Below are 72,089 nucleotides of genomic sequence, written 5' to 3'. Positions count from 1 at the left end.
TGTACTTTATAAGCACTACATTATGTCCAGGATATGGAGGTTGTTGACCCAATACAGGTTAAGGTCTATCGATACCCATCGGTGGTCTTTGAGATGGGGCCATATTATCGATTGCACACCATTTATGCGGCAAAATTGGTTGTCCCTGTTGAGGTATCCCTTGCCCTGGTCCCCTCATAGGTTCTTCTTGCATGTTATTCATCATTTCATTCATCCTTCTGAGCATGTCTTCTATGGCTGCAAGCGGTGTTGTAGCAGCCGTTCTCACTTGTGTTGGTTTGGTGGATGTTGTTTTCTCACTTTGATTATCCTTAGGGACATCTTCTTCATTGAAAATATCACAATTGTCTCCTAAGTCAATAGCATCTGACACACACTCTTCTAGGGTCATATGTTTCTTGCTATATAATATAGCATGAAGTTCTTTGTTTAGCAGTTCCTCTAGAAACAATGATATTAATGTTTCTTCTACAGGTATTTCTAGTTCTGGGCATCTTGCAATGTATTGTTTCATTCTAGTTGCACAATCCCTAACAGACTCACTTTGTTTCTGTTTGAATCTATAGATTTGAGCTACAGTATTATGTTTGATCCCCGTTTTAGAACATGCAGCTACAAATCCTTGGGCTAATGTATTTAAGTCCATGAATATACTCTAATCCTAGGATTATCCGTGATAATCCATTTCAAAGGCTTCAAATCAACTTGATTGTATCCCTCAAATTCTAAAGTCGGTGGTCCTTCTTTTACTGCCATAACCAGAATTATGGTATTTACTTCTAACCCCCATTTGTCTATTACATTAGGGTTTTCAACTTGTAAATACTGAGTTCCATTTTTATCCATATACATTTTCCCTTGTTTGTTTGCCCTGATTCCCTCTTCAAACTCTATGTCATGGTCATCAATGTGAATAGCATACTCTTCATTAGATTCTAGGTAAACCTGAGCTCCATGGCCATTAGTCTTATAAAAGGTGAGTATGTGCTTATACCGCATTGTAGTTTTAGTTCCTGAATGAGTCGAATAGGAAGACATTTTAGATGCTGATTCTGAAAAAGTGTCAAAGACTTCTTCAAAGATAGTGTCCAAGTGATCGCCTTGATTCACACTTCTGCAGTGGATACTCTACTAGCTGTCTCTCCAAATATGCCTTGGTTTGTTAGTATACGACCAGATCTAAGGTTCATAAAGACTTGTGAAGCCCTGGATAGAGTACTAACTGTTGGATTGACTTGTTATGTGTTTCTTCCACTGACTTGATTGCAACTCCTGTTAAGCTTTCTATTCCTTGTTTGCAACCTGATTCCTGTATTAGTTTTAATCAAGTTAGCTATTCTTTCACAAAGCCTTGTACAATTTTTGCTAACTATTGTGACTAGTCTATGTGTATCACTTCAATTTGAGCTAAGTGAGTCACCAATTGAGACTTTCAGATTCTACTTTTGCAAAAAGCCAAAGGGCTAATCTGCAACCTGGAAACTGAGTGAACATGTACTAATTTGGATCCAATTGAACCAAAATTGACCGGTGGCCTTGTATTATGTTGTTCTAACATTGTACAAGCTCAAAAGTCCAAAATTCTGTCTCTGTGTATCAGAAGTAACTAATCATGAGATTATTTCCTTTCCTCAAATTTCTCCACTTTTTGGCTTGGTTTGCCAAGTATTCAACTTGTTAAGGTCTCTGGACAAGTTTCACTGAGTTTGAACAAAATTTGTTCAAGTTCTCAACTGTTTAGTGTCCGCAGTCTTAGTTTTTGAGAATCTAGCTTAAGTCTCACTTTTGTGATCCAAATTTTACCAAATTTGATTTGTGTGGTCTACTTGATATGCTTGACCTTGTGGTATACTCAATGTGCAAAAATGTCTAATTATGTAGCAGATATAAATAATCACGATTATTTACTTATGGTATTTTTATGCAATTTTTTGCCACAATGTTGACGCAGAATGGTTAAGCAGCTCAACTTAAGCTCCCTAGCCAAGTTTCATAAGTTTGGATAATCCCTGTTCAAATGGTCAACAATTTTGTGTCTGTAGATTGATTTATCAAATTTGGCCACATTCACTCCAATGATCCAAATCTTATCAAATTTGGTATGTGGGCTTAATATAACATGCTAAAACTAGTGGTATGCTGGGCTGGTAAAAAAATTTGAAAAGTGGAACAAAAATAAATAATTGCGATTATTTACTTCTAGCAAATTTTTGCATCTTTTTGGTCAATTGAGCATGTACACTTCTTTAACACTTCAATATAAGCCTATGAATCAAGTTTCACTAAGTTTGAACAAGATATTCTTAATTCACATTCAAGTTCTCGACAATCAGTATAGATTTCAGTTCTTACTAAGGTTTTGGTCATTTTGGTGATCCAAATTCTATGGGCCTTTACAAAACATGCTTGTACACATGTATAGAGTCTTTGGTATCAACCTTGGTTACTTTTGAGCTGAAAATAAATAATCGCGATTATTTACTTTTGGCCTAAAATGAGCACTTTTTTTCAACTTTTTCAGTGGACAATCTTTTTATGAGTTATTGTAAGCCTCTGAGTCAAGTCACAACTTAATTTGGCCTAAAAATATCAAGAAAAAGTAAATAATTTGAGTTTTTGCAAACTCTTGAAATTTTACCTCAAATACGTCCTTACGCTTACCCACTGGTTCATACAACTTTTAAAGCATAATCTCCAGCCGGATTCAGTGGTTGACAGCCTTTTGGTGCTATTTCTAGCCGTAGACCTGAAATTCTGCAACTTCACATAAACAACTCACAATTGATTCTTTTGGAGAGAGCAATGTTCTGAGATCCCACCTCCGGTTCTACTTACCCTACTCCTAGGTCAATTGCAATGGGATTGGAAAGTGTTCACAACCACTCGTTTTCTTGTTTTTAATGGTTTTGAGAGCCTTGATCTTAAGACTTGTCTCGTCCATCAATCATTCTCAAAATCCAATCTTGTCCTACAATCCTACAATCCTAAAAGGTACTTAGCAAGTACAACCTACTTCCAAGCTATCTCTACACAACAAAAGACTACAATCTTAAGCTATTTGATTTTTAAAAAAAAAAGTTTTGACTCTAGGTGATTTTAGAGGAAGTTAAAGGATAACTACATAAGACGTTCGTGTTTTTTTCTAGTTTAGGTCTCTTCGATCCCCGGCAACGATGCCAAATGTGGGACGGGTGTCTAACCTCGCTCCTATCTTATTGCAGACATAGTGAGAATCACGAATATAATTGTCAATCCATGGGACCAAGTTGACTCGAATAGTACATAGAGGCTACAAGAGGTTGTCAATCTCTTGGAAAACAACAAACAACTCGCATCTAAGTCAAGCAACACTCAAATGACAAAAGTCACCAAAAGCTAGTCGCTAATCGGCAAACAAATCATAACCATTATAGCATCAAATGACATCAGAACGTTACGAAACTTCTAGGACATGTTTATAAGACCTAAGCACACATGCTTATGGTCTCAAATTTCACTTTAGGTCAAGTGAAAAAATCATGATTATCAATAGCAGTGAGTTTTTGACCTAGTCGTTTTCGATGCAAAATGCATCTAAATGCTTAGATGATGCCCCAATACCCCGCCTATACTTATTTTATTATTTTGAATCTTAAATTCCTACTTATGATGAGATTGGGCCGTGGATCGCCGTGGATCGGCGACGCCAAAAGCTATGGATTACCACGAAATTCTTACGTCAATGTGTAGAGCTCTTACCTGCGGTTGCAACGCAACAGATGATAATGCAATGTGACAACCGGGAAGGGTGTAGGAGGCGTGAGAAGGAAAGAAGTGAGCGTTGTTAGCTCATGCTGTGTTTCTATTATCCAAAACTTATAAAATACTTAGAAAAATTGGCTTTTATACCTTAGCCAAGGTTTTGATGGTCAAAACTAATAATTTGGGAGCTCTAACTAAAGACAAGTTGATACAATTTGGAAGCTTGTAGCCCCCGCTCATCAATTACACTGTTTCTCTGGAAAGTAGAAGTTATGACATTCCCGACTCATCAAAAGAATAAGTGTTTTTACAATAAAAGCTTCAAAAAATGTTATCCGAGTTAGCTTGTTGCTAACATTGTACCATCTCTAAGTCTGCTTGAAAAGGGTATGAGAATTTCCAAAATAATTTTCTTACACACTTTCTCCAAGTCAAGACAAAAACACGCTTTCTTACACACTTTCTCCAAGTCAAGTCAAAAACACAATACATGCTTTTACTTCTTGAGTCCAAAGTGCCTCCCATTGTTGCTATATATATGGAGACAATTGAGAATACATGCTTAAGATGCAACAAAACCCTTCACATTAACCTCCAAGAATTGCATGGGCAACAATAAAAAAAAAAGCCAAAAAGACTCACAAATGGAAAATAGTAAGTTGAGGATGGATGCAAGACATCAATAAGTGGTTTGGAAGATGGGATGCATTACACTTGCTTCATGATGCCTCGATAGACTCCAAAGTGAATGAGGCTTGTATATAGGACCAATGTATCATGGCTTGAGAGAAATCTAGAGGTTCATGCTTCATGCACTATACCACATATGTTGCTCCCAACTACAAATCCATCTTCTCCTCCAAGTGAGCGAACCGCACCTATGCTTTCATGATTGAGACCATCCCCTTGAGTTCGAGCCATATTATTGCCTCAGTTCTCACTCTCTACAATGTAAAATAGGGCATTGGGACACTGATGGAAAGTCTTGTCGAATATGCATTGTATGCTCCTAGCAAGTTTCTAAGTCTGAGTAACACACACTACTCGAGTACTCAGGTTTTGACTACATTAGAGTTTGCTTTACCTATATTTTCAGCCATGAACTCACCATGTGGAATCTCAATTGTGACGCTCATTTGTATAGTTTGTGAGCATTAAGAGTCTCCCATGAGCTTTACACACACCACATGATATGTTTCTTTTGGTCCCATAAGTCATATTTTCCTTCCAAGGATCATAATGAAATTTATCTATATATATCTCTCATTATCTCCACCATCTCCCTCATTGGCTAGAGTAGTTGTCGCACCTGCATAGACTCTACTAACCACTCTCTCTCTCTCTCTCTCTCTCTCTCTCTCTCTCTCTCTCTCTCTCTCTCTCTCTCTCTCTCTCTCTCTCTCTCTCTCTCTCTCTCTCTCTCTCTCTCTCTCTCTCTCTCTCTCGTTGAAGGCCTCTCTGCTTGCTTAGAGCTCACGAGTCAATTGTAGGTTTATTTGTTGGTTTCACACTGAAAGTAAGGGATGGTGGTACAAGATTGGTTGTCCTCGAAACCACCTAGGCTTGGTAGGTTCCTGAGTAGAACAAAACTAAAGTAAAAGACAACAAAAGGGAAATAAGGGAGGAAAAATCAAATGCAAAATTCTCGGAGGTTTCTTACTTTAGTCTTCTTTTTTGAAATGTCCCATAACAGATTGACGTGGGTGGGATACAGATATTGTCGTGCTCCCTCTTACACATTCTCTCTCTCTATGTCTATCTCTCCCCCCGCACCCTCTTTCTCTGTGGAGCACCATATCCCTCCCTCCCTCTCTCTCTCTCTCTCTCTCTCTCTCTCTCTCTCTCTCTCTCTCTCTCTCTCTCTCTCTGTGTGTCTACCTCCATGGAAGCTCAGGCCAATACCATATCTACAGAGACGATGTTGGAAGCTGAACATGATCCCTTCAGGAATCTCAAGTCAAGGATACCTGCATTTACATAGGGTACTATAATGGGAACTATGAGCATTCATGAACTTGTTAGCAACCAAGAATTTATGTGGGTCTATTGAATACAAAAGAAGCGTGAGCAAAAATGCAAGGAGCACAACCCTACTAAGACAACTAAACTTTTCTACAAGCAGGTCATGTGAGTGCACGTGTGCGCGGTGCGGTGCAGTGCGTGCGTGGAAGAGGAGAAGCACGAGATAGTGTACCCACCCTAGATTCTGTATGTAAATCTCGCAGACTACTCTGTATGGTCTGCAAAGCTCCACAAAGCATCATGCTAGTGTCATTCACTATACGATTGACTATCCCTACTTCAAATGCTTCCATTGTAGCTGCTAGGTTGAGCCTTGACACTAGTAAGTTGAACATGAGACACCCAAACACTGACGAAATCTGTGCAAACCTGGTTGTACATGCCTCTCATGCGCTATTTGTAATCACTAGAGCATCACAACTATCCATCATGTATAGATGTGTCAAACAGGACACTGGGAAACCTAGGTCCCTGTCACCCATAGGCAAAATTGTGCATCTTGGTATTGATGGGGGCTTTTCACAAGCCAAGCTCCCATACCCCTCTTCTCTCGTACCCACCCCATGAAAACCCCCTCTTAGGGAGGGAGTGATAAAAAGCATTGGAAAAAGTAAGAAAAAAAAAGTATGATTATGTAAATATATAAGAAAGGTAAAATAGGCCACCTCATGCCTGCGGGGTAGCCCATCCCCACCTTGCCTCCTTTTTCTTCACTGTTGCCCCGCCGTGTGTCCCTTTTCCTCTCCTCCACTCAAAAGGTCAACCCCCTCTCTCTTCCCCTTGTCCTTCTCCTTTGTCTCTCCCCTCAAGCTACCCCACCTCTCACCAATAATGCATTATAACTCACCAATAATGCACCCTAACTCACATGCAACTTAGCCTATCTTCCAAAATAGTATACCCCACGTCCTCTTTCTCTCTCCTATCATATCCCATGACCCAAATACCCCCCTCTCTCTCTAAAGGGCGCCATGTCTCTTGTCTTGTAGCGGCCACTCACACACACTCAGTTTCACTGAAAAAGGTGCCCACAGACCCATCCCCACTCGGTGGTTACCTGATTTTTCTTGTGTTCACACACATCTGCACACAGATTCACCTCTGAACACACTCCCCTCTCTCCCCTCTTGTAATTACTTTATTCTCCATGTCACCTCTCACTTTTTTTCATCAACCCATCTCTCTCTCTTAGTCTCTCTCTCATGAGACTGCTGTTCTGGCACATATACACACAGCCAGACAAGTGGGGCCCACAGTCACATGGCCTATGTAAATAATGATTTCTTCATTTCGAAATTCTAGAATTTCTCCCCCCTCCTCCCCTATATAAAGAGGGGTCACCATCACACTAAGTACACAACATCACCAAAGAACACACTATGCACTGTGTGTGCCTAGTGCACACACACACACCCACACCATCACCATCACCGCAATCACCATGCTTGTCTTGAGCATGACCTCTACACCCTTGGCTATGGAAGATGAAGGGCAACTAAATGAAGGATGATGGCCATAACCCTCGTGCGAATCTTCGCCATCAACTCCCACCTATCCGCCATGTGCTCTACCACTCTCTCCCTTCTCATTCCCCTACCCTATGCTCCCCATTTCATCGCCTTATTCTCTAAATAAAGCTTGAGGTTTTGTGAGTATGTTTTCTTGCAATGTTTTGCCCATGTGAGGTGTGCAGAATCGCCACCTAGTCTTGTGTTTGGAGTGAGCTTGTGTATGTATGAAGGGTGTGCGGATTCGCCATCCTTTTGTGGTGCCTGAGTACTAAGCCGCTATACCCCCCTCTCTCTCTCTCTCTCTCTCTCTCTCTCTCTCTCTCTCTCTCTCTCTCTCTCATTCCCTTTCCTCTTCATCATTACTCCCAAGCATCCATCTCTCTTGGATGAAAACTTTGTTATGGTGGTGTGTTGTTTGCGTCCTAGCCGCTGAAGCTAGGTGGTGCCCCCTGTTTGCTTTACCATGACAGGCTCGAGGCGCGCCTTTCGGTCCCCGGTGTTTTAGAGGCCGTTGGGGGTTCGGGGTTCGCTTTGCTCCCGTCAGTATCAACTTGTCAGCCTCTAGCATGAGCATATCAAAGAACTCCATGTCTGTCATGTCTATCTCTATCTCTAGGGAGCATAATTGCTCTACCTCTTCCTGCACAAACTTTGACAAAACGTGTTGTGTCTCACTAGAGCACTATCGCTCTACCTCTCTCTCTATAGAGTCTACTGGCACATTCTACACAGCTAAATGCTATGTCTTGTGAGCATGGTGGACCTCACCCGCAAAGGAGACACGTCATGTCTCTCACTCAAATCATGCCAGTAAAAAAATTGAGACCATGCCGTCTTGAACCTCAGACACATGCATATGATATACCAAGCCTGCCACTGCGGGCTCCTCTGGCAATCACTAATGAGCCACAATGCATCTGGAAAGACTGCTCTCTAAGCAATATCTGACAAGCAAAGTCTACTAACTGTCTCTTGAGATCAAAATTTGTCTCAGTTGAGGAATGTAACACACATTTCATAGCATATATGATGCACTACTGGGCAGAGACAAACAAACATCTCCTGTACCCTCTATGTCAAACGCCGAACCATCGCCTCCCAAAAGTATCAAATTGGTACTATGGATCCCTTTAGGTAGTATGCAAACACACCTAAAGTCACTTGCATGGTACCAAATTGGATACTTTTTTGTATATTGCATAATTAAAAACTAGATCCAAAGTACTAAATTGGGAACTTGTGTAGATACAGAAAAGAGCCAAATTTGGTACAATCTCTCTAGTTTGGTACTCTGCAGGATATCCTGAAGGCAAGAAATTTGTTTCCAGAACCTGATTTGGTATTACACTACCAAGTGTGGGTGGAAATCAAAAGTATCAAATTGAGAATGTGCATCCATACCTTCAGGCATTGCAACCCAAAAAATTGTATTGTGCATCCTCTTGGGAACCATGCAAAATCCAAAGAAGAACCAAATTGGTACTATGGAGCTGAGAAATGGTACCAACAATGATGGTTGCCCAAAAAGTACCAAATTGGTATTGATTGGCCTAGAGTGAGTGTTGACAAAAAAACTACCAATTTGGTAATGTACAACCAAACCTGAATGTCACCCAAAGGCTACAAATTTGTGAGCACTAATCCAACAGAAACCAAGGCCTCTAGAATTGCACCGTAGAAAAGACATATTCCCTGAGAGTCATCTAGAAGATGTATGGGATGTTTGATGACACATTTTGGCTCGATCCTGTGCTTGGAAATATTGTTTTTCTTAGGTGAGACTCTCGTCTTGAATTCCAAAAATCAGAAAAAATCTCTCGTTTCACTTGTGATACTTGTATACAAAGGCAATTGTCTATGACAAGCAGTAAGTGGCAACCCTTCATCCTCATCTCATTTCCAGTCGATTGCTTGATGTCGCTATATTTCGTCGATGAAAACACAAGATAGGAGCAATTTTGGACTGGTTCATTGATGTTTTCCTTTGATCACCATTGTTCAGTATCATCGACAATGTCACCTACAAAATTACAAACAATATGCATAATACCAATTTTGAAGCTTCTTGGAAAATGAAAAGTGCCCCATTTAGTACTACTGAATTACTATTGGCACTATGCAACATAAAAGAAAGTTTTTGCTTGGTGCTATGAATTTAGTTTGGTACTATGAAGTGTAAGGAAATGTACCCAATTTGGTACTATGCAGGGTGCTTTGAGTTTGTCTGCATATAACCTTAGAGATTCACAGTCTCAATTATGTACTTTTGGGCATCTCTCACAATTACTAGTACAATACCAAACTGGGTTTGGAAACAGATTTGGTGCCTTCAAAGTATCTTGCAAAGTACCAAATTGGATACATAGTACCAACATTGACGCATTTCTCTACCCAAAAAATCCATCTTGGTATTAGGAATCCAGCTTGGTACTATGGAGTTTTAAAAAAAGTACAAAATTGGGTACTATGTAGGCACCCTTCATAGTGCCTTAGGGGATCCATAGTACCAAATTCAGTGATTTTAAGTAGCAAAGTACCAAAGATTATCTGCAATTTAATTCTTTAGTGCACCAGTCACTGTAGGTAGTATAGTTCTAAAAACAGAGTATCTACTTTTAGGGGACTTGCATAGGTTACATAGAACCAAATTTGGTGCTTTTTTGCACCCAATTTGGTACTATAGTTTGATTCCTGTTAGTACACTGCCAAATTTGGTATTTTAGAACGAGTTGGTGTTTTATAATACCAAATTTGGTAATGTAAAGTGCTTTGGTTCTTTACTCTTATTTTGTAATATTATGAGCTCTAATGTGGATTATTTTTTCTTTATAGGTGGAGCTCTGCAAAAGGTTCAAGAGCACATATCCTGCGGTGAAGTTGTCACTTAGGTCCTTTGAGACAATCAAACCATTCTTTGTCCAAAAATTGAAAGAGCCCGATACTTGTTGCTACTTCAAGGATTCTTTCAATCAAATGCTCCAAAACAAGTTTGGGTATCACGCAAAAGAACATCCATGTACATGCTCGATTTGTGGTATATATAGTGCCGCAGTTCAGTGTTCTGCAAACTAGACAATTTTTCCAACACATAAGTAACTTGTTGGATTCCATATTGTGCCCTCGCCCTATGGATCATGGATATCATGCAAAGAGATGTTTGCTTGGAGAATGCCCTAGATGTGGTGTAGGAAAGTTGTCATTCTATCCAGATGAGATAACAACAGATAGCAGGGAGGTGACCCGTAAGGTATTTAAGGATGTGGGTATTGGACCGGTTAATGTCGAAGGAAAAGAGAAGAAGAGAAAGCAGTTGGTCGTAGAAAGCATGAAAAGTGAAACTTTCACTCATCTTTTTTTAGATCATCTAAAAAGCTTCGTCAAGCATAACTTTGTGTTTAAATGGTAGCCCCAACAATTTAAAGACTGTTTGCTTAAGTTTCCCAGAGATGTTGTGGTTTTTGTTGTTGATTTTGCAGAGAATAATAGCTTTAGAGTGCAGAACAATATCCAGTCCATGCATTGCTGGTCAACACAGGTAACAATATTGGTGCACATCTCTTATATCAAAAATTCAATAGGAGATGTTGAGAAGACTTTGCATTTTTACATATTGGATGATAAGCTCCATGACACGCTCTTTGTTCAGCTTTTTTTTTATGCTGCATGACAATTGGATGAAACCAAAAGGACACGGTTTTCATTATCATTGGGTATGGTCAGACGGTGCCACGTCACAATTCAAGGCACAACAAGCACACTTTTTGTTGCCAGGTATTTCAATTGATAGGATTGCATATGATGAATAACTTCTTTGCTTCAAGACATGGAAAAGGAGAGCATGCTGGTGCAAGTGTTGTTATCAAGAGAGCTCTTTTGCATGAAGTGATAAACCCGATGGTGGCTGGCCAATGAAGCGTGTGGATGATGTGGTCAATTTTCTAAACACGAGGTTTTAGCCAACAAGGGAAGGTGGGAGTGTTAGCACAAAGAGGGTTTTTTGGTTGATTTCATCGAATAAGGTGTTCGTTCTCCATGGGACTATAAACCAATTGCAAACGTTTGCTCATTCCATTGTGTTGATGGATACTCAACGCATAAGCGGCATAATCCATGCGATGTGCGTTTTTGAATGATGTCATGCTTTTATGATCGAGTTGTGATCCATGTGTGAATGGGCGGTGGAGGAGATGAAATAAAAGCAACACATTGAAGAATGGAAATATGTCTCCATCGAGCCATTGATAGAGTCGATACAATCAAATAGTGACGAGGATGAGGATGATGATCAAAACTACAAGTATCTGTCTTCCTCCCAAATGAGTCAAGATTTAAGCATGCCTATGTATGAAGGAGACCCTGAGGTGTTGAGTCAATTATTATCCATTGGGGATAAATTTGTAGTGAAGGTAGCCGAGGAGAAAGAGGACCTCTACCTTTTAAAGTGCACAAAAATCATATACCAGGCACCAAGAGTACTGAAGGACCTTGGCATAACAAGATCGTAAAAGGTGGAATCCTAGTTGAGGGTTTGTACTATGCCTGGGTTGAGGGAAAAGTTGATATATATAGCCTATTGAATCAGAAACCATCGGTGATGATCTACTCCCATCATCTAGTTAGAGCCATACGGTTCCCCATGGAGGCTATCCCTGGCCTGCATAACCACTTCAACCTATCCTCAAAGATATAAGAAAATATCTACAATAATATGCCATATGAAGTAGGAACTGGGAAGGAGGGGAGCCATACAGTGTTTACCCCAACTACAATTCTAACCACAACCAACATTTGTAATTCTCTTGATTAGAATCTTACTTGAGATCAGCATTGTCTAATTCCATTGCTGTGTTATCAATATGGTACTCTACATTACCAGACTTTGGTACTCCATAGTACCAAGGTTGGTACTCTATAGTACAAAACTTTGGTGTTGTGCTTTATATTTTTTAACTGAATGGTGTGCACTATAGCACTAAATTTTGGTAGTGTGTTTTCTTGTGTTCAACTAACTGCTATAGTACCAAATTTGATACTCTATGTTACCATATCAAAGTTGATACTCTATAGTAATGTAGTACCTAATTTGATACTCTATACTACCCACCTTTAGTACTATTGGCTACCTTTACAATCATTCAATTACTATTGTGTTATACAGTACCAATCTTTGGTGGTAATATGCCACCAATTTTGGTACTGTAGTATCAAATCTTGGTACTGTGCTAAATGGTTTTAGATGACTGTTGTGTACAATTCTTATGCGTTATAAATCCCATTTTTATTGTGTAATAAGAACCCTTTCTAGTACTCTACAAAAACTATCCCCTTCCTCTTTATTTCTCATCCTCCTGTCCCTTGATCTCATCATATCTCTCTCCTAGCTTCCTATTGTCCTCTTCCCTCCTCTCATCGAGCCTTGAAGAGGAACTACTAACCTGGAAAATCCCACTTGTCACTAATTTCAAAGTCACACTTGTCACCAAATAGTAGAAAAAAAGTATCAAAGTATTAGCAAGAAAAAGTACGTGTACAAAAAGATAAAGTGCACTAGTAAAAATTTTTAGGGGACCAGGATACACGCGTAATGATTTCATAAAATCATGAAAATGCCAAACGTAATGTTCAAGCTTACAAAATACTTTACACATTAGGGGGGTCAAAGCGGTACAAATACCCCTCCAAAGATACAAAGTAGTTGGCAACGTACAAGGAAATGTCATCCTCAACATCAAACAAGGGTGTGCAACAACTAAAAGCAGTGGGGAACTTCTCATCTAGCCACCCATAGATCCATGGAAAATGACCTACATAAGATACTTTGACTTTTTTGGGTAATAATATTTTGGCTTATATGAACGAATGCAGCAGCACGAGTCGTAATCATTCTTTAAGGACTTGTATCTCGTGTCGTCCACAAGGAGGGTGTTTGCTTCATTGAACTGTGGAGCTTGCACCACACTCTTCTTAGGATATTTAGAAAAATAGACTTGTCATTGAACTCCTCCAAAATTGATGCCACATGTCTATGTATGGGAGCCCACATCTCACATTGAGATTGATAAAAAATATATGTGATAGGGAAACTAAGCAGTTAGAACAGCTATACAAATAAGAGTACCAAAGCAACAAACACACAGTACCAAAGTAGCAAAGAATCAAAGTACAAAACAATAGGAAATTGTGTACACATTACTAAACACAGTACCAAAGTACCATAGAACTAGAGTAGCAAGACACAAACAGTATCAAATTTTGTACACAACAATAAATAGTATCAAAAGTACCAAAGTACCATATAGTACCAGAATGTGTACAATCAATAATAAAGTGCAAAGTAGTACCAAAACTAGTAAAGAAAGTTTGAAAGTAAGGGATAAATACCTTTAATAAGGTCTTTTATCTTCATCAATTTAGGGAAGCAAGCATTCATTATGGTCATCAAATTATTCCTTTGGCTATATGACCAGATCATCATGTAGCATCGCTTCCTCAAGTTGATGACGAAGTCCTCTGCATCATCAGGTTTGACCACACAGTATTTGTATCAAGAGACTTGCACACCTTGGGGCCTACATCTCACTGGAAATGGGATATTCCACAAAACTTTGGGTTCTTCAACACAATCCTTTAGTAGCACTCCATTGACATCCAAAATAACAAGGTTCCCATTGCTCGCCATTACTTCTTTCGTCATTAATCCAGTCGTTCTTCATTTAGCCACCAACTATCCCTGGCTGTAGTACCACTAAACTATACGAGTAGAAGAACACAACCTTTTTGCAATAGCAAAGTTGGCCATTAGAAACCATAAAATTTTACCAATTTTTGACACTAGGACATGATAGTAGGACATGAGAGTTTACAAACACATTCACATCTTTCAAGAGTAGAGGAGTAGAGTGACATGACACCAAACACATTGACAAATGCAAAATGGGCTTGTATTTCAAATTAAGCCAGAAGAAAGTGTAAAATGATGTCACAACAGCTAATTCTTGTAGGTTTGTGGCTTGAGGAAACAACCAAAGGGATGCTTTCTAGTCTCTATATTTCACATTGAAGACTTGGGAGAGAGTGGATGAGTCAATGCTATCACCTATTTCTAAGGGTGTCGCATCATGTGTCTCCTGTGCACCTTTGCCATCCCCCAAACCTTTGGCCTCCTCCGCACCTTTAGCGGCCTCTGCAGCTTTAGCCCCTTTGGCCTCCTCCGTGCCAAAAGCCTCCTCCAAGCCTTTGGGCTCCTCGGCACCTACATCCTCCCATTAAGCACGTTCCACCGTCCACTTTGCCTTCTTTCTCCTCTTTCTACCCAGCTTCTCCTCTACAAATTTGAATGCCGCATCCAAAACCTCTGTTCGCTGACAGAACTTCAACTACTACCTCTTCAGTGAAAATTTCTTCGTTGATCTTATTTCCTTGGTCAATATCCATGTCAGCAACTTCCTCAATCGGATCATTTCCCCCTTGTTGTTTCTCCTGATGTACCCCTCCCTCTTTACCATGTTTAACCCTCTCATGCACTTTGGATTTTAGATGGTTTTCTCCCAAGCTTCAGTCCACAGTTCCCTCATCCCCTTTCCATTCCATTGTGCTTGCAGCAAGGTCTTGTAGTATATCTTGCACTTCATCTTTCAACAACTCTTCTCTCCTGCTTGAATCTACAATAGGCTCAGCCCCTTTCCCTTCCACTGTGTTTGCATCAAGGTCTTACAGTATTTTTTGCACTTCAGCTTTTGGTTTATCTTCTCCCAAGCTTGAGTCTACAGCAGGCTCATCCCCTTTCCCTTCCACGGTGTTGGCATCAAGGTCTTGCAATATTTCCTACACTGACTTGTGAGGATCTTCCTAGAACATGTGAGTCGCATCTGACTTGCTATGACCACAGATATCCTTTCAATCCACTGGGGTGCTTTCATCAGTGTGTTTGCACCAAAAGATCATCTACCTACATATACACAAAGATGAACGACAAGATTAGACATCAATTCAAATGAATATAAACATAGTGTCCAACACAAGATCCCCCTTACTCTTCAATAATGACCTCCCTAACACCGAGGCTTTTGCATCCAAAGGAATTGCGGTGTTGCAACCTGTCTTCATGCAAACATTTTTGTTCTTAACACAACTGCAAAACACAGTGGAGGGTACTGATGCCGGCAAGGAAGCATGAAGGTACCAACCACGTAAGAAGCCTATAAAGCCTCCCCACATGAAACACAAGTACCAAACACATGAATTGTGTTTTCAGTGTCCACAACATGAGGCCTTAGAAACAATGTGTATGCCATCACCCCCTTCACATTAGCACAGAACTTGCTGACAAAATCGTAATGGTCTTGGTTTTCCAGGCACTCATTGTAGAGCTTGGCATACTCCATCTGCAAAATAGAAATACTCTATTAACTTATCTACAAATTAGCAAGGAAGAACACAAGCAGTGCCAAAAAATATAAAAACAGTACCAATAACTTGCAACAAAAATATTCTAATTCAGTACCAAATCACCAAAATAGTTCAAAATAGTACCAAATGAAGAATAGAGAATACCAAAAAAACCAAAGATGTAATCAATATAGCACCCAATACATATTTAGTAGTACCCAAATACTACCAATGTAGTACCAAAATATTTCCAAATAGCACAAAAGCAATAAGGAAGCACCAAAAGTACCAAAGATATTAACAACGTAGTACCTAAGTCAAACCCAACACCTAAGTCAAACCCAATAGTACCCTATAAGACCAAAAAAGCTAGTAGCAATACAATTCAAAAAATTACCAAATCACTATAAAAATATTTCAAAAAAGTACCCAAACAATTCTAGCAAGTACCAAAATAGTTTCAGAATAGTCCTTAAGATTACCAAATGAACAAAAATGTAGCAAAAGTACCGTGGATTGTGTCAACATAGCACCCAATACAAAACCCTAAGTACCTTAAAGTACCAAGGAAAGTACCTTAACATCATCTAGTGTTAACCAAAGTACAAAAATAGTTAGAGAAAGAACCAAAAGAGTTCAATAAAGTACCAACAACACCTAACAATGTCAGCAAATAAACCAATCAAGAATTCAAACATGCCAAATCACCAAACCACGTGCAAAAGAAACATTTTCAACAGTCATACACAACACCATAGGTGAGAAATAGAATAACTCATGTTGTTGAACCTCAATTTGGAGCTTCTGAATATGTTCAGAAAAAAAAAATACAGTTTAGATTGAGTATTTATGAGTTCTACTATCTGATCAACTTGAATAAGATTATCAGATTGACGCAACTTATTTTTGAGTTTGCTAACATGGACTACTAGATGTAGATCATGGATGTATGCCACTTGTCTATGGTAATTGGAGTTTATAAGGCATATCTCCAATTCTCTTTAGTATTTTGAAATGTCCACAATACTTTGGTGATAATTTTGGACATGTCCCGTCTTCATGGTTTCAAAATTTTCAGGCACTTTTAAATAGACTTGCTCCCATTCCTCAAAGGTAAGAGCCTTCCATGCAAATCAGTCATTAGGAAATTTTGGAGGTCATTTGGAGGGCCTTCTAAGAAAAATAGAATTTTGAATTTCTCTCTCTAGAAAATAGGTGTGGTAAAAGAAAATGTAAAGTTGGAATAATCATTCGAAAAGTGTACTTACAAGTAGATTCTTGCCACAGTGTCATAACGGCCGTGATGATTGAATAATAAATCGTTTTTAGTTGCATTTAATGAACTTCCTAGAATTGGAGGGAGTTTCATGTACATGGAATGTATGAGTAAAGGAAATATCCTTCCAAACTTGCTCTCTCCTTACTCTCGCATTGTTTGTGCATTGACCTTAAAGAAATCCTCTCTTTCTTGCCCTGTTGCACACATGGCTTCTTCTTCCACCCCGAAAAATGTCCTCCTTAAAAGAACCTTCTATCATCTACACATTGACCTGGATCCCCAATATACGCCACTGTGTAAGCGAGGCAAAACTAACATCAAAGTGACACCGCTCATGACAGAGAGACTCAGAGCAGAGGGAGAAAAACACTTAGATATTTGGACAAAAGGCTCACTCTATCCATTGAATCCCATGACAAATGCTTTCCCAACATTTTCAAATCCCACTAACTTATTGCGCTTTGCAGGTAATGGAGAGAATGGATCGCTTGGCTACTGTAAAGCTCTAAACAACAAATCAGAAACTTATAAAGACATGGTGAAGCGCCAAGCAAATGAGATTCAAAGACTTTCAAACTTGCATCATGAGGACCAAAAGACTTTAATGTAGTGCACACAAGAATCACATGTCTTGCGAACAAAGGTACGGTCATTACAAAACAAGGAGACCATGTTACGCACTCGTGTGCGAAAGAAGAAACTACGGAATCTTGAAACATTGAAGGTAGGCTCTGGCGGCCTTAAGAAAAGAATCCAAGCATTGAGGTGAGCATTGTAAACTATCTAATTAATATAAATTAATCTAAGTGTTTGTTTATGTTAGTTATGCTTTCTTTGTAAAGATTCCATCTATCCAGACAAAGAAAACATAGACCCGAAGGCCAATGTAGGAAAGCACTTAAAGCCATTGATAACTAGTGGTCTTGCAAAGGATATCATGCATGAAAAAAAGTTTAAGGTTTTGCAACGAGATGTCGTTGACAGATTCATTTCAAAGAATGCAGTGCCTGCCAAGCATATACAGGGTACCTTGGACTCCCTTCTTGGAGTTAGTAAAAGAGGTTACTCAACTATTCAACAGTCTATCTCTTCCATGTTTGTGAAGAAGGGAATAAAATCTAAGATTTTAAAAACAACTACAAGTGTTTGGAAGGAAAGACTACAGCTCAATAATGAACAGACATACTTCATTGGATGACCATTTCATATTCAAAATATTTATAGCTCACAGGGAACTACTGTCACTTATGATGAGTACAACAATATCTTCATGGACCTCACTTTGCTGCAAACTAGAATGGTAGAGTTCTACAATATCACATTCGAAGAGACAGGTGGCGTTCTACATTTTGTTTTGAAGCTAGATGAGTGTGAGATTCTTAAAGAGAAGAAGCTAGAGCGAGTTACAATCACATTAATTAATAGGCCCCTTTCCAAATGTCCCACTGATGACCCTTCATACTTCGATGTTCAATAAAAAACAAACATATGGTGGCTTGGTACATTTCAGGTAATCCGGTTATCTCCAATTTTGCAGCTCTAGCAAGCCCTCTATTGTACCTAAATTTTAGATTTAATTTTTGTATCTCATAAGGATTGATCTTGCAAGTAAATAAAGAAGACCATGACATTTTATTTTGGGTGTTCCATCAAACCCATATTCCAGATATCATTGATAGGCAAATGAATCGAGGAGAGGTATTGGTTGTAGATGGGAGAGGAGACTTTCAAGTTCAATGGCATCTTGCAGGTGACCTCAAAACACTGAAGTGTATGTATAATTGTGGAATGGGTGCCATGGAAAAGTCTCCCTGCTTGTATTGCATCGAACCTACAAAAGTGATGGACCCAAAGTGGTGGCGAAAGGCTCCTACTCGTCACAATCAAGACTCTAATTTTCGACGAGTTCTAAATATACCACTTGTTAATGTCCATATTTGTACAATGCATGCTCTCTGCCGAATTGTAGAGAAGTTGGTATATCTGTACATTGGGTTTGCTTGGAAAATCAAAAAGTCATCTGAACGACAAGTCGCTCTAGAGGCTTTGGAACTAGTTTTGTCAGATATTGGTCTACATGGGGGCAATGTGAAAATACAGCGGGATGAAAAAAGGTCAACCAATGAGAAAGATGTACCCTGCAAACCATCCATAGGCGGGCTCAAGGCACGTTGTTTTCTATCTAAACCTCAAGGTATGAAAGATGTGAAGCTAACAAAGCGAGGGAGAGTATATCACTCTACCTACATTAGCAAAGTTGAGTATATGTACTGGAAAAAACTTCATTTAGCAGTGAAAGACCAAGAGCCAACAACTCGCAATGCAAAGGGTGATGTGTGGCGTTCCATTGACATATTATTTCAAATGTGTGAGAATGATGATTGGTTGCAAGATAATCTTAGCAAGTCTAAACAGAACCTTCAGCTACCGAAAAAATCCTTCAAGACAGCATGGACTGACACTCATCACTCATTACATGGTAAATTCAAAGCGCCTCATATAGTCTTAGTACTAAGTGTGTGTTTAAATTTCTAAATAAATTTCTTCTTTTGCAGCACATTATTTTTAATCATTTGTCATACTTCATCCAAAATTATGGGAATCCACGTATATGGAACACCCAGGGCCTGGAGAAGTCTCATTACATGGCTAGAAATGCCTACTTCAGACACACACAACATAGAGGCTCTCGAAATAAGGCAAATAGTCTAAAGGAGTTATTTCAGTGGTTTTATCACAGAATCATTCATCGCATGCAACAAAAGCAAGTATTGGTCTCTTCAGCAACCATACGGGCAATCAGACATTTGAAAATTCAGAAAAGAAAGCGAGTAGACGCATTCAACAACTCAAGCTCTTGAAAGTCAAACCAGGTGGAGAGAGACAATGCAATATGCCTATCATTGGTGGAACAAGAGAGTTAGAGTTTAGACGATCGATGTACCCCAAATTCTTGTAGAATTAAATTCAATATGTACCACAGCTATTTCAACATTTTGATGATTTGCAAATATCATTTGGAACCTCACCCTTGTATCTGATCATTAAATGTTTGCCATACTCTAATAGTTCAGTAGGGTTTTCTTTCCCTAAAGATAATGCCATTGTTGTGTATGTGTAGTAACATGCTGCACGGCCCCCAATATATCTTGGTGAGTAACCAAAACATTCTCTCCCAAAAACCTTGTCGACGAGGATTACTTTGTCAGCATTTTGTGGCAACATTGGACCACCTAAGAAGCGAGATAATGTCTTGAAAGCATAAGTTGCAGTATTCCCCTCTTGTGACATTCCGTTGTGGAAGATTAAGATGGGTGCCTCACATAAACTAGGAAGATATTGTCCTAGAGCTGCATCCCTACCACGGAATTGCCTTCTTCGACGACGAAGAAAGTCGTCCTTTTCAGCAATCCATGGCTGTAAGCAAAAGAAGTGTTTGTGTGTGTGTGTGTGTGAGAGAGAGAGAGAGACAGACAGAGATTGGGGGGGGGGGGGGGGGGGGAATTTATACCATGAAACTCTCATCTTGCAAAAAAAGCTCATCCTTCCATAGGTTAACTGATCTGGTTGACTCCTGCACTGGGCGCTTAAACCAATCCTCCATATCCTGTTTACTAGTTGATGGCTTAAAATTATTTAGAATAGCTTGAAATGTGGCTTCATCAGGAAGTGTTTCTTTATACTTTTTTGCCTTTTCAAAGCAGCGTTTAAGACAGTGGAGATCTCCATGGCCTCGTCATCAGTACTGTCATCTGAAACAAATCCATTCCTCTCCTCCTGATACTTGAAAATAGTGGCAAGTGAACAGTCCTCCCGCAAACAAAAAATACTTTGTATATCATGGAGGAAAATGTAGGACCTATCTCCAAATTTAAACTTTGGTACTCCTGGTAGCATTAAGGTGGCTTGCTGCTCATTGAAACCTGACACATCTAGAGGGAGCTTGATATTTGAGGTTTTCACTGAGAGAAGATTGCTTCGTTTCACCTCTTTTGCTTCTTCTTCAAGATCAATGGACTCCTCTATCTCTGTCACTTCAATATATTCCTCATTCTTTTCCTCTTTTTCATCTGCTGGTAAATCTTGTTCCTCCATGACCTCCTTAGGATCTTCATAAGAATTGTAAATAATCCATTTAAAAATATTAGAAATCCAAAGGACTCTTGAATCAGCTTGCACTCCCGATCATGTAAGCTGCACCAATGGGGCCTGTACATAAGAGGCAGCTGATTATACTTCTTGTAAGACTGTCTTTTAGGATCACAGTCCTTTAAATGGACTACCACCATTTCACCAACAATAAATCTGCCCTCTTGCGTGTGAAGATCAAACTTCTCTCGTTCCAGCTTCAAGTGTTCACTGTGTTCAGCTATGAACACATCAAGATTAAATGGAGCATTAAACATGCAGGAGACCAAATCAAACTTATCACCAGCCCCAGAACTAACTGCAAAATCTAAAAGCCTTTCATCAATCACTGTAGGATCTTCATAAATAACAGTATCGTTTTTCTTTTGGATCGTTACAATACATTGGGCACTCTGCAAAGTAGGTGTTGAAAAATCCACTTCTCTCTTAAGTGAGGTGGGTATAGTAAATTTTGCAATAGAAGGGGACTCCAATTCTACAGATGGGTCAATATCAAGCTCCTCCACACCAACAGCTGGCTCCTCCAAACTACTGGCAGACTTTGCATCAGTTATATCAATGGATTCTATGAAGTCATTCCTCTTCATTTATGTTTTTAACAGCTCCAACAGTCTTCTTGGAAAGTTTTCTTGGCCACCAATGTGCTCGGGATCAATTTTTTGCCTCTTCCTCCTATGTGATCTTAAACCTGCCATTTATTTCATAATCACAAATATAAGTTCAATGAGTATATAAAAAAAGAAGAGCACCAAATGATCATTTAAGTTTTGAACAAACTATAATTAGGTATCCCACAATTGTTACTAACTAATCAGGTAGTCAATAAAATAAGATGATTACTATGGATTAAATGTAAAACTAGGCAATCCTGGGTTATATATGTGAGGAGTAAAATCCATACAAGTGGATCACGGCGCGAAGAGTACATAAACAAATATCCATAGAACTTTAGGCGCGCCGTGATCCACTTGGTTGGATTTCAGAAAATAGAATATCTACAAATACATAAAAGCAATTGTACTGGGATGTAAATCTTCACTAGAAACCACCCAAGGAGACACGAAAGGAGAAACTAATGTGGAGGTACATGAGGTCTCAAGCGACACTACCTTTGAAGAAGGAAGGGGAAAATTGTTCAAACAAGGGGAAGAGGTAATAACATACTCTAACAGAGCAAGATCTAGAGCGCTATGTACAAAGTCAAAAGAGGATCACGGCGCGCGAAATATGTAAATTAACGTTAAAAACACTCCTGGCGCACCGTGATCCACTTTGCAGGCCTTTATAAATTGAATACCTACAATATAGTAATACAAAATATCCCTTTGTAAATATAAGAAGTGGATAACGGCGCACGGAGTATGTAAACTCATCTTTATAACGTAACTGGCGTGCCGTGATCCAATTATGAAATTTGAAAGGTCAAATGATCTTTTACATTTTGAAGCACACTTACAGAACACAACTAAACTGAATACATAGTAAAACTAAAGGGATTTGCTTTACCTTTTCCAGGACTAGACATTGTTGTTGGAGTAGAGGTTTTGGACTAGGAATGTAGTTTGGAGTCTTCAAGCTTCTGATTTCTGCACCTTGAAGGAAGCAGAGGCCTTCTTAGTTGACTCTTTTTTTCTTCCTCACTTTCTCTCTCTGTCTCTCAAAGCTTTATATCCATCTCTTTCGAGGTCTGTAATAAGCTTGTGCAAACCAGTTAATCCTTTCTCTTCTCTCTCTCTCTCTCTCTCTCTCTCTCTCTCTCTCTCTCTCTCTCTCTCTCTCTCTCTCTCTCGTTATTCTCTCTCTCCTCTGCCCTTTTGCATGCAATAATAGATATTACCGTTTTGTTTTTTACGATGCGAGCCGCATGTATTGAACGCGTGTTACAAGGACATGCAATTAATATGCGGTACGACCAATAAAGTGATTTTTAACTACCCGAAAAAACGTGTACATTTATAGTAACAATGCGCACTTGATTTCATGATGAGAGAGAGAGAGAGAGAGAGAGAGAGAGAGAGAGAGAGAGAGAGAGAGAGAGATAGTGAAATACAAAGAGAGAGAGGGAGAGAGAGAAAAAGCCTGCATAGACGACCTTTGCGAGAAGGAGAAGGAGATAGCTAACTCAAAAGTCAACCTGTGCGAGCGATAGAAAGAGATAGAGAGGACACGTACATCCGAGATATCCTCTGCAACCAAGTCGCAAGGCTCCTACATGCGTTTTCGTCCATTTGAATTCTTCATAGAAAGGTATTTCCATGGTGATTTTTGTAGATCAAGAGCCAAAAAGAGATAAAAACAAGAGAGAGAGAGAGAGAGAGAGAGAGAGAGAGAGAGAGAGAGAGAGAGAGAGAGAGAGAGAGAGAGAGAGAGAGAGAGAGAGCTATATTTGCTAATAGTCTGTTAGGTTTGGAAGCTAAAGACTGAGAGAGATCGATGGAGAGAGTGCTAGAGATAGTATTTTTGAAATTTTGTTAGGTTTGAGGCAGAGACAGAGAAAGACAAAGAGAGGGATTTCATAAAGTGGATCACGGCGCGCTGTAGAGTGTTCTTTTTGCTTGATTTTGTGTACGCGCACCGTGATCCATACAAAGAAAGAGAGAGAGAGAGAGAGAGAGAGAGAGAGAGAGTATCCTACAAATGTTTTTGAATACTCTTGTGGATCACGATGCGCGGACAGCTAGAAGCCTAACTTGAAGACGAATCTGTGCATCTTGATGCACAAAAAACGGGGTGGTGGGGGAGAGAGAGAGAGAGAGAGAGAGAGAGAGAGAGAGAGAGAGAGAGAGAGAGAGAGAGAGAGAGAGAGAGAGAGAGAGAGAGAGAGATTGATAAGGAGATAGGGAGAGAGGGGCAGAGAGAAAGAGTGTGAGACAGAGAGAGAGAGACAGAATGAGAGAGAGAGAGAGAGAAAGAGAATGAGAGAGAGAGAGATAAGGAGAGAGAGAATTCCCTTTGTGGATCACGACGCGCAGTAGGCTATTAGCCCATGTCAAATCTGATCCCGCCTGCCATGATCCCAAAAAAAGGGGAGAGAGAGAGAGAGAGAGAGAGAGAGAGAGAGAGAGAGAGAGAGATTTTACTTTTTTCTCTTTCAATGTAATGGCAAGAACCAAGGCAACAACAAGGAAGGCAGGGAAAGGACCAGGGCTTGCAAAGAACGCATGTGGAAGGTCTGCTAGTAAGAAGAAAACTTTAGGTAAACCAATGAAGATATTGAAGGGCCCAAGAATGAAGAATATTCAAAGAAACATGGGTTTATTTAAGGAGATCAGGAAAGCTCAGAAATGTATTGAGTTGTGTGTCCCTAAACTTCCTTTTCAAAGAGCAGTGAGACAAATCCGTGAGGAAGCATGTGCTGGTACAATGAGGTGGAAGGCAGTTGCCTTGCTGTGTCTTCAAGAAGCAGCAGAAGATTTTCTTTTGGAGTATTTTAATGATATTACTATTGTTGCATGAGCAACCGTTTGACAATAATGGACAAGGACAGTGAGACTCTGAAGAGAGTGCGCTGGAGATACGATAAGCTTCCTTATCCCTAATGAGTTTATTGATCCCAAAATGAAAGATATACTGCTAATACCACCAGGCCGGCGAGCTCAAGGGGTTAAGATTCATGAGGTTACTCATGAGGTGAACACAAGAGCCAGAGCTGAGCAAGAAGAAATATGACACTCTGAGGCAGAGAAGTTAAAGAGTATACAGTCTGCTGCAGCTGATGAAGAGGCCCAGAGGAGAACTTATGGGGAAGTTACCATAGAGCTAAATGAAAGAAACAATGATGTATTACACTCCATGACAGAGGGACTGTTAGTAGGCATTCCCCTTGCTGATGACAATAGGCAATTAGCACTGGAATGTGTTGATATTGGGATATTGAAAGATCCAAATGCACAAATTAGCGACACTATTGTTTATGTATGCCTAAAGTAAGTGCTCATCTCTACCTTTAAGATCTTTCTTTGTTGATACTTGGCCTCTAATTAAATCCTTGTTTGTGATTGTAGCTTAATAAAGAGCCAGCTCCCTCAAGAAACCCAAAATGAAATTTATATTTCATATCCACAAATGTCTGTGCCACTCCGAATAAAGAACACTCCACATGGCACATTGGAGAGATGGTTTATACACTATCCAATGCTCCAGGTGACAACACTGGTGTTGCCATACGAATCGGAAAATCATCGGAGCCTTGTATGTATACAATTGGACAAGCAAGTGGTATGGACTATCAACTCCATACAAGCAACACATTCAGAGATAAGAGTGTGAGTGTTGATAAAACCTTTAGTGTTTATTTGGGGAATGGTTGATGTCTTGAATATTGTTAATAATAAATAACCTTCACTATTTACAGATGTATAAAAAGATTACTTCATGTCTATGGAAAACTCTGTGGAAATCATGAATTGTACAAGTCCACCTTTAAATCTGTCAAAGTGCCTAATCAGACATATCCAAATTCCTGCGGTTGGAGATGTCTTCTCCATGCAGAGTATATACTCAAGAGTTTTTTTTCTCTTCACCCATTTATGTCAAAGGTATTTCCTTGTAATGGTATGGTCCAACATTAGTGCTATTATTAATTAAAGTATTGACCACAAGTTAACCTTATTTTACAGAATGCTCTGGAAAATTATGCAATAGAATATTTACAAAGGTAGCGCGCTTCAATGATTCAGCATCTACTATCTCTTTCAACCCCAAGAATTTTAGATGCAGAGGACAGTTTTGTCGATGACCATATTATAGCTTTAACAATGACCCGTGAAGAGGTAGTCAGGTCAGTTTCCAACACCTTAAACCAAATTCCTCAAACTGATCCCATATTAGAGGAAAAGACACCGGTAAACTTGGCAGTTGGAGCGGCTGAATTCGAAGTTGGGGTTGAGCAATGTGAAGTAGACCAAGTCCCTGAAAATACAGATGCAAAATGCTCCTTGGAGACGAAGAATGCAACAGAGGTTCTAGGCGAAGCAGAGGAGAATAAGGGAGTGCTAGGGGAGGAGGCCAATATTGCAAATCAAGGCCAGGAACAAACCACAGAACAGGTTAACCATTCGGCCATGGAAACACAAGAGTCATGTACTGCACAAGCACAAGAGGTGGATACGCTTGGCAATACACAAGGAAACATCGACATTAACAACAAAATGTCAACATTAGAAATGACCAGTATAGACTCTTGCTTCAAGTAGATATGGTTGTTCCGGTAATATCCATTGTACTTAAATAATTAATGCTTTTTTGTTTCTAACTACTTATATGTATGCACACAATGATTGCAGAGATTGATTATCTTGGATCTCAATGGATTGCTACTCCTACAGCAGCCGTACAGTGTACATACAGAGTTCTCCGATTTACGTAGTTTCCGCTTGGGAAATGTCAGAGTATTAATTTGACCAGTCACAAAGGAATTTTTGAATTTTTTGATTCCAAGGTTTAGGGTGGCTATTGGTCTTCAATGCAGGCCCATAACCTGAATCCCCTTGTTTCCATAGTTTGTAATTTGGCTGAAATCCAACGATCGGCTTTTTATTTTGTGTATAGTCAAAGAAATTGTAATACCATTGTGGGACATTTCCACCCAACTAAACCTACTGTACCACTTTTCTACAAGCCCTTTGAGCAGATCAATGTACCTTATGATGCTTTCAACACTTTGTTGATTGATGACACACCACACAAGGGTTTACTTAATCCATCCGGCATTACTCTATCCCTACCTTCGTTTGAAGGGCATCTTCACGATTTTTACCTAGAGGATATTTTGGTCCCATATCTGCAAGAAATGTACTTAAGCCCATTGAGCACATCGAAATTTGTACTTACAAATGTACTTAGTAATTCATTGATTATACCTTAAATTGATACTATCTATCTGTCTCTGTGTTTCGAATACTCAGAGAGAGAGAGAGAGAGAGAGAGAGAGAGAGAGAGAGAGAGAGAGAGAGAGAGAGAGAGAGAGAGAGAGAGAGAGAGAGAGAGACTTGAGAAAACACTTGATATTAAGATTAAACTAGTAAAAAATTTTACATTTCATTGAAGCCATTCAGGGATGATTACATGGGCACAATTTGAATATGGCCAGAGAGATCTCCACAGAGAAAGTGCTTCTCCCTTCGTTGCATTACTCTTCATCCATTCAGCAAGAAAGAAAAGTTTACGGAGTCAATGTCGGCAGTCTCCTCCACTATGTCATGTCGAAGTTGCAAAAGATTGCATTGCTGCCTTATTGTAATTACTGTCATAAGATTTAGGTCTTCGTCCACCACTTCCACGTGTATGACAGCATTGTTTGCCAAACTTGCTGCCTCTTGATCCATAGACACATAGCAACCTTCAACAATGTGAGAACGCTTGTACCAAAAGGAGATTATGAATGTCTATGTCACAAGCATATACTTGACAATGAAAGTGTCAAGAGCAATCTCGCAACATATGCCATCTGTTTCTTTCACATACCACCCTCGATCAAGAAGCTTATCACACTAGAGGGAATCAAATGATTTGCAGAGTAGCATTGTTTTAGCAACATGTACTTTGCAAGTATGAAATAACTCAACAAAGAGACCAATAGGACAAAAATTTGCAAGTTTCACCAATTTAGTAGGTACAGAGTTTCGGAGAGACCTCTGAACATCCCTATAGAGCCTGCTCCTCAATGCCTCACTCATTGTTGTGTCGGGAACGGGCCAATCCACAGAGTTCCAGTTGGTTGGTAGTGGAACCTTCACCAACACTCCTCTCTGATTCCTTTGATTGAGTTGGTAGAAATGGTCATAGAAGAAAATACCCTTGTCTGCCAGGCTTTTGCTAGTTCTGCCAGCATATTGCAAGACTTCAATATGAGCCTGGGTCATAGAGATGACAAAAGAAGAAAAAAAAAAAGATTCTCATTTGAAATTAAGATAACATTTTTAGAGGAGTGCTACATAATTAATTTACAGTTGCACCGTGGATTATGCACCATGGAGACATCGCCGCCATTAGCAATCACATCCGAGTGAGTGAAAACATGTTGAACAAAGACTTCTTTCACAGTCTTCTTACCGACCTCGACTTTGAAATCCAGAACTCTTGCTTTCCATGCAAAACAAAATATGTTTGTTGCTTTCGAGCTTTTTCTCCTTCTTGGTTGCATAAGAACCCAAGAACCTTTGCTTATCCTCTGCTGTTGCCACCTATTATCTGTAGTGAGAGAGTTTGAGATTGAGATAGTGCTTATGCTACTACATGGTCTTCTTGGCACACTAATGGTGAGGCTGGTTGGGGACAGTGTAGAGCAACCTCTAGAACTTCTTGAGCCGGTAGAAGACTAAGCCATAGGTAAAATGGAGGAAGAATGAGGTTTGAAAGTCTTTCATAAAGGTAGTGGATATCTTTGAATGAAGGGAGAGAGCTAGCTATCAATCAGTTGTCAGGTGTCATGAACTTGACGACTACTAGCAGTGGGCCCTACTTTGTGTAAGCAAGAAGTTACCTAACGAAAATGGGACAAAACTCAATATTTTTAAATCTTTTCTTTCATTTTTGTGTTGCTTTCCATGTATTTCTACGTTACGTAAGGTTGCTGCTCATTGGCTGCGCCTCCTTTTCTCTCTCTTCAATAAGGCCCTCCAAATGACCTCCAAAATTTCCTAATGATATGTCTTAGCTCTATCTTGAGCCTTTTTAATATTGTCTTTAGCAAGTTTAAGCATTTGATTCATATCTTCTAAAATGTTTTTTATTGCGTGAACCTTTTCCTTTTGCATCCTACTTTATAAGGAGCTCTAGGCTCAAATCCATAGACTAACATGAATGGACTATATCCAATGGAAGAGTGCTTGGCACTATTATATGAAAATTCTATTATACATAAGTACTCTTTCCAACTAGTTTTCCATTTCCTTACATATGCTCATAGCATATCTTCTAGGATTTGATTAACTCTTTCAATTTGACCATTTGTTTGAGGATGTTTAGTTGTGCTCATGCGCCTTAGTTTATTGTCCAAATCTTAAACACAACTGTCCAAAAATGGCTATTAATTTTTTTTAAAAAAAATCTGACACGATGTCTACGGTAAACCTTATAATCAATAGATATTTTCTACAAATAATCTAGCCAAATCAAGAGTTTTAACATCACATTTAGTTGGAAAAACCCTAGCCATTTTGGTTAATCTGTTCATTATTACTCAGAAAGATTCGTGCCCCCTCTATGTTCTAGGTAAATCAATTATAAAATCCATGGAGATACTCTCCCATTTCTTTGAAGGAATAAATGGATGGAGTAATCTTCCCATCATAAGCCTTTTAATCTTATTGATCTAGTATTTATTACATTTAACCACATATTCTAAGATATCCTTATACATTCTAGACCAATAGAAATGCCTCTTAAGAAGAATATAGGTCTTGTTTACATTTGGGTGTCCTACACTTGGACCATCGTGACACTCATAGAGTATTCAACACCTAATTTCTTCATCTTTTGGGACACATAATCTACCTTTGTAGATTAAATAGCCATCATCTATGGCAAAATTCTTCCACTTGAATCCTTCTAAAGCACCCATCATGCTTCATTCTCATTGGAGACCCCTTGTTTTGGATCCCATTTCTCCATTGTTTCCCATATCTTGGATATGCATGATCAACCTGACATTTCCCTCTTAGTGATTCAAGTAGATCACTATTAAATAGAGTAAAACTCTATTTATTTAGAATATGCATCGTGCTAAGGAAATCTACTACTACATTGTGTTTCCCTTTACAATACCTAATCTCATAATCAAACTCTTGTAAGAGTTCATCCCATTTGGCATTATGACCTTTCAATTATGCTTGATTGGAAAGCCACTTGATGCTTTCCTGGTCACTGTCCTATCATAACCTTATTACCATATAAATAGTGCTTCCATTTTCTCAATGTATGGATAATAGCATACAACTTCCTCTCATATATTGAGTAATTTTGATGTGCATGGTCTAGATTTTTACTTTCAAAAGCTATCGGTTGACCCGCTTGAGTTAGAATTGCACCTATAACAAAATTACTAGTATTTTCCTTAACCACAAAACGTTTATTGGGATCCACTACATATAGAATTGGAGTTGTAGCTATCGTCATCTTTAATTTTTGCAAACTTTTCTTTTGGTTTTTCCCCCATTCAAAAATGTCTTTCCCTTTCCTTTGAGTTGGTCAGTCATGGGAACTTTTATCTTGGCATAATTTTTTTATGAGTCTAGGATAAAATCCAAACATTCCTTCTAGGTTCTTAGGTTTAGGCCATTGTAAAATGGCTTGAACCTTTTCTAGATCCATCGTGATTCCATCTCTAGAAATGATATAACCAAGATATTTTACTTCTTGTGCAAAAAATCCACATTCGAATTCCCTCGCATAAAGAGAATTTTTCGTGAGTAATTGAAATTCTAAGATATTCTAAATTTCTCCTCTCGAGTACAACTATAGATGAGGATATCATCAAGAAAGACTACTATGAATTTGCGTAGATAGGGCCATAAAATATTATTCATCACCTTCATAAAAGTAGTCGGTGCATTGGTTTACAGACAAACTTTGCATCTTTAACTAAATCAATAGCATGATCTACTTCACCTCTTTCAAAAGGTAAACCATTTGGCAAATCAATAGGAAAAACATATTCAAATTCTTCTATAGAAGACTTTTAAATCACTTTCACGATCACTACAAGAAGACAAAAATGATTAAGAAACTTGGTCCTTCGTTTCTACATCAGAGTCCTTATTTGCAACACACGTACACCAAAGCATACATACATCACAAGAACTTTTATTTACAAACTTTTGCAACTTAAGAGAACATATCAAAGGACTATTATTTACGTCATGCTCACCTTGAATAAGAAACATTTTACCTTCTTTTTAAAATTCTAGCAAATTTCGTTGGTAACTCAATTTCAAAGAAGATCCTAGTCCCCATAACCATTCCTTCCCAGAACCAAGTTCATATGATCCATATTTATAATTTGAAAGTCAAGCATTTTTTCATACCATTGTATGCAAAATTAATACCAAATTAATTTTATGGTGATAAGTTTTAAGATGAAGAAATCATAAAAATTCAGTGCAATTTATAATAAAAAAAACCATAAATTGAACACCATCTATGCCATGCAGTTTCTACAACAGTTTGACATCATCTATGTCATGGGGAATTGCTCCAAAGAGTCAAGAATCTTTGTGTCCCTGGCTTGGATTACTAGCCACTCCCACCCTTAGTTCATTGCGCATTGGACGCGCTCCCATCTTCATCGCTCTATCTTACGAGGCATAAGCCATAATGAATCCATGACCACTTGCAAGAAGAGGAGGAGATGAATGAGTTTGTCTCGACGGACCCTATGAATTGACACAAGCGGATTTTGATTTGAATACTTTAGTAGATTACTTAAAATTTTTGAACATCTCGCAACATGTGTCTCTTCTGGAGCTGACACCCTCGGAGGTCCTGTGTGATTGCTCTATCACTAGACTGCCATCACGTCTACAGATTTCAAGGTATATGGATAGGAAAAAAATTATTATAACAAGAAAATCAAGATTCATAAATTACTTATAAGATTAGGTTTCCCCAATCTCAAAAAAATTAAAAATTCTTTCAAAACATATTAAGTGCATAAGTGAACGGTGAGTTTAGGAACAAAAAGACAAATGAAGATGGAAAGTCAAAAGACATATGAAGGTGAAAAGTCAAACAACCTTTTGTGTCTCTATATAGAAGTGTTTCTCTTCTCCTTTATTTTCCCTTTAGCGTTTTCTGCTCTTTAAAGTGTCCTCTCTCTCTCTCTCTCTCTCTCTCTCAATGTTGTATCCATTGTTCCTAGCTAATATTGTTGCAAATCTACGTGCTTCATCATTGCCCATTGCCACGTGCTATAGACTAGCTCATCGTTTTTTATGTTTTTTAACTAGAAATCTCAAAATTTTAATGTTGAGATTAGATTTTTGTTACAATAAAAAAACCAGAATCTTGAAAATACTGACAAAGAAGAAAATTTTGATCTTTTAAGACCTCTTTCATTAACATGTTAAGGCTATGAGGCAAACATTAAGGTCTATAATGTATCTGTAGACTAGAACCCATCAACTGAGCATTTTTCAAGGTTTTATACTCATGAACATCTTGTAATTTAAGCTCATAAAAAAAAATATAGTGATAATTTCTTGCAAAAAAACCCATTACTATGAAAAACTAAGTGTGTATATAAATTTTTCAATTGTATCCATATGAGATATTTGTATAGAAATAAGTGAGATGAATGAAAAAAATTTAAAAGTGGACTTTATTTTAAGGCTAATCTTTGCTAAATAAAAAATAAAAATTACAACATGCGCAGTTTTTGGGATATGACATAAAATATGTCGCTTGCATACCCATAAAATAGTATCACCTTAAGTAATGGAGTTGTAGATCTAGTATATATGCATCAAAAGACATTGCATGAACACCCATAAATCACCAAATGTAGCTTGCATACCCATAAAATAGTATCACCTTAAGTAATGGAGTTGTAGATCTAGTATATATAGAACTAAATGTTTTATGTGGTCATTAATTGAATTCATAAATGTTGCATATTTGACTCACACGACTTTCTAATCACAAAGAAATTTTTTCACATGACAATTGCAAAAGATTCAAAAGCATATATAAGTAGTTACCATGGATTATTGCATGCACCTTGTTCGTTTTTTTCTTAGTCTCGAGTACAAGTTTTAGTGAAACATAGACTGCTAATTTGCGTAGGTGCTTTTTATGAGTGTAGTTACTATTGAGGTTGTGTACAAAAGTGATAGAATATAATTTTTATGAGTAATTTGGATAACATTTTATAAGTTTTCAAAATCATTTCTTAAGATATTTTCTAGATTTCATGTACAATTTTATTTAAATTCATGAAAAAGGCACACTAAATTGTCCTTTTTGGTACGGAACTAGTATTAAATTCCATGTTTACAAGCTTTACAGACCTCTAGGAGTTTTGGCTGTCCAAAACCCATAGACTCAGTTTTTCATGATAGGTAATTCCTATTGGGTACATGCAACCAATGTGATATGAGGCTTGCACTCTGTCCAAGTGAAGAGTGTGATGACGTCTATGTGGTGTCTATCAAGGTGTTTGTTGATGTTGACATGTATGAGGCAGATGAGGAAGGCCTAATAAAAAAGAGAAAAGACCTTGTTGTTTGACAATCAAGTCACAAGAGTTGCACCTTTTTTTAAAGAAAATTATCCATTTTCATCAAATATAATTACAAATACAAGTGGCAAGCTAAGAGATTCAAAGAATGTTTGCAAAATTTTCATGACACAACCATTGCCCGTACACCCTCACCCTCTGCCCGATTACTCGACTGCTACTCAAGAATGGATGCATACAACCGTGCCAATGTGTGTCTAACCATAATAGTGCGGTAATTCCCAGGCTGTGTAGGATCCCTTGCCTTGAAGATAGGCACAATAGTAGACAACCTCCAAATCCCTCACACATAACACGATTGAACAACACTACAAGAAGTTCTACCAGCATATCCATAGCGATTGGCTGCGTGGCATAGCCAAGAGGATTGAGGAAGAAAGAGTGACGAAGAAAGCAAACCTCTCCACGAAGATGCCACAAAAAAAGGCGTTATTTGTATTTGATTACCAAGTCACACATTTGACAAGTGCGAAAGCCTAAGTGTAGATCCAAAAACTTGTGCAATCAGGTATATTCTCTCTTCTCTTGTTATTAAATGTGACATTGCTTCGTTGTGATTTGATCACTTCTGAAAAATGATTGCCATTACCTCTTTTGTTTACAGGTCATGCCATCGATTTATATGATGCTACACTAGAAGAGGAGGTGAGCGCAATGAATTCCCGAATATTTCAGGATTTTGGTGAGCTTTTCCCACGGACTATGATTGATTCCATTGTTCCCTCTTTTCATGCATATTTGTATGCATGCATGCAAGGGAAAGAAAATGTAGCATTTGTAATGGGAAACCCATAAATGGCTAAGATCATCAGAGAGGAGGTAACTAGGGAGGAGTTGTCCTGCATCGCCAATGTATATGGCTTGTCTCCTCCCTGCGCCTATATGCCGAAGGATGGCGTAGGGGAGTTGCAACGTGCGGATTTGAGATGGTATATTGAATACACAACTGCTAATGTGCCATAAAGTATGTTGGTGTATTTGTGTAATAACGTGTAGTTTTTAAGTTTATTGTTATAATGTGTGTTGAACCATCCCTGCTCATGTTGCCTAACCCAGCACTTACCTGCTCGCTGGTTTTTACTGCAAACTTGCAAAACACAGTGTACGTCAAGTACAAGCTTGCACACGACTTAGAAACAATTACACACATGACCTGCGAGGTTCGGGACATAGATCTGATGGTGCATTGTTTCTGTGTGTAATTGTTTCTAAGTCGTGCATAGATCAGGAGCATTTTTACGGTGCATAAATCTATTTTCACTATTTTTTATATTTTTCACGTATTATTTTTAAGTGACTTTTGTTGGGAGCTGGGTAGGGCAATTTGACTTAGCAAGTATATAAAGAAACCTAGCGCTAGCACTTATGAGCAGAAGAGGCAACAGGAACTTCCCGTTCAACAGACACCTTCTCAGCAGGACTCCCCCAAGATGCCCCAGTGTTTTTACATCACAGCAAAGGCCTAGCGGTTTTCCCATAGAACCAGCCTTGGAGTTTTTGGCATGGAAGATCAGCCTCGGCAACAACAAGAGAGAGAAGGTCAGCCCTAGCGTTAGCAGATTCCATAGCACCACAGCATATCAGCCCTAGCGTTAGCAGATTTCCCACAGCAGACAGTTTTCAGCCCTAGCATTTTTGGTTTGAAGATCAGCCCGGACATTTTGCAGATTCACCACAACGGAACACCAAGGAGCACTAGCGTTTTCAGTTTTCAGTAGTCAGACACTGCAGTGGAAGTCCCGAACCTCGCAAATCTCACCTTCCCGCCAGCAGATCCTCGCCGCACGGTCAGATCCCGCAAAGTTTACAGTTTTCAGCGCGTTGTTGTCGCCTCATCGTCATCGACATCGTCACCGACATAGAGTCAGAATTCAGCAGATAAAGATTTGCAGATTTCAACTATTAGCATTTTCAGATTTCAGCCCGTCTCCTCGTTGTCGTCCTCATCGTCGTCAACATCGTCGACAAATCCAAAGCATTGTAGAGATTTGTGCAATCAATAATAGACAGCTCTCGCCATAGAGAGTGGGACCTTCGGAGGAGGGTTTTGACAACATTCTGGTGTCGTATTCTTCTCTCTCTATCTCTCAGTCTCATGCATCTTCATTCACAATGTTTATCCACTTCGTTTGTGTCCATTGCACTCTCTCACTAAAAGAACGAAAGGCTCTCCCTTTCCTAAGTAAAAGGAACCCTTGAGCACAGTTCGAAGCACTCATCTTCAGCAAAGTTCAACATTCACTTCCGATGTACCTTACATTGGTATCAGAGCTTTGGCAGTGTTCTGTATCACTCAAGGAAAGAACCACATAATTTTCTTTTTGCTTGTGTGGTCGTGCGTAACCCAAGACCTCTTGGGCGTGTCGATTCTTAATCATTGTTTTGAAGAGTGACAGGAAATCCAAGAAAAAAGGGCTTGTCCAACCTCCCCTTGTGTCTCTTTTCACTCATTGAGAGCGGACCGTGCACTTAGCGGCCGACCAATCGACGTGAGGTAGAAAAAAGCAACCTTGGTGGTGTGAGCGCAAGGCCGCCAAAGGGTGTGCCCGCTGGGAAAGAGGAGTTGGGGTAAAGAGAAGATTCTTCTCTAACACAGACTGCAAGCTAACAAAGAACCTCAAGACCCTCAAGAACCTCAAGAACACCAAGACCCACAAATACCCAAGTTCCTCATGAACTTAAGAACCTAAGATGTCGATACTTTGCATGAAGGTGATGAACATAGCAGTGGCGAAGAAGAATTTTCCCCACCAGAAGGTTTTTTTTATCCTCCCCCTTTCCCATCTACGCCAAGGATTGCACTAACTCCTATGGAGGCTTTCGACAAGACGATGATGGATAGGAAATTAGAACGCGAAGCAAGAAAGGCAGAATTGGCTCGTGAACGCAAAGAAGGAAAAGCAGAATGGGATCACGAGCACAAAGATAGAATGGTAGTCATAGAGCGTGTACGCGAGCAAGCGCGTTTGGCGGGAAGAAAGAATTGCAGCCTTGCAACGTGAGCGTGAGCAAGCGTGCTTGGCGGCCGAAGATAGACAAGCACAGAGAGACCAACACATGCAAGAGTTGGTCCTACTATTTCTAATGTGGAGTCGAAGATTGAAAAGAATCAGGAGAAGGCTTTTCTTCTCCAAAGCACGACATACATGATTTACATGATAATGATAAGCATGATGATTTGCATGATCAAGATGTGATTATTCACGAGCATGATGATTTGCATGATAAAGATGGGATTGTTCACAAGGATGAAGGTTTAGTTGATACTTTGTCTAGAGAAGCTAACCTTATTACATATTCGATCAATCACGAAGAACTGATCTTGGCTCCCGATTCGAGGTCCAAAGAACCCCCATAGGAAGTATTGTGTATGCGCATGATTAGTCAACACGCACTATTCGAGTGTTTCATTCGTGATGCTTTCCTGTATTTTAGTCATTGTCCTTATGTGATCCCTTTTCATAGGCATGCCATATTGTACGATGAACACGATTCACTCATAAAAAGCACGGATGTATGCGGATTACTCATGAAAAAATGAAATGTTTGCATTCAAGGAATTCACATTCCATGTCTCTTCCTTAGCATGACACAATTTCCGAAAGAGCACAAGAAAGATTGAACATCAAGCATCGGCATTTCTATTGTGATTTGCCACAGTTGATTGATTTAGATAAAAAGTCAAGATTCGACCCTATTGTTTGCGTGTGTTTGATGGATGGTTTGGAACTCCGTCTATATGTTCATCTATATTGCATGCACAGTCTTTTAGGAAGACTAGAATTTTTCCAGTCACTTTACATGGAATGGGTATGTTCATGTTTTTGTGTTGGAAGTGGTTTCAGGAATTTTCATCCTCGGAGATTCTTGAAGAAGGTAGACGCATGACTATAGACGAAGTTGAAGCATTAAAGGTGTAACAGACTTGGACACTCCAAGTCAAGAATCAACCGCGACAGCACCAAATAACCACTTCAAAACAATTCACAGATCACAATAGATTTGCACTGGCCCGGCGGAGTTCCGTGCCTAGAGATATTGACCCCAAAGATTGACGCCCCTTTCGGTATTTCTTTTTGTATTAATCAATCATCAAAGTACAAGAGAGCGGTTAGGGTTTCACTCTCAGACTCTGCATCCAGATGCTCTGAGAAGTGAAGCCCTCACCACTTATTTAAAGATACAAGGGATGCCCAAAAGCAGAGCCCCAAAAGCTTTTAAAATAAAAAGCATCAGTTCTCTCTCTCTTAGAAAGTCTTTTCTCTTTTTTTTTTAATAAAAAAAGCAAAATTCGCGTCGCTCATCATTTTCAAAAAAATTTACTTTTTATTTTTTTATTTTTTATTTTCAGCCTCCGCGATTTCTGGAAATTAGGGTTTCTGGCAGAAATTAGGGTTTGCAAGAATTTTAGGGTTTCTGGCAGAAATTAGGGTTTTTGTTGTCCGCCACATCATCACTTTGTGACATACCCCCCTCTTGAAAGCATTGTAATCAACCACGATTACACCTGCAAAACCGACAAAAGCCATAAACCGTCTTAGCAGACACTGACTGTTAGTACCTACGTACTAGGAACACACATCTAGCACATGTACAAAATCGACAGTCACATCACAGGACATCACCAGACATCACATGACATTCAGCATTCATTCGGATCTTAGACCATGATTTATCGGCAATGTAGCTAGCAATCACATCTAGGTCCAATCGGGACCTCATCGATGTTCGATTGACTAACCCCTATTGCACCCATGTCTATTCGAGATCAATCATTCCAAAATGTTGCAGTCATTTCGGGTATCAGTTCCTGCACTCACAAGAAGTCAAGAACGAATCAGTATCATTATCAGGAATTCCATTTCATAAAGTCATCCAGTAGAATACTGTCAACTCTCAGTATCCCTGAAGCTCAAAGAGACATCAGTGACTTTAGTATCAAAATCGAGGCATTTGTTGATAGAGGAGCGGAGTGACTCCCCTCTTCTGCATCCCACTGCACCAGATCTCCAGCCAAGCTGAATTTTGGGTTCCGTTTGGAGTAGACTATGCTAAACCAAAACATCGAGGTAAAGTTTCACAATCCGAGGAGTATCTGCTAGGTTCTCCTCCTCCATCCACTTCGCATCAAATGCAGGAAAGTTCTTAAACTTAACCAAGAACCACCTTCGGACTTTACCTTTCTTCGTATCGTTATGTGCCAAAATCTGTTCAGGAACAAGAATCTCCTCGTTTTCTTCCACTTCGGGTTGCTCATCAGGCTCCCCATCATCAGGCACATCACCCTTAACAGGTTTCAAGAGACTCACATGCAATGCATTGTGAATCCTCCAAGTATCTGGCAGTTTCAATCGAAAGGAGACATCATTTATCTTTTCAGTTATCTGGAAAGGTCCGTAGTATCACATACTAAGCTTTGGAAAAAGCCTCTCCTTTCCCTTTTTCTTTCTTAGGCGTGCCTTCTCAAAAGTAAGAGCACCCAATCATCCTCCTTCAATTTCAAGTCGCGACGATGGCGATCCGCTGCCTTTTTCTGTCGTTCTTGAGACTCCTGCAAAGTCTCGCGAACCTTGGCAAAAGCCGTATCCAAATCTCGCGAATATTCATCCCCTTCAAATATCTAATCTTTCGTGCTCAGGAAGGATGGAACCTTCGCAGCACTTTCAACAATCTCACATGGCGTCTTCCCCGTGGAAGAGTGTATCGTGTTATTGTAGGCAAATTCCACCAAAGGTAAGCTCTTTTCCCATTGAGTCTTCTGATCCGAGATACAAGACTTCAATAAATCTAAAATCACTGAATTGGCAATCTCAAATTGCCCGTCAGTCTGCAAGTGGAACGATGACAAGAACTGCAATTGCGTGCCAATGTTCTCCCAAATTGCCTTCCAAAACAAACTCATAAGTCTGGGGTCTCTATCGGAGACAATCGTCTCATACGTGCCATGTAATCGGAAAATCATCGTGATCATTCTGTGTTCTTGGGAGATCAAAAATGAAATCCATTGCAATACTTTCCCAGGGGTGGGTGGGTATGGGTAAAGGCTGTTACAATCCATGTGCCTTATGCCTGTCAAACTTGACCTTCTAGCATACCAAGCAACTGCGCACAAACTCTTCCACATCCTTTTTGAGTCTCGGCCCAAAGACTCTCTACCCCCTTCATGGTGGTAGCAAAGCCGCGGGGACCCGTAAAAGGTGGACAGTGGCATTTAGTCATAACCTTATTTCTCAACGGCTGTGTAACGCACAACATAGTCTTTTTCATCAAGTAGCCTTCCCGAAGAGAGTATCCAGCTACTGTCTCCCCATCCCGTATCTGTGTGAAAATATCTGCAAAATCTGTATCTGTGGCATACTAATCGACCATATCCTCGAAGCTCCTATGATGTATTGCGGAAACAGCCAGAACCAATGGTTTCCGAGACAAAGCATCTGCCACCACATTCTTCTGTCCCTGCACATGGACAATCTGGAAGTGGAACTGTGACAAGATGTTCGCCCACCACATCTGCTTTTCTGAAAGCTGCTTCTGTGACAAGAAGTAGCGCAAACTCTGATGGTTTGTGAAGACAGTGAAATCCGCTCCGAGTAGGTAGTGCCGCCACTGAGTAAGAGCATGGATAACCGCCAAAAGCTCTTTCTCATAGATCTGTGTTGTCATCTCCGGCCTAGAGAACAAACGGCTCTCGTAAGCTATGACATGGCCTTCTTGCATCAAGACCGCACCCAAACTACGACCACAAGCATCACAAAATACTTCAAATGACTTCTGCAAGTCCGGCAAAGTCAAATCTGGTCCTGTAGTCAATTTCTCTTTCAATGTCCGAAAGGCAGTCACCTTTGTGGGTCCCCACGAAAAAGGTACTCCTTTCTGTGTCAAGATATGCAAAGGGGAAGCAACCTCTACAAACTTTCGTATGAACCGCCTGTAGTACGAACACAGTCCCAAGAAGCTTCTAACTTCATGGACATTCCTCAAATCGGGCCAATTCGGATAGTCTCTATCTTGGCCGGGTCCATTTGCACTCCTCCCGTGCTGACACAATGTGTCCCAAAAAGTGTATCTCTAGTAGGAAAAATTCACTTTTCTTTGCATTAATCACTAACGTGTGATCTCGTAATGCCTAAAAGACTTGAAGCAGAGGATCTCTGTGTTCTGCCTCATTCTTGGAGAAAACAATGATGTCGTCAAAGAAAGTGCCAACAAATAGCCTGTACTCTCGAAAAATCCTGTCCATCATTCGGTTAAATGTCGCAGAAGCTTTGGTTAAGCCAAAAGGCATCACCAAAAACTCAAATAACCCAAAAGTCGTCCGAAAAGCTGTCTTGTAGACATCTCTCGGCGCTATCCTGATCTGATGATATCCACTCTTCAAGTCAATCCTGCTAAAGCACGAGGATCCCTGTAACCTGTCGAGTATATCATCGATCCTAGGAATCGGAAATCTGTTCTTGATGGTGATTTCGTTGAGAGTGCTATAATCGATGCACATTCTCCAAGATCCATCTTTCTTCAAAACCAACAACACTGGAGAGCAATACGATGAAGTACTAGGCTGGACAAGACCCTTTTCCAAGAGGTCTTTTACTGGGTTCATAATCTTTTCATTCTGTACTCGGCTCACACGATAAGGTGGCCGATTCGGTGGCGTGCTTCCAGGTATCAGATCAATGGTTTGATCTTCAGGCCCTCTGAAAAGCAATCGGCATGAGTGTGGAGAAAAATCTTGGCGTTCTTTTGATCGGGTCAAAACATATTCAACCTTTATCTAGCGTTCAATTCTCTCCCAAAAGAATGAGTAAGAAACTGAAGTTCATCAAGTACAATCTCTAAGCCCTTCATTTATCAAAGTCGCTTTCTCGGCCCGGTAGTCAACCACGGCGTAGTTCTTGTGGTACCAAGGGATCCTGAGTAGAACGTCACTCGCATGCCCTGAACACCCCTGTCATTGCAAACAAAGTTTGCCAATGCTCGGTGTAATGGCAACATCCCATCCGGGTGCCAGTCGAACTACCTCTGTCTGTGGCGTCAGTCTGTCGGGCGTAATTCCAAATCGAGCCGCCAATTCCAAGTGAAAAGAAGTTGGCCTTGGCTCCTTCAAAAGAGCTTCTTGATCCTTCACTTTGCCCCAAAAGCGGCAAAGTTTGTACTTTCATTCATTAGATTCAGTGCAGTTCCCGCGCCATGTGGTACCAGTTCTGCTTTTCTATCTGCCTTTTCTGCCACATTCCTCAGCTGCTCTCAAACTCTCAGATCTGTCGTCGTCTTTATCATTCTGTTCTTTCTGTGCCTTTTTAGGGCACTTCGCAGAGATATGTCCCTGTTCCCTGCATCCAAAGCACTTCCCCTCTCTGATGAAGCGAGCTCTCTCCTCAGGAGTAAGCTTGGGTCGTGCATCATTTTTCTATGGGTTGCTCTTTTTCTTTCTACTTTCATTCCCAGAAGTCTGTTCCGCTCGTTGTGTCATGGCCTCATCTATGGGGTAGGTCAAACTGCCAGAGTGAATGGCAAAGCCATGACTCATCAACTCCTAAATAGAAGCTGACTTCTGTTCCAAGCAGTGATCTCGGATCTCTGTAGGTAGACCCAAGGTAAACTGCTCAATCTGTTCTCTGAATGAGATCTTCTTGAATGAAGGGGCGGGTAGAAAAGAGCTCCAGAATCTTTCACAGTAAGAATTCACTGTATCGCTCTTGGTCATCCGGAGATGGTTCCAAGCAGCTCGTATATCTCGCTCAAACTCTTGAGTCAACCAAGAAGAAATAAAAAGCCTCTTGAATTTCAGCCATGTAACTGGCACAGTCTTGCTTAATAGAAGCGTGGACCACCAAGTGAGAGCATTCCCCTTAAAATAAGAGACAGCTCTCCGAATCTTGGAGTGCTCTGAATAGCGTCCTCCCGCGAAAGCGATGTCAAACTGTTGTATAATAGACAAAGCCTTCGAAGCATCTGAGTATCCTGAAAAAGTATCAAACTTGATCGAGTGGCCACCTTCCTTAAACTCTCGGACTTTCTAGCTTTTATCTTCGAGAAAGTCATATTGGTTGGCTTTGTAAAAATTCTTCTTGTTCGCATAAAACTTTCCGTCATCGGAATCTGAGCTGTCTGTAAACGAGTCCTCAGTAGAACTGTCAGTCTCTGGGCAAGATGTAGCTTTCTTTGCCTTTTTCTTGCCCTTTCCGAAGCTTTGTTTCTTGCTTCGCTTTTTACCTTTTCTGTCTCCTTCGCTCGAATCCGAGGAGCTAGAAGAACTATCAGAAGAAGAAGAAGAAGAAGAAGAAGAAGAAGAAGAAGAAGAACTGGGTACTCCTTCAAATCGAACACGCTTCTTTTGTTTCTTTGCCTTGTCAAAAGTCGACTGACGACCCAAATAACCTGGAAAGTCAGTGCTTTTCTTCTGCTTTTTGCCGTGCTTTTTGGCTTTCTTTTGCGCGTCAAAAAGTTGAGCAATCCGTGCATCAACCACGTTCTCCAGTTCCTTCTCCGTATATTTTCTTGGAGGCAGAAGGTTTCTTGAGAGTGGGTTTCGAGAGTGGTGTTGTGGTTCTTTGCCACTCCATCTGTACCTCTTCCAAAGAGGTCTGGTTCATATATTTTGCCATCTTCGGGTCCTTGGCAAAATTGAGCATCATCTTTGTTGCATCGCTAATCAATTGACAACGCTCCATCTCTTGCCACTCCGCCTAAGTAGGCCAACGCGGGCCATACTCTCTGCCGGAATCTTCGTTGTGATCCCTGCCCGCATCTCCAGATGCAGAGGGAGTCGACTGATCATTGCACGAAGCCATAGGTGCCGCGGAAAAAAAAAATCGGGGATCGGATTTCTCGTAGAAGAGAAATCGGCCGTGCTCTGATACCACTGTAACAGACTTGGACACTCCAAGTCAAGAATCAACCGCTACAGCACCAAATAACCACTTCAAAACAATTCATAGATCACAATAGATTTGCACTGGCCCGGCGGAGTTCCGTGCCTAGAGATATTGGCCCCAAAGACTGGCGCCCCTTTCGGTATTTCTTTTTGTATTAATCAATCATCAAAGTACAAGAGAGTGGTTAGGGTTTCACTCTCAGACTCTGCATCCTGATGCTCTGGGAAGTGAAGCCCTCACCACTTATTTAAAGATACAAGGGATGCCCAAAAGCAGAGCCCCAAAAGCTTTTAAAATAAAAAGCATTAGTTCTCTCTCTCTTAGAGTCTTTTCTCTTTTTTCTTTTTTTTTAAAGGAAAATTCGCGTTGCTCATCATTTTCATTTTTTTATAAAATTTTCAGCCTCTGCGATTTCCGGAAATTAGGGTTTCTGGCAGAAATTAGGGTTTCTGTTGTCCGCCACGTCATCACTTTGTGACAGAAGGAGCCACAGAAGACTTTGTGTCACTTTCGGCGCGGCCCAAAGAAGCAAGCGTTGCAGACCTTTATGAAGTTCAAGTATCGCATGACCCACACATCAGAGTTGGCCGACGACGAGTCCATTCCAGGATTCCAAACGTTGTTGGCGATCTCCCTCGACACCATACAGTTCGGTACCAGTACCTCACTTTGAAAAGGATGGGATGTCATATGCACATCTAACCCTATGTGTACGTGGACAAGCTACTTCATGACGTGGGTTCAGTTCAGTTCAATTCGCCTAGCTTAGGAAGTGTTCTGGCACTTTTGTGAGTCTGTTCGCAGACCCTGCATGTCCAGGCACTTAAACTAGATGCATATCCTCTGGTTGCACATAGCATGACCATCAGATTTCAGTCAGAACCCATCAGGAGCATTTTTACATTGCAGTGTCAATAGACCTATTTTTCCTATTTTAGCCATTTTTCATATTCACCGTGACGGAACACCAAGGAGCACCAGCGTTTTCAGTTTTCAGTTTTCAGTAGTCAGACACCACAGTCGAAGTCCCGAACCTCGCAGATCTCACCTTCCCGCAGTAGATCCTCGCCGCACGGTCGGATCCCGCGAAGTTTACAGTTTTCAATGCGTCGTCGTCGCCTTGTCGTCATCGACATCATCACCAACATAGAGTCAGAATTCAGCAGATAAAGATTTGCATATTTCAACTATTAGCATTTTCAGATTTCAGCCCGTCTCCTCGTCGTCATCAACATCGTCGACAAATCCAAAGCATTGTAGAGATTTGTGCAATCAATAATAGACAGCTCTCGCCATAGAGAGTGGAGCCTTCGGAGGAGGGTTTTGACAACATTCTGGTGTTGTATTCTTCTCTTTCTATCTCTCAACCGGATGCACTTTCATTCACAGTGTTTATGCACTTTGTTTGTGTCCATTGCACTCTTTCACTAAAGGAACGGAAGGCTCTCCCTTCCGTAAGTAAAAGGAACCCTTGAGCATAGTTCGGAGCACTCATCTTGAGCAAAGTTCAACATTCACTTCCGCTGCACCTTACATTCGTATCAGAGCTTCGGCAGTGTTCTGTATCACTCAAGGAAAGAACCACAAGAACCACATAATTTTTTATTTTATTTTACTTGTTGCGGTCGCGCGTAACCCAAGTTCTCTTGGGCTTGCCGATTCCTAATCATGTTTTTGAAGAGTGACAGGAAACCCAAGAAAGAAGGGCTTGTCCAGCCTCCCCTTGTGCCTCTTTTCACTCATTGAGAGCGGACCGTGCACTTAGCGGCCGGCCAATCGACGTGAGGTGAGAAAAAGCAACCTTGGTGTGAGCGCAAGGCCACCAAGGGGTGCGCCCACAGGAAAGAGAAGAACTCGGGTAAAGAGAAGAGCCTTCTCTAACACAGATTGCAAGCTAAAGAAGAACCTCAAAGACTAGAGAACCTCAAGAACCTCAAGACTCCAGAACCTCAAGAACCCAAGACCCACAAGAACCCAAGTTCTTCGTGAACTTAAGAACCAAAGATCTCAGTGTATGGTCATCACCCGAAGCAGAATGGATACTTTGCATGAAGGTGATGGGCATGAAGAAGGTGAAGAAGAATTTTCCCCACCAGGACTCGCAATGAATCTTCACCAAAAGGTGACTATGGCTGTGAGAGCCCTTGTTCTAGACAATGGGAGCACGAGGCTACCACATATGTCGCAAAGGGGTTGCTCTCAAGCTTCAATGGAGGGATCCATCGCGTAGAGCACACTCACATTAAGGGGGCGTAGTGCACTGCCAACCTCAGAAGAGGGGGAGAGACTTCTCTCATGTAAGGTGCAGCGGAATGAATGTTTGCGCTTTGCTCAAGATGAGTGCTCCGAACTGTGCTCAAGGTTCCTTTTGTTCTTATGGAAGGGAGAGCTTTCCGTTCTTAATGAGAGAATGCTATGATCACAAACAAAGTGAATAGACACTATGCGTGCAAGTGTATGAGACTGAGAGATAGACAAGAGAATACGACACCAGAGACGTTGTAAAACCCTCCTCCGAAGGCCCCACTCTCATCCACGAGAGTGGTCTACTTATGATTGCACAAACTGGTACAGACGGTATGCATGAGACTGATGCAAGTCTAGGCTATGTCGACGACTACGACGGGGATGATGAGGCCGACACTAGGGCTGAAATCTGCAATCTTGTATCTGCTATCCAAAAACGCTATGGACTGAAATTTGCGACTAGTTCAACAACGCTGATTCTGGGACTGTTTTCTGAAGGTCTTTGTCGCTGAAAATCTGCAGGTTTAGGGCTGAAAACTGATGGTCTTTCCGGCTGAATCTGCTACTCTTTAGGGCTAATCTTGCTGGTCTTTTTAGGGCTTATCTTGAAGGTACTTCACTGCTGAAAATGCCTGCTGAATACTGCCAAAAACGCTAGGTTTATGAGGAACAAAAACGCTAGGCTGATGGGGAACAAAAGCGCGAGGCTGAGGTTCTACAAAAACGCTATTTGTTGGGGGTTTGCTGGCGAAGATGCTGATGCAAAAACGCTATGCAATGGGACTTGTTGGCGAGGGTGTGATGATGCAAAACGCTAGAGGGGGATCTGCTGCTTGGAGGGAAGGTCCACCAAAGCTTGGTCTTGCTGAGAAGTTGCCTGCTAAGCTTGGCTCATGTTGCCTCTTCTGCCAAATAGTGCTAGCTCTAGTTTGCTTATATACAAGCTTAGCAAAATTGCCCTACCTACTTTCCAACAAAAGTCACTTAAAAATAATAAGTGAAAAATGTCAAAAATAGGTAAAATATGCTAAATGCACTGAAAAATTCCCTTGAAGGATTCTAATGGATTCTGATGGGAATGCTTATGATCATGTTGTGTGCAACCAGAGGATATGCATCGACACTGAGTGAGTGGGCATGCACAGTCTACGAATAGACTCACAAAAGTGCCAGATCACTTGTAATCTAGACTGACTGGATTGAACTGAACCCTGATCATGCTGTAGCTTGTCCATGGACACATAGGGCTGGATGTATCACGTGACATCCCCTCCTTTTCAAAGTGAGGTACTAGTACCGAACTGTATGACGTCGAGAGAGATCGCCAACCACATCCGGAATCCTGGAAGGGACTCTTCCCCGGTCCACTCTGATGTGTGGGTCGTGCGGTACTTGAAGTTCATAAAGGTCTGCAACGCTTGCTTCTTTGGGCCACGCCGAAAGCGACACAAAGTCTTCTGTAGCTCCTTCAATGCTTCAACTTCGTCGAGAGTCATGCTTCTTTCTTCTTTAAGAATCTCCATGGCTGAAAATTCATGAACCCATTTCCAACACAAAACCATGAACATACCTATTCCATGTAAAGTGAGTGGAAAAAATCTCGTCTTCCTTAAAGACTAGACATGCAATGTAGATGAACAAAGAGACGGAGTGCCAAACCGTTCACCACAAACACAAAAAATGAAATCGAATCTTGTCGTGCTGACCTAAATCAATCAACTGTGGCAAAACACAATGGAAATGTCCATGCTTGGTGCTCATACTTTCTTGTGCTCTTTCCACAACTGTGTCGTGCCAAGGAAGAGACATGGGATGTGATTTCCTTGAATGCATACTTTTCAGCTTTTCATGAACAATCCGCATACATTCGTGCTCATTCATGAGTGAAACGTGCTCAACATACAATATGTCATGCCTAGGAAAAGGGATCACGTAAAGACGCTGACTAAAATACAGGCAACGATCACGAATGAAACACTCGTACAATGCGTGTTGACTAATCATACGAACACATAATACTTCCTGTAAGGGTTCTTTGGACCTAGGCTCGAGAGCCAAGATCGGTACGTCGTGCTTGATCGAATCTGCAATGAGGTTAGCTTTGCTAGAAAAAGCATCCACTAACACATCATCCTTGTAAACAATCACATTCATCTTTATGCAACTCATCATGCTTGTGAGAAATCACATCCTGATCATGCAAATCATTATGCTTGTGAGAAATCACATCTTGATCATACAAATCGCCATGCTCATCATTATCATCCAAATCATCATGCTTATCATTGTCAATCAAATCATCATAATGCAAATCTTGTGTGTCATGCTATGGAGAAAAAGGAGACTGAGAGAGTCTCCATCTCTTGAATCTCTTACATCTGTGCCGGCACTTGAGAAAAGAGTCGCAAGAACTCTTACATGTGTCAGTTGCGTTGTTCTTGTCTTGACTTTCTTTCTGCTTTGTCTTTTGCGTGTCTGCGTTTCATTTATGCCATTCTTGCTGCATTTCTTGCTTCGCGTTCTAAATTCCTTTCCATAAACATCAGCTCCAACTCCTCCATAGGAGTTAGTGCAATCCTTGACGTAGATGGGGAAGGACGAGGGTCGGAAAAACCTCGTGGTGGGGAAAAGTCTTCTTCGCCTCTCTCATGCTCATCACCTCCAAGCGAAGTATCCATTCCGGTTCGAGTGATGACCATCCACTCAAGTCGTGGGTTCTTGCGGTCTTGGGTTCTTAAGTTCACGAGGAACTTGGGTTGTTGGGGTTCTTGAGGGTCTTGAGGTTCTTGAGGGTTTTCTTTCGCTTACAAACCGTGTTTGAGAAGGATCTTCTCTTCACCCGAGTTCTACTCTTTCCCGCGGGCGCACCCCTTGGCAGCCTTGCGCTCACACCAAGGTTGCTTTTTCCCACCTCACGTCGATTGGCCGGCCGCTAAGTGCACGGTCCGCTCTCAATGAGTGAAAAGAGACACAAGGGAAAGTTGGACAAGCCCTTCTTTCTTGGGATTCCTGTCACTCTTCAAAAACACGATTAGGAATCGACACGCCCAAGCAAACTTGAGTTCGTGCGACCGCAACAAGCAAAAAATTTCTTGTGATTCTTGTGGTTCTTTCCTTGAGTGATACAGAACACTGCCAAAGCTCTGATACGAATGTTAGGTGTAGCGGTATGAATGTTTGCGCTTTGCTCAAGATGAGTGCTCCGAACTGTGCTCAAGGTTCCTTTTGTTCTTATGGAAGGGAGAGCCTTCCGTTCTTAATGAGAGAATGCTATGATCACAAACAAAGTGAATGGACACTGTGCGTGCAAGTGTATGAGACTGAGAGATAGAGAAGAGAATACGACACTAGAGACATTGTAAAATCCTCCTCCAAAGGCCCCACTCTCGTCAGCAAGAGTGGTCTACTTATGATTGCACAAACTGGTACAAACGGTATGCATGAGACTAATGCAAGGCTAGGCTATGTCGACGACTACGACGGGGATGGCCGACACTAGGGCTGAAATCTGCAATCTTGTATCTGCTGTCCAAAAACGCTATGGGCTGAAATCTGCGACTAGTTCCAAAACGTTGATTTTGGGACTGTTTTCTGAAGGTCTTTGTCGCTGAAAATCTGCAGGTTTAGGGCTGAAAACTGAGGTTTCTTTAGGCTGAAAACTGATGGTCTTTTCGGCTGAATCTGCTACTCTTTAGGGCTGCTCTTGCTAGTCTTTTAGGGCTGAACTTGAAGGTACTTCACTGCTGAAAACGCCTGCTGAATACTGCCAAAAACGCTAGGTTTATGAGGAACAAAAACGCTAGGCTGATAGGGAACAAAAGTGCTAGCTGAGGTATTGCAAAAACGCTATTTGCTGGGGGGGTTTGTTGGCGAAGATGCTGATGCAAAAACGCTATGCAATGGGACTTGCTGGCAAGGGTGTGATGATGCAAAACGCCAGACTAAGATGCTTTCCTAAAACGCTAATGGAAGGGGGATCTGCTACTTGGAGGGAAGGTCCACCAAGGCTTGGTCTTGCTGAGAAGTTGCCTGCTGACCTTGGCTCCTGTTGCCTCTTCTGCCCAATAGTGCTAGTTCTAGTTTGCTTATATACAAACTAGGCAAAATTGCCCTACCTACTTTCCAACAAAAGTCACTTAAAAATAGTAAGTGAAAAATGTCAAAAATAGGTAAAATAAATGCATTGGAAAATTCCCCTGAAGGATTCTGATGGATTGTGATGGGAATGCTTATGATCATGCTGTGTGCAACCAAAGGATATGCATCTACATTAAGTGACTAGGCATGCACGGTCTACGAATAGACTCACAAAAGTGCCAGATCACTTGTAATCTAGACTGACTGGATTGAACTGAACCCTGATCATGCTGTAGCTTGTCCACGGAGACGTAGGGCTGGATGTGTCACGTGACATCTCATATAGCTACCCAGAGAGGAGGCACTGAAGGATGAGGGAGGGCGAGAGAGCAAGAGAGAGACACTTTTGTATGCGCAAGTGTGCCAAGTGGCACACATAATAACTTAAAAACCATTCAACTTTTAACTTTTAAAAGTTCCTACGCTAATAATGAAATGTGGTAAATTAACTCACAACTGCACACATGAACGCTACTTATGAAAGCGTTAGCTGCTCCCCGAGCGCAATGCCGTACCGACACTACTCCTACACCACCTGTTCGCACTTGTCTGGATATTTGGTCCTGGCACAAATAATTTAACTTAATTTAATTAGCTTATCCTAGGGCCTTATTAAACATAATTCGGGCCCTAGAATCACTGTTCTAAGGACCCCATCTCATTCCTATGCTCGCACTGACATGCGTAGTTTTTGTGAGCCTGAAAGCTGAGGCTACTGTCTACCCCTTATTGAAGGCCCGATTTCCCAATCACTAGCTAGGGCATCAGGGTACTTTTCTGTTAGTGTCCCTCTAAGGTGCTCTCGCCCGCATTTAGGCGCACTAGAGGCCCTAGAACTAATTAAATAATTATTTCTCGTAAATAAATTAATTACTTACAAAAACTAGCATTGTCATAGCACGAGGCGTTGTCTGTTGAAAGCAAGGCGACGAGGGGCCTTCTCCCAACCCTTCACTATGCCCCGAGGTGGGGAATGTTGTAGCTCAAAGCGATGAGGAGAGTGGGAAGGACAGTCTCTCACCATGTGGCCAAATTGATGGGACTTGAGACAATAATCGAGTAAACCGGTATCCGTAGACGGACCTGCTCTGTGGTGGAATCACCGAACCATACTGTATCCGAAAAATGGGTGTCATTAGGTGCGTAGACCTCTATTCGGGGTGTCTCGATCTTCTAGCCAGCGAACCTCGTATACCCACACCCCACCTAGCAGCTACAGTGTACACCAGTAACACATCTGAGAGCGCGGAGGTGTCTCGATCCTTGTAGCCAGCAAACCTTGTATAACCACACCCCACCCTAGCAGCTACACCAGTAACACATGTGAGTGCGCGTGTGTGGAAGCGTGAGAGGAGAGAGAGAGAGAGAGAGAGAGAGAGAGAGAGAGAGAGAGAGAGAGAGAGAATACAAACGCTAGCTGTAGGGAAAGAGGGGCCGATCAGTCTCCTTGACTACCAAAGCATGAGGCTGTACAATGCACCCCACCCTAGCAGCAACACCAGTAACACATGTGAGTGCGTGTGTGTGGAAGCGTGAGAAGAGAGAGAGAGAGAGAGAGAGAGAGAGAGAGAGAGAGAGAGAGAGAATACAAACGCTAGCTGTAGGGAAAGAGGGGCTGATCAGTCTCCTTGACTACCAAAGCATGAGACTGTACAATGCCACTGTCAGGCAGTGCAAAGGGATGCTCCACGACTCAACAAGGAAAAAAAGATATAGGGAATATCCCATGGGCGCCTAGCTCAAATGGACGGGCGGATAATGCGGTGGGTGGCCAGCCCGGTGAGCCGTACATGTATGCCCTGAGTGAAGCAGCAGAGTGGTGTAAATCTAACACTCCCTCTCAGCACTGGATGTTGAACAAACCGCACGAAACTGAAGATGTGAGGCAAATGATAAAGATAGCTGCTGAAGGACAAGACTCCGCGAGTGTAGCAGCAGCTGGGGTGTCACGACCGCCAAGAAATCTCCATGGTAAAGTGCCGTCACGAGAAAGTGTAGCTAATTGTTGTACTTTGTCGATACAGGGTGAAGATACTGCGTGAAGGTCTGGAACTGAGTGTGAAAATAACTCCTTGTCGTAAAAGAAGTGCCAATAGGCATGCAAGTGTCCTGCTCAATAGGATCTGTGGTGTCTGTAGTCAAACTATCTAGAGAAAATGGGGAAGCCCAAGAACCGTCATTAGTATGACCGGAAGCCTGTCAATGCATGAACCTGCAGTGTGGCTAGGTGGCTAAGCTGTGTAAAACTCCAAGAAGGCCAGATGTAGCAATCTGCGCCATAAAAGTCCTCCGAAACAAGGAAAGCCAGACTGAACAGTCTGCACTGTAGAAGCTACCGTAAGCTGCAGCAGTCACCGATAGACCGCAAGGATTACCATCGAATGGTGTCATGTCGGTAGGTAGGGTAATCCAAGATGAGGGGAAAAGCCAAACTCAACAATTTGTGCTTTGAAGGGCCTCTGAGAAGAGGTGTGGTTAGACTAAGTTGTCTGCACCGTGATCATCCTGTAGTAGGGAAGCCAGACTGAGAAGTCTGCGTTGAGAAGATCCTCTGAGAAGAGGAAAGGCCAGGCCAATCTGTCTGCGTCGTCTTGCATGTCTTTCTTGCCTCCAATCCTCCGATGTCAACCAAAACAAAATCCGCGCCAACAACGCCACCAAACCGCATCTTGGTGTGGCTCTCAATGTGAATGAGTTGGGAGTCGCCTACTACCCAGGTTGGGGGGTAAGTCTGTTGTAAGGTTACTGAGGGTGAGTGTAAGAAACTCTCAAGGTAGCAATCCAAATAATCAAGAGTATAGAAGAGCAGCTGCACTACCATCCAAGCCAAGCTCCGGGTGACTCCGGATGTAGTCGCGTAATGATGTCTGATCTCCCGCATCTTGCGGGTAAACTCTCCAAGAGAGTCCAAAGCACTGAAGCCCCACTCCCGTCTGTAGCTCCAAGCAATGAACCTGTCCAAGAAGAGATCCAAGATCCTATCCCTAAGTCCATGTAGATGCTCTTGTGTAAGCAAGTGACCTGACGTGTCGAGGTCAAGTGGTAAGTGTTTGTCCACCCAAGATGGTGGTGTCTTCTCTGGGAATGTCGGAATCCCATATGCCATGAGCATGGCCATTTCTCGTGTGAACTCCTCTTAGGAATGCATAGGTGTGTCCATAGCAAATCCCAAGTCACCACCCCCTCTGGAGTGCACAACCGCCGAATGATGGTTGGAATGAATGGATCTCCCAAGGATCGTACACCCATAGATGATAAAGCTGATGTAAAAAGGTACCGTAACTCCAAAGCTAAAGCTGTCCAAATAACCACTCAGACAACCACCGGATGGTGTCCTGACAAGTAAAGGGGTAATCAACCACGCAATGGATGAATGTCCACCCTGCTGTCAGCCCAAAAATCAAATACTAACAGGCTGAATTTGCTGCTGTACAGCAACAACAGCAAGCTTGTACGCCACCGAACAAGGTGGGAGCGTTGCAGACGAAGGCAGTGGGTATTCCCTGTGTATCTTAGCTCTCTAGGGGCTGAAATGACAGAGAAAAAGCAAGAAACAAATGTCCAGAAATGAGCCGGATGAGGAGGGAAACCACCTGTGAAAGGCAGGGATGCCTAGGAGCAAGAACCGATTAACGGTAAGGGTCCTCTCTCTCTCTCTCTCTCTCTCTCTCTCTCTCTCTCTCTCTCACACACACACACACACACACACACACTTTTTTTAGGGGGGGAAAAAGGGAGCTGTATTCTGTGTACATAAGAGACCTCTAGAGATGCCTCATGGCCTATCACCTAGAGGAAGTACAAAAGCAGGGCAACAACGTATTGACTATGTAAACATCAAGGTGGTTTGTACGATGAGTGTAGAATGAACCATTGTGGGGGTGCATGCCACGTGATATGGCGATGATCCCGATGGAAAAGAACTGACGACCTTATCCAGGTGTGAAGAAAGACGCATCAACATTGCTCCGCTGCCCTGGAGGACCCGACTGAACAATCCCACTGACTGCAAAGAGTATGCAGCAGCTCATTCCAAATGGCTATCAAAATGGTGCACGTAGGGGAGGACTCTGAGCCTAGAATGTGAGCACAGTGAGCCTTCCACATAGTCCAGAGCATGATGCTGCATATCGTGATGTAAACAATGTCTCGCTGGTAGAAATCCAGCTGGTGACATGCACATGGGATCATTTGTAGAGTGCCCGGTCTATATCCGAAAGGAGTAAGCATGAAGACCAGTTTTTTTTTTTTTCCCCGAGAAAAAGATCCTTCTATTAGTTAATGAAAACTGCCCATAGGGTTACGTCCACCTCTGCAAGAGAGGGCTACAACAAGCATGATGGGGAGACTCTCCCAATGAAAAAACAGCATATATACAATGACGCTAAATCAAGAGATGGGAGGAGGGAAGAGCCACACAGGTGGACAGTAGTGCCATTTGAGCACCCCCTGGACTATGGTGAAGAGAGGCCCAGGGCGCCAGAGTCGAAGGAAAGCCTCGCGGCGCTCCCGCATGCGGTCGGAGCTACCCTGTAGTCCCTCAAGCTGTCCTCTGAGAGTATGGATCAGCTCTAGCCAAAAGTCACGAATAGTCTCTGCCGGTGGCACATGGCGAGCCTCAAAGATGCAGAAACAGCGGGCCCGCCAGATGAACCAAAGTGTCAGGCCACTGATGAGCTCCCAACACTCCTCTCTCTCACTGCACCACTCCTGTGGAGTAAGCTCTGTAGCAGGCTGGAGTGTAGGTCGCCCCCCCTGCATCACTAATCCTGCTGGTGGAAGATAGCTCAAACTGAAGTGCCGGGCCCGTGAGTGTGGACCAGGCCGCTGCCCCCCAAGTGTACTGTCGAGCCGTGGAGAGAGCAGGCATCAGCCGAAGAACTCGTAGCCACACCTGCTGGGCCGAGGGACAGTCCCAAAGACAATGACGCTGACTCTCCACCAACTGGTCACAGGCTGCACATGCGGCCGAGAGACCACTATGCACAAGCCGACTCCCTACTGTTGTGGCTCTGTATGCAACCAGCCACTGAAACAAAGTGACGCGCCTCGGCTGTCTGGAGTCCCACAGCCTCTGCCAAAAGGTTGCCAAGAACTCGACTGTGAGGCCCTCCTCCTGCCAATGACGTGCTGCAGCGGGGCGGGCCTCTCTCTGTGCTGCAAGTATATGACGTCCAAGCTGAACAGTGTACTGAAAGAAGGGGACTCCTGGGCGATCTGCAGAAGAGAAGGGGTCCCTCCATAGCCACTCCCCAAGATCCCACTGTACTCGTGCCAGTGGACAACACTCCCAAGCCCATAGCCTCCAGTGTCCAGTCTCAAGAGCTGCTTGGTCAGGGTCTATGACGCAAGTCCTCCCACAGATGCCCACAACTCAGATCCTCTGGAAACAACACTCTACTACCTGCGGGGCCTCTACTGCAACTCGTTGTAATCGTCCCCCACCCTGGAGCTCAAAGAACAGGGCTGGGACAGTCTCTGAGCAGGCCCTGACTGAAATGAGAACCTCCAGTCGTGTGAAGGCTCCCATCCACCGGGGTGCTACTGGCTCGAGAGGCGTGAGCCACTCAGCTGGAACTGACTCTGAGATGTCCTGACACATGCTCTGCATCCCTCTCATGCCCTGTACCTCCTTTGACAAACCTGTGAAGGTCACCTAGAGAGCGCGCTGGACCTGCTGCCATGGGACCCCAAGAAACATGAGGCCGACTCCCAACCAAGTGGCCTCTCTGAGTGCTAACCATGGGGTTTCAGACGAGGGGCTGCCGTAGGCGCTCCTCCGTGCACGTCGGCTGTCTCTGCTCTAGGCCACGCCGTAAGAGCTCCCAAGATCGAAGCAAACTCACAGCAAAGCGGTCCTCCAATCTCCTGCTCAAACCAACTCGACGTAACTCTGTAAAGATCCATCTGGTCAAAGGTTGCCAAGGGCCTCCTGACTGAGGCACCCTGGCACGAAGCCTCTGCAACAAGAACTCCTTCCAGGGCTCCTCGCTTGGAAGAAGTCCTCTGACGACGAACTTCCCAAGAAGGGCTCTGCTTTGCTGTGCTGGATCAATGATCCCAAGCCCTCCCTAAGGACAAGGAAGTGTGATGACCGACCAAGCCACCTTGGCTCGGGCAATCTGAGTGTCACGACCTCACCAAAGGAAGTTCCTGATCAGCCTCTCTACCTGGCTGATACAAGAACTCGAGAAGATCCAGCAAGAAGTGATGTACCACATAGTCGCCAACAACACCTGGTTGGCAACTACTACTCTACCAGCCAGCGAAAGTCGTGCTAAGCTCCAATGTAACAGCTTTCTCCTGATGGACAAGAGAAGAGGAGCAATCTGCTCCTCGGGGGACAAGTGCAAACCAACCTAACAACCCCAAGTACCGAACTGCAATCCCTGGGGGAATCCACCTGAAACCCTCTCCTGGCATCCAAACTGGCACAGGAGCACTGCCAACCGAGAAAGCCGAGAAAACCAACGTGCTGTGACACCAAAAATCTGCTCATCGCCTCCGCATAGAACAGAAAGAGAAAGGGGGCAAGAGGACAACCCTGTCTGACCGATCGTGTGAGCATGAAGCGCTCACCTCTACCTCCTGCCAAAAGCACCTGACTGTGAGCCTGTCTGTACAAAGCTGACACCCCACTGATCCAAGCATCGGAGAAGCCCATCCTGCATAGAGTGCCCTCTAGAAAGTCCAAGTCAACTCTGTCGTATGCCTTCTCAAAATCGAGAAGAAGAATCACAAGGTCCTCCCCACAGAGCTGTGCAAGGGCAGAAGCCTCCCAGAAAGTGAAGATGTTGTCAAGGATGCTGCGTTCCTTGACAAAACCTGTCTGAGTCCCATGTATAAGGCTCTCCAAAAGTGGCTCAATCCTCAAACTCAGAGCCTTGGCAAGAATTTTGTAGGCTGAGTTGAGGATGGTGATGGGGCGCCACTGTCGAATCTCATCCAAGGAGCCACCCTCCTTTGGAATGAGGTAAATCAGGCCCTCACTCATGCTACCCGGCATCACTCCTGTGTACAGAATGTACTGAAAGGCACTACAAAGATCTGGGCCAAGCAGGTCCCAGTACTCCAAGAAGAAGCTGGGAGTCAGCCCATCCTCACCTGGACAGCTACCACGAGGGAGGGCCCTAAGAGCCGTATGCAGCTCCTCAAGTTGAAGAGGCATCTCTAGCCTCTGGCGCATCTCCTCAGTCACAAGACAAGGCATCTGTGCCCAAACTTGCTCCTTGCATGCATCCTGCTGCTCTGACTGGGGCTCAGCTGACAGTAACTCACGGTAAAAGTCAGTAGCAACTGCACGCATATCCTCGGGCTCACAAACAACTGACCCATCGGGTCTCCTCAACTGATTGACCTTGGCTTGCGAGTACCGAGGTCCCACTGTCTCAAAAAAAGCACCTGTCACTCTGTCGCCCACCTGAGTCCACTGAGATGCCTGTCGGTGAAAGGCAAACTCATGACGCCTCTCCTCTGTGCAAGCAAGCTCCTGTCGAGCCTGCTGTAACTGCTCCTCCAACCATGAAGACCAGGTTTGTCAGGACTACATCATCTACTAAATTTCCAAGAGTTTTTCCGGCACGAGACCGTTACATGCCTTATGGTTATCCTTGTTATCTTCCGCAAACAATAATCACTAATCCTCCTCCACAAATAAGAAATTTTAGGCAAGATATTAAATATATTCCCCTCACATCAGTTCAAAAGGAATATTTGCAACAACATAACCAGTGCTTTAAATTGGCCATACTTTTCTTTGTTGCCTATTCACTCGAAGACCAAATCCATGAGAGAATCGGGTAAATCCTAAGCGCAGTAAACCAGCAGTTGGCCTAATTGTTAATATCATTGGTGCTCTTACACATGATGAGTCTCAAGAACTTTGTAGACAGATTCAACGAGTCAAGGCCTTAATTTTCTTTAATCCAGGAGCTACAAAACATTTGATTTCAAAACACTTTGCAAGAGAACTGGAAATACATTATGCATAGCTAGGGAAATACTTAACTACAGAATTAGCAACAAGTGAACTTGCTCCCATTGCACCATTAATTACAGGTCAAAATACAAGCTTATTCTGGACCAGTGGATTTTCACATCATGAAGTTACCTCATTCAGATGTCCACCTAGGAATGTCTTGGTTCTATAAGAATTCTGCCTTGGCGCAGAACCACCCAGCCAATTTTCTAATGCTTATCCAAAGCGTTAGAAGGAGAGTTGGAAACAAAGTTTGCAGACCTCTTCGAAGGTGGATTTATCCGCCCATCATTCTCACCATTCGCAGCACCCATCCTCTTCGTCATGAAGAAGAACAAGTCGGTCCGATTATGTGTTGATTATAGAGCATTAGACAAGTTGACGATGCCTCACATCGAGTACACTTTGGAGCGATTGGATGGCGCAAAGTTCTTCACTAAAATCAACTTGAACAGTGGCTACCGCCAAGTTCGCATTTTGACGCCAACATTCCAAAAATGGCTTTCAAAATAGAACGTGGCCACTATGATTTTGTGGTGATTCCCTTTGACCTCATGAGCGCTCCATGGTCATTCAATAAAACCATGTCTTACGCATTTTCCATTCTTATTGAGAAGTGTGTCTTCATCTTCCCGGATGATATCTTGATCTTTCGGCCACATATGAGCAGAATTTTTTGGATGCGGAGAAGGTTTTCCGGACCTCGAAGAAAATCAAGTCTACACGAGAGTCTTACAACCTTCCTCAAGGGATGCAAGACCAAACGCCAGAACCTGCAAGTAGAGGGAAAGTCTTCGGAGGCTTTCTACGCATTTCAGAAGTTGGCATCCGAGTCCCTCATCTTGAAGCTTGCCTATTGGAGTTCAAAGTCATCACAGATGCCAGTAATAAAGCCATTGGTGCAGTTTTGCAGCAAGAGTCACAACCTGTGGCTTCTTTGAACAAGAAAATGGATAGTGCCCAATGCAACCATCGCTTTCTGACAAGGAATTGTTTGGCCTTCAAACATTGGAAGCACTTTCTTTATGGTAGAGAGTTCAAAGCAAAGTTAAAACAGACCATCAAGCCATTTAGACCATGCCTAGTGCTCATTGGAGCGATTGCCAAGCCAAATGGAGTCAGATCTTCCAGAAATTGGGTGGAATGATAAGAGTATGTGCCCGGCAAGCACAAGCAGATGCTCTTAGCCAGAAGTCCGGCATAGTACAGGCCATCCAGCCAGCCACAGTCTTGGAGATTTAGGGCATGGACTTGGATAGTATGAAAGCAAAGTATCCTGACTCTATCGAGTTTAGCACTCCATACAATTTGGCCTTGGAAGTTAGCAGGAGAGCCAGGACATTACACTCTACAAGACGATTTGCTCCTATACAAGGGTCGACTCTGCATCACAGAAGCAAATCAAATCAGCAAAACAAATGTAGTCGATGGGATATATGCAGCACTAGAGATAAGAAGAATTCATGCAATATCAATAAGTCGCAACCTGGACAAGTATTTCACGAGGTAGAATCTGCATGTCTGCTAATACAACAATCACATATACTTGGATGAATCACAAAAAAGCCCAAATTCACCCATAAGGAAGGCTCGGCTATAATGAAGCCTACAACTCAGAAAAAAAATTAAATAGACAAAATTTAACCAGCAGAAAAAATTTAATTGATAGGCGCTAAAGTTAGTATGCAAAAGTGCACTCACAGATTCATGTCGTTGGGAGGTCCATGAATGGGTATGGGGTCCAAGATCATCCCATGAAGCAAAGTCAATCACGCCTACATCTCGCAGGGTGTCAATAAGCCATCGAGGATATTGCTCGAGCTCTTTCTCCAGAGCAGCCTCTCGAAGAAGATAATCTGATTGAAAGCTAGGATGAGTGCATGACACCTAAGGTATATCTGGGTCATGATCAGCAAGAGTGTCCTCGTCCTCTTGTACAAATGTGGAATCCACGGCAGGTGTTCGAGCATCATGAACAGGGGATGCGGCACAAGCGGGAGAATCACCACATGTAGAGAAGCCAGCTAGGGAGGAGGTATTTGCCACAGCGAAGGGCTGCCAAAATCATCATGTAGATCAACAACAGCATCAGAAACAAGTCATACATGCGTCAAGGACCCCTTTGAAGTGCTAGTGGGTGCCCCCTCTAGAACAAAGGACTCATCAGAGACGGGGGTTTCTAACCACCGAGCAGAAAAAGCAAGCGAAGGTAAATCTGAGCAAATTGATACAAGAGCAACAATAGTGTAAGAAACCAATTATGCCATGAATTACTTTCACTACCACAAATCTGACACTTAATCAACAAAAATTGAGATTTTAAAACTATTATGAAAATTGAATACTTAAGACACAAGCAATCTCTTCATACTCGAAACATATATAGTTCAATTCGATGTGGCATACCTCCTCTCAAAAAAATGGACCTCCAAAAGGCTGCTTGATCTGATAATTTTGTTTCTAGAACCACTTTTTGTGAGGAAAATTTCTTGCCTAATGAGTCTATCATGATCATTAAATAGAAGCGATCCACCCCAGAGTCAAATGCAAATTCTTTTGCACAAGGAAGGCCCAAGTCTCAGGTGTAAGGTGCAGCGGAATGAATGTTTGAACTTTGCTCAAGATGACTGTTCCGAACTGTGCTCAAGGTTCCTTTTTCTTATGGAAGGGAGAGCCTTCCGTTCTTAATGAGAGAGTACAATGGACACACAAAGTGAATGGATATTGTGCGAGAAAGTGTATGAGACTGAGAGATAGAGAGAGAAGAGAATACGGCACCAGAGACGTTGTAAAACCCTCCTCCGAAGAACCCACTCTCTATGGCAAGAGCGGTCTACTTATGATTGCACAAATCTCTACAATGCTTCGACTTGCCGACGATGTCGACGACGATGAGGATGACGACGAGACGGGCTGAAATCTGAAAATGCTAAGGGTTGAAATCTGCAAATCTTTATCTGCTGAATTCTGACTCTATTTCGGTGACGATGTCGATGACGACGGTACGATGACGACGCACTGAAGACGCAGATGTTGAAGTCTGCGTTTTCGGGGCTGAAACTGTAAACCTTGGGGAAACTGACCGTGCGGAGAGGAACTACTGCGGGAAGGTGAGATCTGCGAGGTTCGGGACTTCTTTTGCGATGTCTAAAGGCTAAAAACTGAAAACTCTGATGCTTCTTGGTGTTCCGTTGCGGTGAATCTGCAAAACGCCGGGGCTGATCTACAAACCAAAAACGCTAGGGCTGAAAAATGTTATATTGTCGCCGAATGTCTTGCAAATGCAAAACGCTAGGATGATCTGCTGTGTCGTGTTGACGCCGGGCTGATTTGTTGTGCACAAATCTCCAAGGCTGGTCTTGTAGATGAAAAATGCTAGGGTTGTCCTGCTGATGCAGAAACCGCTAGGCTTCTTGGGTTCTGCTGAGAAGTTGCTTGTTGAACCAGTGCTCCTGCTGCCTCTTCTGCCAGAAAGTGCTAGCGCTAGGTTTTTATTTATACAAACTTAGCAAAATTACCCTACCTACTTTCCAACAAAAGTCACTTAAAAATAATAAGTGAAAATGTCAAAAATAGGGAAAATAGGCCTATGCAATGTAAAAATGCTACTGATCGTATCTGACTGGAATCTGATGGTCATGCTGTGTGCAACCAGAGGATATGCATCTAATCTAAGTGTCTGGACATGCACGGTCTGAGAACAGACTCTCAAAAGTGCCAAATCGCTTCCTATTCTAGACTGACTTGACTGAATTGAACCCTGATCATGTTGTAGCTTGTCCACGGACACATGGGGTTGAATGTGTCACGTGACATCAGGTGCATTTGCCCACTGGATGGAGAGGTGAATTCATGAAGCAACAACTTCTTATAAGCTCCTAAGTTGTGAGTGCTCTCATTGCTCAAAACACCCAAATTCTTAGGATAAAAAATCTTTTAGTCCTAACTCACATAATGGCGATTTAAAGCTTCAAAAGCATGTCGAATCCTTTGCAGCAACATGTAATCAAGAGCATTAACCATCACAGAAGTAGAGTTGTTTCTTAGAACACATCCGCACATGGGAGTGCTACCTCCGACCTAGCGTGTTTCAGAAAAATGAAGACGAGCCCCCTCAACTCTACCGATTTTGGCAGAATTGACGCTACCCTCGCTTTATCTAGCACACACGACAATCCTTCTATAGGCTTTTCAAAACTCCTCAGAAGCTTTTCAGAATTGAATATATGCTTCCCTCCAATTTTGCCTGCGTAAGCTTTACTCCGTCGCCATGGCATGCGAAACTGCCCTTATACCCGCCATACAATCCAATGCCCCAATCCCTTCATTCATGAAAAAGAAACCTTCGCACTGCCACATCAGATTGTATTCGTTGTACTGTCTTCCGCCCTCAACACCTCAACATCACATCACTTCGCCATCGTTTGCCCAAGCTGAGGCACGCAGCTGAATGATATTCTCCTCCAGCAGTTGAATGATCTCCAAGCTGAGGCACGCACCTGAATGATCGTTTGCCCAAGTTGAGGCGCCACTTTCTCGAATCTCTACCTATGGTGCCGCCTAGTCCGCGCCAGCAAAATAAACTCGAATAGTTAAAAGATGGCAATGCCTAGGATGAAATAACTTAAGGCTACTGAGTTAATGGAGATTACAAACCATAAGTTGGCCTATGGTCCACTCAAAGTTTAAGCCAAATTGATGTTTTCACACGTAAAGCTTAAGTTTTAGCAAGAAGCTTGGAAATTACTTTTAAGGCGCTTGTAGGGCGGTTGACATTTTATCATTTTCACATTAAAAGTTTAAACATGGTTTCATAAATGATACTCCTTTTCTTGGCCATGCTCACAATTGTGAGTGGAAGTATTAAATTCACCATAAAGGAATGTACAATAACCCTCAAGCACAAGCCGTGCCTTGAGGGGTCACAAGATACAAATTGGATGCAACGATTCTAGACACCTTACATGGTGTTATCTCCTCCTTTTCCAAAAGATACGATCACATCTTGCTTTCTTGAACCTCGTTGAAATCATCAATTGAGAGCTCTTTTAATTGTTCGCTTCATAAATGATACTCTTATGCAACAAAATATTCGTCATAAAAGTTTTGCTTTAGAATGTGCTCCACATATACATGCAATCCTTAGACATAGAGGAGTCTTTCTTCAATGGATTCTCAATGATTCTTGAAAGAATTTCTTAGCAAGAAAGTCAATCATCTTGTTTTGGATCAATATTAATATACAGGAACTTTCTTTAAAAATATATCCACATGATTGTCAACAATGGTAAACAACCCATCAACGTAAACAACCCATCTTGACACAAATATTTCACACTAGAGAAAAGAATAAGCTTCTCTTTTGTTTGTGTTGGTCTCTATTCCTTAGGTGGTGGCTAGTGGGTCTCTTATTGCCACAAAAGCATTGCTAGATTTGCCTTAGAGACTTTGCCACAAGTTGTACCAATGCAAGCAGTGCCTAAAGCCTCATTCCATCTAGTTTTCAAAGCTTGAACTGAAAAATGATTCACCCATAAAAATAGACACCAATGACAACATCAACACGGTCTAGATTGAACCTCATGTTATAGATAGATTTTTGATCCAATGATGATGTCAAGGAGGGTTCAACAACCTCACTTTCAATCACCTAATGTCAATGGACAACCAAGATTTGAAATGCACAGCTCTTATTGAGCAAGATGAAGTGGCCAACCTGATATCACATCAAACTTGGTGGCAATTAGGTACTCCTCCACTAGAGCCAACCACCAAGCATACATCTTAAGGAATATTCCAAAGCCAAATGACCCTGGTGTCACATTCAAAGACAACCACATTCTATGTGATGGCTATCGGTGGACAACTGCAGTAGGTTAAGGTAGAGTATGGTCCTTCAACTCATTCCGTCACATTGCAGTGCGCGACACACACATAGACATTTAAAACTAAGTGTTCGTGAAAAGAATCCTTGGAAGTAGTCTATAACTTGCTCACATGGAGTAAAATCCTTCTCAATTTTGGTGAGAAGGAAATAAAACTTCCTCAATTATACACATTTTAGATATAATTTTCACATTCATCCAATAAAAAATAGTAATTTTTCTTCTCAATTTTTGTGAAAAGAAAAAAGGAAAAATTACCAAAATACCCCTCTAATTTGTGGAAATACCCAATATACCCCTCAAATTTCAAAAATTCCCAAAATACCCCCAATATTTTGTCATAAATTCCCAAAATGCCCTTCAAATTTTCCAAAATTCCCAAAATACCCCTAGTTGTGAAATTAAATTTCTCCAAAGATTAACAAGTTTGTAGCTTTTCATAAGAAGACTCATTGCTTATCGATATAAGATGCTAAATCCAGAATTTGAGTTGATTATGCAGGCTTTGGAGATGAATTGCTTCATAATCTTTAGACATAATTGCTTTTTTTTTTGCAAGGTAATTTGTGACAAATTACATGCTAAGCACGTAAAAACGGATCTCAATTGTCAAAAAAGAATAAAGATTAAAAAATATTGGACAATTTAAGCAAAATAGATACAAGGGTATTTTGGGAATTTTTGAAATTTGAGGGTATTTTGAGAATTTCCACAAATTGGAGGGGTATTTTGGTAATTTTCCCAAGAAAAGAAGACTATCCCGAACGCCGTCGAAATTCTACCCAACAGACCAAACGCACCCTCAGGCATCTCCAGTGTTTTCTCAAGAAGCACATCAACGTTTTTGCATCAGAAGACCAGCGTTTCCAGATCAGCCCTTAGCCTCGCTGTACCACACCCTTCCAGTAGCTGTATCGACACTTCAACGCGGGAGACACACGGAGCGAGAGCTAATCATCGTACGTATCCTGCAACTATCGCGCACACACACAACGGCGAGGCGGTATGGCACTCTACCGCTGCAAGCAAATCCAAACCGTATGTTTGTGCTGGATACTTGTGTACTTCTGGAGCTAGTTGACAATGTGTTAGAGGTAGATGAGAGAGCATTTTTTTTTGCACACGCTCAAAGTGGATGTCTTGGCATCACTAAGCAGGTTTTCTTCGAGTTGATGTGCTTGCGGTTTGACGCAACGCTTTTGCACATAAACAGCGCAGCAATTCCCACATGGGCATATCCAGCCAACAACGCCAGCAATGCGCGGTATGGGCACAAGAATTGAAGAATTTGTTGCCTCACAGTGAGTTCGGAATGAGCGCATTGGACTGGCCCGACGTACCCATCTTTTCTAGTCAGTTTTTCACGCCATGAGACGTGGCCCCGCCAAACCACTCGCTGTGATTACAAAAGATGAAGTTTGGGTGAAGCGGTGGAGCTTCGCCTCTGAGCCCATCGCCCAATTCTTGTCTGCTCGGAGTTTGGCCATGGTGCTGGTTGTGGCGTTGCAGTTGTTGCGCACACCACAGGTGAGTTCCCAAAGCTTATTATGAGTATATGTTGTCTGCGTGTGGACGTAAGTATTCATAGACGTTAGTGGTAACTACACATGATGTAGCTTATGTTTGTATGTCTTATGATGTAGCTTATGTTTATATGTCCTATGGTTGACTGAAGTTTCTTTAGCGACCATAGCTAGTGCTAAAAAACAGAAGCCTTGTAAGAAATGTCCCACTTGCCCCAAGAAATGTAAGGAAACGTGGCAGTGGATTCCCAAAAAACTATTGGAAGCCCAAGGCTATTATGAAGGAAATGATCAAATCTGGGTGCCAAAATGTAAATTGTGCTCTTACCTATCACCTAACCCATGTAAGCCCAATCCTGTAGCTCCAAAATAAATTGAAGATCACGGAAAGGAAAAAATCACGGAATGCTACAACCCGCTCTAGATCTAGTTTGGGTTCCAAAGAAAAACCAATCTATTCGGCCTAGCTCAGGAACAGGGAGGTCAAATGAAGCTTCTTGCTCTTCATGTAGTTCCTGTACAGACATCGAAGCTTCGACACAACCTCCACCTACCATTGTACATATTCATACAAACAACAAAGAGTTTGCACCTCCCGTTGTAAGTTCACCACCTACAACAACGTTGCAAATAAAATCATGAGAGAGTCCTTACCACCCTTGCAACTAGATGAAACGCATAGGGCGGTCGAAAATTATTGGTCAAAGTCTTCACCCATAACAACTTGGAACAATTGGTTTCAAAAGGTACATCATTCCAAAAGGTATGATCTACCCAAGGAAGGGGGGAGTGTTTGCTGACATCCATCATTCACTTATTTTCCTCTTACCCTTCTTTTCCTGACCTCTCAATCACCAATCTTAGGGAATGTATATATAAAGCCTGATACTGACAAAAGACAAAAATAGTAAAGAGCAAGAGCAATTAGCAAATGAGTGTGCACAATAAAAGTCAAAACTTTGACCCAAATCTACACATTCACATCCGATACACTGAAACAGAAACCTATGTCATCAAACACCTTTGATCCTTATCACTCGAGTGATGGAGGGTAGGTAAGATTAGTACGATAGGAGTGTTTCTTATTTAGAGTTTAGTGATTAGCAAAGTTCTTTCTTCCCATTGATGTGCCTCCTAGAGGTATTCTTTGTGTTTCCAGTGTGTACAGGAACGTGTTGCTGTTGTTAGGATTTGAATCTTCATGGGATCTTTCTCTCATTCACTCTTTAAATCAAGCGCGATCATCAACACAAACAGGTGTTTCTTGTCCATTAGCATTGCCCCTTATCTTTTTTGCATCCATGTTTGTCTGCTTTAATTGTAATTGGTAGCATAATATTCAACTCATTTGCTTAGTATCAAACATTAAATTCAATGTAATTTTTTGTCATAGGCACTTGTCTAGGTTTAAAATCAAGCAGTTTGGCTAAGCTAGTTTGACCAAGTTAGGCGTTAGAGATCTTCTCTTAATACCATGGGGAATGTACTAGGGCTTTCTACTGGGAAGTATTATAAAGGGAGTTTACTAGTGTGATGAGCCTGGGGAGGGTAACAATGTTATATGACCCCCCAAAGTTACAAAATTAAAATGCTGAATACGAATAAATAAAAATCAAAGTGCCACAATGTAAAATCTTAAGCTGGAAGAGAAATTGCAGCTTGATTTGGTACTTCACTCACATGTATCGCCTATGGTACTAGAGCCCTAGAGGTTCCCAGTGTGGGCGCTTTCCCTTGAAAAGAAAAAAACCCAAGGCATATAAAACAAGCAAACACATCAAAATTGAAACAATGTGAAAAGACTTGGGGGGGTCAAAGAAAAGGAAATAAGTTATGCGATGATTTCATGAGCAACTCCTTTTATCGTAGCTTAACTACAAGGTCTTCTAGGTATAGCCTCTAGTCAGCCCTTGTACATGAAATACTTGGCTCTCGCAATTAAACAACTTAATTGATCGGAGAAAATTGAGAAGCTTGCCCATGGTATTAATAGTTGACCTCTAGTGCCTTTCGACCGTTAAATTCGCGACCCCAGACTTGTTTAGTTTTTGACCTTCATAACTGTTTATGCATTTAATTATATTACGATTTAATGTTTATTGCTGACAAATGGTTTAAAATTCTGCTACCAATCAATTTGTGCCTAAAACTGCATATGCTTTTTTGTATATGAGAATGCAATTACTGTGCCAATGTTGTTTGATTTTGCAGTGACTGAAGAAGGCAAAGAACATTCATCTCAAATGCTCTTCCACCTCGACAAACAAGCTTCAACTCAATAGCTTTCGAGGACGGAATCTACATCAAGAAGGGGGGCATGTTAACCCTCACGGACATTCCTATCACCTAAGACGGACGCCATATTATTTATTTGGTAGATTCAGGTACTGGGCTTGTCGGTCCAATAGGAAAAGGGTAAGAGTGATCGCTGATGAGAGGTGCACTCTAACTAGAACATTCAAGGGATTAGTTGGCTAAGCATGGGTGCCCAAGTGTGAATGGTGCGAGCTCATATAAAAGTCAAATAAACCTGAAATTCACTCATTCTTTCATTTGTGCAATTGAAGAGTGCTCTTGATCCATCTCCATCTTCTTCTTCTTCATCTCCTTGTGTGTGTGTATGCGTGAGAGAGAGAGAGAGAGAGTGTGTGTGTGTGTGATCGAGCATTGCGATGGTGGTACGACGACGGCGAGGCGGTTGAGCGCAACGTAGCAGCGTTTTCCTCTTCTTCGCGGCAAGGAATCGTCCACGACAGCAAGCGTAGAGCGGTGAGTGACACACCATTGTCATCTTTGAGCTTACTAGTTTAGGCTAGTTGCGTGCTTGGAGCCATTTGTGGCTCGCACACAGTGTATCGGCAAGTCCCTTGCATTGACACGTGCAATAGACGCGCACAGAGATACGGGTCTCCCAAATGAACCTTATTTGGAGGGTCCTTAATTGGCCAATGGAAAGTGAACCACAAACTCATGGATGAACTGGTTGACTGCTCCATGGTTGATCTTATCGTTATACTTGGTGAAATTGGGTAAGTTATGAACTGCTACTAGGAACATAGAGAGCCTTGATGGCGGCCAAGTTCCATGAGTTTCTTCTTGCAAAGGTCATACTCTCGAAGACGTGGCTTCTCAGACTCCTCCAATAATTTTTGCAAGGGGTTTGTCTCGTCCATCATCGGTTTGAACTCCCGTCCTCCTCCTCTGCATTGGAGTGGGTCCCATCCATGACCTCCTCCTTAATCCTCTTGATCTGGGGCATCTGGTGTACTATAGTCCCTAAAGTCTATGCTAGAATGGAATCTTGCAAGACTACTGCATGCTTATGGATAATAACTCTATTTGGATCACTAAGTTGTTGTGTTATCCTTGGAGAGTCCCCAAGTGTGTCTGCATGGTACGCAATTGGTCTTGCATTTGCGCCTTGATGGTATGGATCAACCTATGTAAGACGTTACATTAGGATCTCCTGTGTGCTTTTGATGCTTGAAAAACACCCTTGTTAGATCCCCTCTATAAGTAACACTTTTGTGCTCACTTGGTGTTCACATTTCTAGGGATCTTGCCCTTGAACACTCGAGTGCATCCTCCTCTTGGGGTGGGTCACCCAAGGAGGAGGTTGCTAGCTTGTTGCTATGAGTTCTCTCCGTTGTTCCCAGTACATGTGGTGCATCAATTAGGTGGCCATGGTGATGCCTACTCGTGGCTCTTGCCCAATGGCACGTGACCCTTGCCCGACCATGTTTCATGACTAATATTTGGAAGGGATAAGCACTCCCCCTTGTAGGTCCTTTGGTGTGTTGAAGGAGGGGGGGGGGGGGGGGGGGGGAGGGGGGGAGTATATAAACTAGATGTTAAAGTGTGAGTGCTCCGAGTCAATCTGTGGCCATAAAATCCCTCGTAGGTATTCAAATATAAAGGATAGAACTACACCAAACGCCCAAAGAGATATATGTCCGCAAGCCAAAATTACTTACATATGCCTCCAAACTCATGCTTCACACAATTTCTCAAAACTATCCACATGCCAACTCCCCATCCTTATAAAGGCTTAGACATGCAAGAACAAAAGCCTAAAAGTCAAAAGTACTTATTGAATAAAATTCGCATGAAAAACAAGTGCTCACATGCCAATAGTAGTAGGTCCTCCACGATTTGTGAAAATGCCCTATTGACAGGGTTCTACACAAATTCGTGGGCGACATAGAATCATGTGTCTCTCAAAAAAATTGTGAGTCTCTCTACCTCGGATGAGTGCCATCTCTCTCTCTCTCTCTCTCTCTCTCTCTCTCTCTCTCTCTCTCTCTCTCTCTCTCTCTCTCTGGCATAAGGCTAGGTAGGTTCAAGAGGGGTTTTTCTACCCTTGATCATATATTAACACTCAATGTTGTTATTGAGGAAAGCATACCAAATGGTAGGAGGATTTATTGTACCTTTGTGGATTTTTGCACAGCATTTGATACAGTTCCTAGAGCTCACCTACTAATGCAAAGAGATGAGATTACTCACAGAGTTGGTATATGGAGTCATGGATTTATACAAGACAGTCCTGGGGCAGGGTCGTAATTCTGAGGGGTAATCTGAGCATATTCTCTCCACTGTTGGAGTGAAACAAGGACTCCCACTCTCCCCTACATTTTTGGTTTGTATATAGATGAGGTTTCAGATTACATTGAGAGGGGAGGCAACAAAGGAGCACAACTAGCAAGGACATGGATTTCATTACTATTGTATACGAATTATAATGTATTGATCTAATTCTAGAGGGGATGCATCAACACTTGGATGTATTGCACACTTTTGCTAGTGATAGCGGCTTGTCGGTGAAACTTGGCAAGACCAAAGTTATGGTTTTCAACACCACAGCAAAATGGGTCAAGCGATCTGCACAGAACTTCACATATGCTTAGTAGACGGTTGAGTATACACACGCATGCACTTACCTCAGAATGGTCTTCAATGGTCCAGTGTTCTCCTTGAGGCATGTCGATTCCTAATCGTGTTTTCAAAGAGTGACAGGAAACCAAAGAAAAAAGGGCTTGTCCAACCTTCCCTTGTGCCTCTTTTCACTCATTGAGAGCAAACCGTGCACTTAGCGGCTGGCCAATTGACGTGAGGTAGAAAAAAACAACCTTGGTGGTGTGAGCGCAAGGTCGCCAAGGGGTGCGCCCGCGAGAAAGAGGAGCTCGGGTAAAGAGAAGATTCTTCTCTAGCACAGATTGCAAGCTAACGAAGAACCTCAAGACCCTCAAGAACCTCAAGAACACCAAGACCCACAAGAACCCAAGTTCCTCGTGAACTTCAGAACCCAAGACTTCACGGTATGGAAATCAACCGAAGCGGAATGGATACTCTGCATGAAGGTGATGAGCATGGCAGTGGCAAAGAAGAATTTTCCCCACCAGGACGTTTTTTTTAATCCCCCCCCTTCCCCATCTATGCCAAGGATTGCACTAACTCCTATGGAGGCTTTCCACAAGATGATGATGGACGGGAAGTTAGAACACGAAGCAAGAAAGGCAGAATTGGCTCATCAACACGAAGAAAAAAAAGTAGAAAGGGATCACGAACACAAACATAGAATGGTAGCCATAGAGCGTGTGCATGAGCTAGCGCGTTTGGGGGCCGAAGAAAGAATTACAGCCTTGGAGCGTGAGCGTGAGCAAGCGTGCTTGGCAGCCAAAGATAGACAAGCACAGAGAGACCAACACATCCAAGAGTTGGTCCTACTATTTTCTAATGTGCAGTCGAAGATTGAAAAGAAATAGGAGAAGGAGACTATCACAAACAATCCAAAAAAAATTCGTAGCATCATAGCATCAACATTGCATTGCAATTACATAGCATTAACATGGCATTGACATTACATTGCATCATTGTGGAGTCTCTACACAATTATTCTAGGGAGGTTGAGAATACCACCTTGATTACCTTTCCAATGAAGATCGATTGACGGTTGAAAGCTCCAATCCTTAGTAGCAAATTAGTGTGTAAGGTAGCAAAAATAATGAAATTAGCAAGGGGTTAGTGTGAAATTAGAGTGTGTAAACACACAATTGGCAAAATACGGTGACAAATTAGGGAATAATGAACACATTGCTTCATGCACACACATCCAAAATCCACAAAACCATAAACACACAAGTGAAATTAGTGAGGAAACACATCTGAGTATGCCACAATTACACTAGCGTAGGCCATCGTCCCCATCAGCGGCACCAAATGTTGGGGGGTTCCATCCCCGTTCCATCGTTGCATAGCTCCAATGACCAACAAAATTATCAATCCAAAGGGATGAGCTACCCGGCTAGGGTATGGAAACACTCACACGATTAGTGAGCTAATCATGGAAACACGAATGGTTGACTCCTCCATAGGCTTCTCGACCTATGGAGGAGCTAAGCCACAATGATGGGCAATCACACAAGATCAGAGAGATATTAACCACTAATTAGTTACGATTTAGTTAATCAAAGCATCATTAGAAATCATAAGAAGCATGAGAGAGGCATAATGAAAGAGACTTAAGCATTGATTAGTGTTAATCAAGTCACATGAGCAAGGAAAAGCTGAAGGACTCCATAGTCACACACCTCAAGAGCTCTCACCAAATAGTGCTCTCAACAAATGAGCTTGAGAACCCTAATTTCTTTTACACACTGCCTCATATAGCTAGGGTAAAAATATGCAATGTCTAGACGCCCAAGGCCTTGAGGGCTCCACCACTTATACTGAATCTGCAACCTAGGCACACTAACTGACCTCTTCTTTACAGCTTGGATTCTCATTTCCCGTAACACATTAAAATATTACAATGGCTTGAAATAAATCAAGAATTTACAATACATGACCATTTTGGAAAAATGTGAAAAATGTGTAACTCCAATCTTTACTGCTTCTTCTTGTTGATCTTCGATGTGCATTTGTACGTCTTCGGTCTTTAGCATCTTTTGTTAACTGACGTTGACTCAATTAACATCTTTTAAGCCCCATTGAAGCATTGCTCTTTTGCAAGCTTTCCCCCTTTGAATCCCTATTTTTCCTCCTTTGGATCCTTGACAGAGACCGGTTTGCAGCCTTACCAATATTCTAGCTTTTACTCTCCTGGTAGTTCCCCACATT

General features: G+C 41.9%; 1 protein-coding gene across 2 annotated transcripts; it reads right to left on the bottom strand.

The window, feature by feature from the left end:
* Window positions 1–20,630: 20,630 nt before the first annotated feature.
* LOC147455990 (uncharacterized) lies at window positions 20,631–59,796 on the bottom strand. 2 transcript variants are annotated; one of them, XM_086514583.1, is made up of 3 exons: window positions 59,264–59,796; window positions 22,597–22,777; window positions 20,631–21,778 (listed from the first exon to the last, which is right to left on the bottom strand). In XM_086514583.1, exon 3 carries the CDS (start codon window positions 21,675–21,677, stop codon window positions 20,973–20,975), a length of 705 nt encoding a protein of 234 aa, XP_086370709.1. In that variant the 5' UTR covers window positions 21,678–21,778; window positions 22,597–22,777; window positions 59,264–59,796; the 3' UTR covers window positions 20,631–20,972. The 2 variants fall into 2 exon arrangements, with proteins under 2 accessions (XP_086370709.1, XP_086370710.1); XM_086514584.1 differs by lacking the exon at window positions 22,597–22,777.
* Between the last annotated feature and the right edge of the window lie 12,293 nt (window positions 59,797–72,089).

The sequence above is a fragment of the Adiantum capillus-veneris genome, chromosome 6, assembly GCF_014529385.1.
Source record: "Adiantum capillus-veneris isolate H3 chromosome 6, ASM1452938v2, whole genome shotgun sequence".
In the NCBI taxonomy this organism is placed as follows: Eukaryota; Viridiplantae; Streptophyta; class Polypodiopsida; order Polypodiales; family Pteridaceae; genus Adiantum; species Adiantum capillus-veneris.
Note: the sequence above shows the minus strand (reverse complement) of the source record. Positions and strands in the feature narration are given on the sequence as shown.

Excerpts from the sequence above, each read along its gene's own strand:
- LOC147455990 (XM_086514583.1), bottom strand. The coding sequence starts at position 21,677 with ATGAAGAGGAATGACTTCATAGAATCCATTGATATAACTGATGCAAAG.